At 31.1% G+C, this 60948-nt stretch overlaps 1 protein-coding gene across 1 annotated transcript; it reads right to left on the bottom strand.

The window, feature by feature from the left end:
• Positions 1 to 19204: 19204 nt before the first annotated feature.
• On the bottom strand, positions 19205 to 36451 carry LOC143072355 (homeobox protein Nkx-6.2-like). The gene is made up of 3 exons (XM_076247245.1): positions 35741 to 36451; positions 31516 to 31685; positions 19205 to 20252 (listed from the first exon to the last, which is right to left on the bottom strand). The coding sequence occupies exons 1-3, from the start codon at positions 36180 to 36182 to the stop codon at positions 20067 to 20069; spliced, it is 798 nt and encodes a 265-aa protein (XP_076103360.1). The 5' UTR covers positions 36183 to 36451; the 3' UTR covers positions 19205 to 20066.
• Positions 36452 to 60948: the final 24497 nt, after the last annotated feature.

The following is a 60948-nucleotide window of genomic DNA, read 5'->3' as shown; positions in this document are numbered from 1 at the left end:
CTTTGAATACATTATATATATTTAACAAATGTGTCAAAGTCTTTGAAATAAGTCTATTGTGTGTGACTAATTCTCTTATTTATCACCTATATAAAAGTAAGTTATGAGTTTGACATTGCCTTTTCCCTCTTTAAAAAGAATAAAATTGAAACCTATACAGCATCTATACCAAATTTGATTTATTTTTGTATTAAACACGTGCTCGTAATCTTTTTGCAACAAAAAAACTCACGGTCCTTTAAATGTTTTCTTTAGTATCATCCTAACATATTAGATAGATCTTGGTGAATACAGCTCTTGAGAGCTTTGATATTATCCGGAAAGGCAAAGTAGTTTTTGATGTTTTTATTGGTAGGAAGAATTTACTGTGAGAACCGAAAGCAGTTCATTGTTATGTTATTTTCTGTCCAATATTTATCATAAAGTAAATGAAAAGAAAGGTAAAACTTATCGGCTGGTGCCGTTTGCTAGGTAACTGACTAAAGCCGATTGAGTATGTAGCTTTTCCGTCATACATAAATCACCTTCCGTAAATGTTATCTCTTATTCATTTGTTTGGTTCAGTGCTTACTATCATTCATAATTGCTAATAAACATCTGGAGGGTTCGTCAATTCAAATTCACGACGATACGTGAAATATTTGTCCTCGCCACATGAGATTTTTGTCCATTGATTTTTCACAAGAATTGATATTCATTGGCTTTAATTTACAAAACTATATTCTTTCATGCAGATAATCTAAACTTTTCTTTTTGACAATAGTATTTTTGTATCAGATTAAAGTTTAAGAAATACAAAATTCATGCATTTTTATGAAAACTTAATTCTCAAACACTATAGTATTGAGGAACTATAGATATTTTGTATGATCTATACATTTAGAATATTAAGCACGTTTTTGATATAATAACATGTTCATGATCTTATTAAAAGCTTATTGTCATTTCATTGGCTTAAACTTTAATATAGGTTGATTGCCATTTAGTTGGTCATTTTACTTTTTCGATCAGCTGTGAAAATTATTATTGCGATTTATAATTATTTCTTAAACTGAATGTCCCGCGATTACTTTTAATCGTCGGTAGAACATCTATATATGATACTTCTTTTGGAAATTATGATATTAAATCTAAAAATGTGGGGAGTTTTCACAATAATGATTCATTGCTTAGGTTTTAACTGGTTCTGCATAAATTCATACTTTTCCGGTGATGTTCTATTGCAAAACTAATACCCTCCTTAGAAAAAGAACTAGATATAAGCAAGCATGTTATATGAGCGTCACTGATGAGTGTTATGTAGACGAAACGCGCGTCTTGCGTACTAAATTATAATCCTGGTACCTTTGATAACTATATGAGATATAACTGCCTTGATTTAAGTTTGATGCGTCGTCGTTTACGCCAGGAAGACTCGATCAATTCCTGACAAAAATTATGGCATTGTTCAGTCGACGAAAGGAGTTCATCATGGAGTTTTTTAGGAAATATTTTGTATGCAAATGAACGCCATTGACTTTTTTTAATACCAATCCGGCTACCATTCCATTTGTGAATTTTTAAAGACTTTACGTAGGACACTTGACTGTCACCCAGTGATATCGAAAACCTCATATTGCAACATTAATACACATGACAACTTAACAAAATTCTATACAAGTAATTTCTTGGACAATATAAAGCTGTCGATAGATATTGCTTCTTCAAAATGGCCAGCTAATTTTGCAATTCGTGTAAGGAAAATACCAAAGAACACAAAACTCGTATCTTACAGATTCATTTACATACCAAATAAAGGAAACATATGGTATACGCCAATGACACAGTCACATCATAATATCAGATGCTTACATATACGTATAGGATGACAAAAATAACCAACCCAGAACCTTTTTTACCAAATGAACGGGTAGACTATAAATGTATATTTGCCATTTTACTATGCTAGACACGTGTTTCTTGAATCATCTTAATAAAGTACTTTAACGACCAAAAGTTGGGGGAACAAAGCATACAAAACAATGTTTAAAAGTGAAATAAGGACCTAAACAAAACAATCTTACCGTTTAAGTATTTTTGTTATAATTTTTTTTTATAGAAATAGCTGTTATCAGAACATTGTAGTAAATTATAATTGTTCCCAAAGCTTAGTATTCTCACATTATTGAAAATGAAAATGGGTGACCAGTATGATTATCTAGCCCCTGAAATTGCACTTGAAATAAGTACAATTCTTCAATCGTTTAAAAATATATTTGATTTATTGTGTATTAATAGGATGAACTAATCTGGTCTTTTAAGTACAGAAAACGATCAGTTCACCTGAGATCACCCCAAGTTTTTGGTAGGGTTCGTGTTGCTTAGTCTTTAATTTTCTATGTTGTGTCTTCTGTCCTATTATTTGTCTGTTTGTCTCTTTATTTTTAGCCATGGCGTTGTCAGTTTATTTTCTATCTATGAGTTTGACTCTCCCTTTGGTATCTTTCGTCCCTCTTTCATTCACGTGGAATTTGTTTAAATCTAAGGGTTTCCTCACAATGTACAGTTGTTCCATGCATAGACATGGTATTGTTTATTTCCATGCACTGAAGTCAAATTGCTATTGCGAAAAAAATAGTTGTTTTCATAAGAATGCATGCAAGCGAAGTTTTCAATGCAAATTATAGTAAAAAATAGATAAAATAGTAAAATTTTCTCAATTTCAGAAAGAACATCAAATGTTTAGTAGGTTTTGTAAGCATGGCATGTTGATAATTTAAATTATTGATTTAGTCATATTCAGAACGAAATAAATTGTCTATTTCCCCCTTGTCCTTTAAATGTTAGATGATATATAAATTATAAAGATTTTCAGTAACTATTTAATCCGAAATTGTTACAATATTCAAATACAAACCTATTCTAAATACTTTTCGTTGTTTAAAGACATTAACAGAGAATTATATTTTAGACGAAAATCCATAAAAAGCGTTAAACATGAAAAATGGAACACAAAGAAAGGGGTCAATCTTTAGTAGTGATGAATATTCATTACTTTCGCATTATGAAATTACAAAAGTCATTTAAAATACATTTCTTGTGCAACAAATGTAATATGGTTATAACGAAATATACTTCTTTATTATGTTTGTATCAGTTAATAATAATATTGATCTCTTTTCAGTGAAATGCATGCCATTATTACATTTATAATATGAAAAGGATAATGCAAATCCATGACAAATTGATTTCAAAAGCTTTAAATGGCCGTTTAAGTCATTTACTTTCTCACTTCATTGAAACAAAATCTAAAATTTATTCAAAACAGTTCGTTATTTCCAACAAAATGTATTTCATAAAATATGAAAGCTCATTCTATCTGTTAAGAAAATATTCATTAGTGATATAAAATTTTTGTTCATGACTTTTTTATTCAGTGTCATCGTATTTGTAATTTGTACAAAAATATTGAGCACTGTAGGTAACTCAAAAGACACATTAGAAAACATATAGAAAATTTGCAAATAATCAGAACGAATTGTTTCTATCAAATTTCTCATTAAAACTTGGCAAAGGGAAAATTGTGTGGGGATTTGGGTCATACTTTACATTGGTTTATTAATCTTACTGTATGTCATCTACTTTTCAGTTGTTTTTACAATGTGCTTTCGTGTTAAGTGTTGAAAATTGCATCTTTTCTCAAAACCGTGCACTCTGAATAGGTCATTCCCATCAAAGTTCACCCAAATTTCAAGAAAAAAATCAGGATCCTATCGAAGTCCGTTAACTTTTTTTATTTTTTGTTGTCATTGTCAATTTGTTAATTTAAAAAAAAAACTTTAACGAAATTTAAAATGCAGGTATAAAAAGCCTATTCTCGTTTAAAGAAAACTTGCTTATTGACAACAAGACTTTAAATAAATATGTTTATAAATGATATATAAATATGACTAATTAAGTTATTAATAATTGTATCTATATCTATGAAATAGTTTGAGGTCACACAAACAAGCAGAGCCTACATAGAACAGAGGAAACCTATTAAAAGGTCCACTGTGCCCTATATGTAGTCTGACCTCAGTTTCAGTTCAATAACATAATTAACAAAATTTAAAGTAAGAATGGCCGCAATATGACTTTCCAAGTAAAACAAAAATAAATCTAGCACACTAACTAAGAACTTTTAGTATCTCGCTTCTTTGCTAATTATCAGCTACTATAATTGTATATATTTATTTGAAGAAATCTGATGATAAATATAGGGACAGAGAAAAGACGATTTTAATATATACTTTGTTCCTTATTTCGAATTATGTACTATTTTATCTTCTTTCTTGTGGTATAAGACAGCTTTTTTCCTTGTAATTCGTTTGTTTTTCTGTGTTTTTTTTTCTACTCATCATTGTTAATTTCTTGATTATATAATTACTCGAATACAATTTTATATACGAAATACCTTTTTATATGGAGTTTGCTGACTAAACAGAAATTAATAATCAAGTCAAAATTTCTTGATACGTGTAAATTCAGCGTCAGCGAGCACGATAAATCCTATCAAAACAATAAATGTAGACAAAAGGATTTACTGTAATTCAACTATAATGGTATGTATTTTGTAGTGAAATTATCTAGAACCAAAATCAAATCAAATCAAAACCAAATGGATTTAAACAAAACAGCCTAAGCGGGATGAAATTTGCATTGCACTGGGGAATTTTATTCTTAGTGCATACTTTTTTTCAACTGTAAATAGCTTTAAAAAATAGACCAAAGACTCAAATCGTCGATTTGCACATTTAGCTTTTTAAACAACAAAGAATGGCTCATTCTGAATATTGAAACTGGTCATAACTCAATGATCGGAGATGCAAAACTTCTAGACGTATGTTTGTTTATTTTTATGGGGAAAAAAGTGTGGGAAAAATGCATAAATTCATAACAAAAATTCGGTAAAAGCGGATGCACAACTTCAATATATGTACAATTCCTGAGGTTTAAATGATATGGATTGAAAACTGAAGGATGAGTTGATTACACAATATTGTCCTCTTTTCCTAGAAAATGTCATGAAAAATACTAACTTCAAAGGAAGAAATGTTATGTCAGTTCCACAATCAAAAAATGTGAGCAATCTGTCTGTGTAGATTCCAGGAACTGTTCTGAACTCGGAAAGAGGGGCTGATTACACATAGTGACTAACATCTCAAATTCAATGCTTTGTGCAACCTGGCCAAAATTGTATCATTTAATCCGAAACCATGTTGGTGTCTTTTATAGTGACAACCGTCAAATGAAAATAGAATGCAGGAAAAGTTTGAACGGAAATAAAATCTCATCCTGTTTTTCTAGGAACTTGGGATTGACTTTTGTGGATACCAGCTATCATAATGAAGTTGGTGAATGATGCAATTTTTGTATACAAAACAAAATCACATGATTAAATTGGCGTGGAAAGCAGTAAGATTATATAAAATTCCTTATAAATTCGATAGAACTTTTGGATTATTTGGAATCTCGGTCTATTTCTGATTTAACCCTGTATGCTAGCATTGCCCATGTGAAATTTTAGAGTTGTTTATATAAACATTAAAATTGAGAATGGAAATGGGGAATGTGTCAAAGAGACAACAACCCGACCAAATAAAAAGCAACAGCAGAAGGTCACCAATAGGTCTTCAATGTAGCGAGAAATTCCCGCACCCGGAGGCGTCCTTCAGCTGGCCCCTAAACAAATATATACTAGTTCAGTGATAATTGAATGACAAAAATATGTGACGTATATACATTTTCTGACGTCAGACACGCTAAATTGTTTCTTTTAAAATTGTACCCATGTTTTGACTATTGTATTTGTTATGTCTGTTTAGTTCACGCATCAATGTAAATATAACGAAATTTGATGAGACTATCGTACAAAGTGAGAGGTTAAGTGCTATAAAACCAGGTTTAATCCACAATTTTCTACATTTGAAAATGCCTGTTCCAAGTCAGGAATATGACAGTTGTTGTTCATTCGTTTTGATGTGTTTTGTCATTTGATTTTGCCATGTGATTAGGGACTTTCTGATTTGATTTTCCTCTGAGTTCAGTATTTTTGTGATCTTACTTTTTGCTCTGGACAAATGAAGTGACTCGTTTTCACTATTCGAAAATGATTTTTGAAATAAACTAGGTACTTACTATGGAGTTCTTTGATGTACTTCTGCTTTACTATGATCATTTCGTTTATTTCCCCCTTCTTCTCCCTCTCTTAAGATGTGTTTTTTGCTCAAAAGGGTAAAACACAGACTATACAGTGAGAGCGCAATGTAGTTATACCGTTTGACGCTTATGGGGCCAATTGTTTTCTTAAATGTAAACATTTTCCTCCAATCTAAATCAGTTTTGACCACGTTTATTATGATAAACTTTGATACTGACAGCAGATGTCTTTGGCCAAATGTTCTTGTTCGAAGCTTTTTTGCATATTGTTCATGATTTTAGATCATAAAATTTCATTTTAGAGTATGTTTTTTAATTATCTGTAACTCTGTAACTTATTTGACCTTCAAACTGTTTGGATTTGTGCACAACCACAGGAAGTCTTATGCTGACGAAACGCGAATCTTGCTTAGTAAATTATAAGCCTGGTATCTTTTATGACTTTTAATCTACCAAAACCCAAATTTATAATCCACGCCCAAATTTAAAATCGCATAGACAACAGATTGCGCTCGTATCAAGCAGCACGAGACTGCTTTAAATATGTCATTATAGTCAGTGTTCAACGATTCGCTTTGTAAGTTAGAATTTCACCATTTTGTCATATTAAACAGATATAAGTATAAGCAAGGAAATTGTGTAATACGATTAATTTTAGTGTCAGACCTTTTACGAAAGTTACATTTCATTGAAAAGTATATTAAATATATTTCGTTCCGACATCTGTTGTTCATAATAACCAATGTCGAAAACGTAAACATTTGTTTTGTTTCTTCATAAAAGAAGTTTTATTCTACATAATGCGTGTAACTATTATGAGCTTGACAAAATGAATATCGTATTGTATTACTATCGATAAAATTTCTCATATAATGCAAAATATATTCATATTTATATCAAAGGAAAGGACTTTGTAAAAATGAAAATTATACGGATTAATGAAGAGTAAAAGGAAAAATAATCTCAATTAGATGTTAAAATATCCGAAAATTGAATTGATGTGAAAATAAAAAGAAAAAAATGAGTTGATCAAAAGAAAGATTATTTTCCTATAATGCATCAATTTCCTACCATCCTGTCATTTGGAGAAGAAATAAAATGGCCAATATTAACATTCTTGGTTAAGAGAGGCGTTCCAATTTGGGCTTTCATGTCAAATGCATGAAAAGAAAGCTAAAAGTATGTGACATTGCCATCAAAGACAGGTATACTATTTTGGAAACGTAGTAACAAATTTGTGGTTAAAACAGATGTTTACCAATATCTGCAAAATCAATTATAGTGTTCAAAGCATATTTAAAAGTACAGTTGTGTTTGAGATTTGTACACAATTGAACAATACATGTTGTAAACGTTTCTTGTTTACTGACATACAAGTCTTCCATTTGTGGACTGTTCAATTGAATTGCAAGTAATTATTTCTGTCTTATATTAAATACTATTTACTACAGACAAGAGTCGTTTTAAACATCAAGATATCACGTTGTATTTGTTTACCCCGATTCCAATATGTTATTTTGTTTTGTCGTGGTTTACCTTACAGTGTGAATCAGTAATGACTGAGTAGGAGATTCGACATTGTAACTCCTGGTTCGGCAGACAATTTCCAGAGGGAAATATTTGCAAAAATTCATTTTATATATATTCCTATCAGTCGATATTTTACGTTTTTCCGTTTTATTTGGTTTTTCATTTGCAGAGGGTATAATTTTTTACCTTGGCGATAACTATACTCGTGATTATGCATTCATAGGAACTTTTTACCTGTGGAAAACCTTAAAACATAGCAGGTATGATGCAAGTCACAAGATAATAGACATAACTGTATACATGTATATTGTATCTTACACTTCTGTAATTTGTCTATATACATACATAAAACTAATCTAAAAAATGTTTGAGATTAAACGTTCCCCAAAAACTTTTTATTTTTGTACAAAACAAGTGGCTCCTTATCTGATTGTATATAATTAGAAATTGACATAGTCTTGTCACCCATAATTGACATCTCTCCCTGATCTGCATAGAAAGCACTATCAGGAACGACCACATTTTATCCGCAAGAAATTGTATATGACTATTGTGTAAAATTCGAATAAAATGAATCAAATAAACTGACAAAAGGATCATTAATTTAAAGTGTTAGTGCATCAATTGTAATGGAAACGTTGCTAAATACACTCTAGAGGCGGGCCATTAATTGGCGCAATTTATCCTCAATAAGGTCAACGCATTGATCATTAAAGAATATTTACAAGAGGAAGGAATCAATCATGAATTTTATCGTGGCTAATATGTATTTTAATTTCATTTATTACCCCGGGGAAATTAGTTTCACGAAAAACGACCAAAAACAATCACCTTTCAGATTAAAAACAGAGAAAAAGTTTCTCAGCGGAAAACAATTGTTCATAAGGTCCTGTGCTTAACATGATGTCGACTGCTCTTTTGTTGTCGCTCTTGGACTTTAGACATCTACAACATGTCTGGCAGATTATGGTGATATGGAGAAACGTTTAACTTATATCAATCTGATTTAAATACAAACATTGTGTCCACGTTTCGCCTTTAAATGTCTGACGACTCTATAGATGTGTTTACTTTCTACATGTTCGCAAAGCCTTCAAAGATTTGGTGACAGAAACTGTATAGGTTGACACTATATTTTAAAAACAAAAGTGTAACAGAACTTTTTTTTACAGATTATTGTTTCTAATTAGAAAATAAGAGAGACGATTTGTAGATGGAAAAAGTTTGGGGCACCTTTCAATTTTCAATGAATCTTGGAAAACTCCTCGTAGAATATGCAAATGATTCTGTCGTTTCAGAAACAGTAGTTTTACAAATAGAAAGGGGTAACAAGAAACAATAAATTGGCAAGATATCAGAAGGCTAACAATTTGACAATAAAAGATCTGGATATCAGAAGGCTAACAATAAAAGAGCTTGATATCAGAAGGCTAATAATTTGACAATAAAAGAGCTAGATATCAGAAGGCTGTCAAATTGACAATAAAAGAGCTAAACATCAGAAGGCTAATAATTTGACAATAAAAGAGCTAGATATCAGAAGGCTAACAATTTGATAATAAAAGAGCTATAGATATCAAAATGCTAACAATTTGACAATAACAGAGCTATAGATATCAAAATGCTAACAATTTGACAATAACAGAGCTATAGATATCAAAATGCTAACAATTTGATAATAAAAGAGCTATAGATATCAAAATGCTAGCAATTTGACAATAACAGAGCTAGATATCAGAAGGCAACACTTTGACAATAAAAGAGCTATGTATCAGAGGGCTAACAATTTGACAATAAAAGAGCTATAGATATCAAATGCTAAAAAATTGACAATTAAAGCTATATATCAGAAGGCTAACAATTTGACAATACCAGAGCTATATATGTGTATCAGAAGGCTAATAAGTTTGACAACAGCATGACTGAATATCAGAGGGAAACAAGTCCGACTAAGACAGGGTTGAATATCGGAAGCTTAAGGCTTACAGGTTTGACAACTATACAGGGCTGCATACTGTAAATTTAGAAATTATTGCGTGCATTTATTATTGCAATTTTGTCTTTTTTGACTTAAATGCGATTTTAATTTTTACGATTTTGAGAAAAATCTTATTTAATTCATACAAAATATTTTAAAATGCTAATTTAAATTATTGCTTTTACAACTTTGTCGCATTTTTCGCAATAATAAAAACCTCGCAATAATTTCTGATTTTACAGTATTCTAAATATAAAAAGGTTCAAAAGTGTGAAAGCAACACTTCTGAGGTTTTACTGCAAAAGTGATGAAAATTTGAAGACTAACCATTTTGACAACTACATGGTTGAATATCAGAAAGCCAACATGTATGACAACAATAGGACTGTAAATCAGTGGCTGAGAAGTTTAGAAACAACTCGTCAGATACCACAACGCTTATTAGTTTGACAATTAAAGGGTTGCTTATCAGAAAGCTAAACAGTTCTCTTGTATTATTAAATGGCTCTCTGAAACATCTTATTATATAGTTTTAGTCTTCTTCTGTAATTCGAATGGGAAAATATACTTACTGGAACTGTGATCAGATTATTAAAGCTGTAAAATATTCTCCTTGATAGCATCTATGTACGTTTTCACGATAAAGTTTATCAAAAGAGTGTAAGCATTTCTATGGACTAAATGCGACCTTGATTTAAAGACTTTTTCCTAATTGTTATCAATAACAGTTTAAAGTCAAACTTAGTAGATATCCTTAAACCTTACATTTAATTGATGGATTTTAAAAAACAAAAGCTGTTCACATTGGTGATAGGTTTGCTTTAAATAATCCAAGAAGTTTCTAATTTTAGTGAAAACTTTCTTTAAATAAATCTAATACAACCAGCAATAATTGTCCTTTTTCTGGATACGAATATTTCCGATTTCAGATGGGAAATACAAGAACTTACCTTTAAAACAGGTTTTCAGTTCCTTATTGTGAATTTTCCGTTTCGAGATGTTGATGATCATTCTGACCCTTATTGTGGTGAGCATATTTCACAACTTGTTTGTTATACCCGTCTTTGTAATGACGTTTTAGATTTTAACGAACGCAACTTCTTTATAACTGGTGAATTATGGAGTCAGGAATTTCGTTGCCACAAACTTTTGTTAAATATACAAAGATTTGGTTGTATCTGTAGATTGTTATCAAAAACGGGATTTCACATCCTAATTTTACAAAGGTTTTGTTGAAAGCGTTCGAATTTAGATTCAACACCGTCGTAAAATCTGTTAATATTGTTTTTATTGGTAATGACGGCCTGAAAATCACAAGGATTAACCAGTTTAATATCAAAATGTCTGAATATCGGATCTCTTACCAGTTGTATAACAAAATGGCTAAATAAATAAGGCTAACAAGTTTACCAACAACAATCTTGAATATCAAATGACAAACAAATTTGACAACACCAGTGCTGAATATTAGCGAATGATCTTGTTGATACAGTCATTGTCACCTGTTTAACGTTGCAACAATCTATTGTAACACATAGAAAAATACTAACCGTGAAAAATTTTAATTTATTTGTAAAAAGGACTTTTATAAGATTTTTAATTTATCAGAAATGTTGAAAGTGGTTGACAATCCTTCACAGTTCAGAAGCAAACACTCCTATAGATTTGAGCAAAGCAACTATCACTCTAGCAACCAACAATCAATCAATCTATTTTTTTTTTTTTGCCAATGCCTATGATTTTGGAAGTTATTGCCAGTACCTCGCAGTCGTTTGCAGTTGGCAAAAGACTGTATCTTGTACATTTATTTTGTAATAAAACAAGGCTATGATGAAGAAGAGCGTCCAAACTAAAATCTAGTCTTAATATGGATTCACTGCCTTCTGATTTACCCTTCTGAGTTTATTATATACATTTATAACTCCCTATTCATTTGTGCATAATACTATCGGTCGTTAAAATTGTTTCTTCAATTTTACCTACAAACCTTTAAGTTACATTGACGATGGAGTTATAAAATTGTATAGTCATTATTGAAATGAAGGCATCAAATATGACAATGTAGTAATTTTTTGTGTCTTCAGATAATTATTTTGTTGTTAAAATATCTAGTGTCAGTAAAATCAAACTCTAAAATGAATAGTTTGTGTATTTTTTATTTTTTACATTGAATATTTATACAGCATTGAACAATTCAAAAATTATAGCCAATCACGGTTCAACAGTTTTAGTAAAAAAAAAAATACAGCATTGAACAATTCAGAAATTATAGCCAATCACGGTTCAACAGTTTTAGTAAACAAAAACTGTGTGCATTTTGTTTATTGTTTTGCATTGAATGATTAATAACTTCCTGCAGCATTGAATTATAACTTTTTTATACTTACAATCAATGCAAAATTATAGCAAATAAATTATGATTTAAACTTTATAGTCGATAAATTACACAATAGTAATATGGTGTATAAATGTATGCCTCTAATCAATGTCCAACTTCAATTGTGTTCTTAGATATTTGTCATATTCTGTCTTGCATCATAGACGTCAAAAATCTATATTCCTTCTTTTCTCAAATATTTTTCCCTTTTAACAAAGGTGTTGGTGTTGGATGAAAAAAAAGGGTTGCGAAAGACTTCAAAAACACTTTTATATTCGAACTAAATCGATATCAGTTTAGAAGGCCATTCATAAGTTAACGAGTGTTGAATTATGTCAGAGACGTGTGTATATATGTCTCTGAATGAGCTTACAATTTCTCGGAATAAAAAAAATGTTAATTACTCATATCTTCAAAGGATGTCTTTTGACAAACGTTGTTATTTTTGTGATGGAAGGAACCAAATAAACATTCAACGTTAGTGTATGTTGCAATATAATTAAAATGTGCAATGTGTAAATCAAGAGAACCAAGATATGTTTGGATTGTTCGAAAATGAACAATAAGTATCGCGTTTGTCTTTTCCACATCATCTACCTGTAGATCTTTTTATACTCACTGTTTTAACAATTTTCACCTCAACCGTTTCACGTGATATATTTTATGTTTTTATCATATTTCTGTGACTTTTCAAAAATAGACGGTCCATCAAGTCCGGGAACACGGTTATCGTCCCTATATAGTGTGGACAATGTGTTACTCGCAATTTTGTTTATACCCTTTAAAATTTAGTTTGTAATGTCTAATGCCTCAAATTGCAAAAAAGGGGATGAAATTTCACTGTAAAAAAATGGGTCATGAATTTGAAAGTAAAGTAGTGATTTGGCCCACCTAAAAAGGCTAAAAATTAGTATTTCAGAAGCTATCAAAAGACTTCAAGACCCCCTTAACATATGTAAAATTGTCCATATTTTGAGTTATAGCTGATGAAGTTTTCTATAATTTGTCACAAAAGTAGTACACTATAAAAATATTATTGAGAATGAGCAGCTGGGATTTTTTTTTTAATTTTCATTTATTGTCTAAAAGAAATGTACTACGAAATAACTGTGGCTTAATTCGAGTTTTTAAAATCTGTCTTATATTTTCTAGTCAAACATCAGGTTTCGTTTTTATGTAAAAATAAAATGCGTTATAAAGTAAAATCAATATTTTTGGGACCAAACACTAGATAAACTCATCATAGATATCAGGATTGTAATTATACAAATTCTTATGAAATAAAAGGATATGCGTAAATAGTCTGACGTAAATATACTGAGAAGACATAGACTATTTTATATACACGAACAGCGTGAATGGTATACAAAATGAGTATAAAATGGTCCCTTGTAATCTCAAATGGCAGTTCTAAAAATATAATTTTTTTTAAAACGATATATTTTGTGAATATTGGTGGAAAATAAAGAAATAATTTACGTACAATGTAGCAAACATTTTATTAAGGGGTTTAAAGTTTATTGTACCAGTTGGAAATATTTTTTTTAGTTTTTCGACACTATCACTCAAATTAATTTTTTTTAAATTGAACACTTTAAGGTATTAAGTAAAACATCTGGATTCAGAATATTTTTTTTATCTGCTTGACCACAATATTTTATTCAAATTAGGGATCCGAATAATTTTGAAAAAAAAACATAACTCCCCCGGCCATCGCCCCCTCCCCTACCACTCTTGAAGTAAAATGATCGGCCCCTTAGTAATGGTAAACGAACCCAAATTTATGTCATCAACCTAATGTAGCAAAAGATCCCCGAAGTGTCTTGGAGATAAAGACGAATATAGATATAAGCAGCGACAAGTTATCTGACTGACAGATTTGTTGTGGATGGATTGCATTCTCATGACCATTTTAAGAAAACAACTGATGACAAATTTAGCTGACTTGAAGGGAAAAAATAAGATTTTTGACAATATGACATTTGTGTCTTTCCTGTAAACTTTTACATATTTATTTTTTTTTTAACTTTTAAAAATTGTACATGTTGTAGATTTCAATTATTATACTTAAATATATCGTTGGTAGCTGACTTGATGCTAATACCTTAGAGTCTGTATCCGTATGCATACTTAATGTTGTTTAGGTGACAGGTATAAACACTATGTTCATTAGGAACTTAATATTTAAAAGTTTATTGTTGACCTAAAGATAGGATTCTGTTCTAACCTGACGATATCCTGGACGCAGTGACACGTCGGGTCGACCAGTTATCTACTTTAATAAAATAGCCATTGTTTTTCTTTGTATTATAAAAGTCATAATGAAACTTTCACTGATCCTTTTCAACTGTTTAACATCGGATTTTGAATAAAAATCGAATGATTGATCTCTATTATCTATATCAAAGCATTTTAGTGTTGTTTGTTTCACCTTTTGAAGCCAATCTCAATACGTGATCAGCACAATGATTTGTAACGTTTTAAATTAACCCATCTATTAACTCAATCCCGTTCCTTTGTGCATCTTCAAGACTTCTTAGCTTAAGAATTATTGCGATAACAATTACTTACTCTATATAAAGAGATAAATACTAAGATAGATAATCAATTTATGATTTATAGACGCCTTTCAGGAAACCAATATCGTTAATTAAGCTCTATAAATCACGAATGATAAGGTGATGAATTCAACATAACTCCAATCTTTTTCACGAGTTAAGGGCCCCATTTTCCTTCAATGGTTAAATTGTCAGTTATTAATGCACGTCTGTGTGGTATTGTCGTTCTTCAAAAGAATGGACATAATATAGATTTCGTACTTCTAAAAGAGAAGAGTGACATATAGAGAAATGGCGACAGAGGTGATATGGAAGAGTCATGATGGGACCCAGAAGATGTTTGTTCATAAAACAGTCTTTTGAAATGGAAACCCGGACATGACATGTTTATAATCCGTAATGTTAAATGGAAAAGATCGGTGACATATAGAGAGACAGGATTCATCTGCCATGCTATATAAACAGCTATTATCAAATGAGATCAAAGTGTAGCAGCTATAATCTCGTAAAAGGAATGAAACGCCATATCTTTTCTATTTGTCATTCTAGGTGCAGACATGAAAACAACGTTAACATAGATGCGCTTGGGATTTTCATTTGAATGAGTGGTGACCTTAAGCAGCAGGGCAAACTCGAATAGCCTGTAGACCATGTTGAGCACGTGTAACTGACACAGCCTTTTATGGCTAAATAGATGATTGATGACTTCAAATTGACGATAATTAATTGGAGGCGGCAATTGATACAAATTAGAAAAGTCAATGGCGAAAATAAGAAATTGATATGATTATTGATTAAACAGTTAAGGATATTCGATCAGCTTAAGAAGCATTTAATGAAAGATCATAAGAACGCATGACTAAACGGAGACTGTTGTCTTTATATTTGTATTTTATCTTTGTTATGTAATTCTTATTTTATATAAAGCTTATAGTTTTATTGTTACTTAATGGTCTCATAAAATAAATGTATTAGATAAGATTTTATTAATCATATATAATCCCAATGTATTGCACTATTCCCGGAGGTTCATTTACAAACGATGCATAAGGTTCTCGTTCTCTTGTGTGCGTGTGTGGGCTTTTTCACAGATGAACTTAGATTTTGTTTTAAGGATGTGCCTTTTGAAAATATTTCTCCAACATTAAAAAAGCTCAAGTTTATCTAAATACGACCTTTTTTTATGAAACTTCTCAAAAGCAGACACTAAAACGGAACCCAGCCAAAAAAAAGAACCATGGTGAGGAATATGTAAGTTTTAATGACGTATGATATTGGTTTCTTCACACACAACACCGTTTCTTATAATAGTCTTCGCCAGGTAGGCTGAAGATAAAACTATGCTGTATTAGTAGACTGCGAGAGCTAGGCATGTTTTTTTTATTTTAAGTCTCTGTTATGTGGCTCGTGTATGGAGTGGAATCTATTTTTTCTTCCTTCAACTAAATGTTTATATCTGTAACATTGGATATCAATTTTTGTTTCAGTTGCATGAAGGATGTTGACCTCTTTGATACGATGCTACTGGTGCAATGGAAACTTGGCAAATACGTCACTTACAAAAAATAGGTTTTAATAAAGTTTTATTTTACATCTGTCACATATACATTCATTTTTCTCAAATAAAAATATTAATATAATTATTCCCCCTGTACATATTTCTTCAACAAGATTCATATAACTGTCAAAGTCATATTGGCGCTACCTTGTAGAGTACTTTTTAAACAATTCTGTAGTATATTAGTACAACACAGGTAAGTTACCTAACAAGTTGAAAGGTAGTATAGTAAAACTAAAAATTACCTACACAGCATCAAAAGCCATACGTCTTTGAAATGACTCAGAAATGTTTCTCCAATAGCCAAAACATGATGTGGAAGCTGCATAACGTTGTCTCTTATATTTGGATGAAGAAATATTTATTTCCAAATCATAATCTTTTTTTTTAATTTTCTATATTCTATTGTTCTCTTATTGTCTGTTTATTAAATTTGCATCTGATATTATTTCTGCTCACACTCTTCTTGATTTGCAGTCAATTCGCCGTTTCAGAATCTAAAGCATCATGGGTAATTTCATTGTTCGTACCCCAAAGTGAAAATAACGTTACGTCATTAGTTTAATTTCCATTGTTTACAACGTTTTAAACCAATCAAAATGCTTTGGGTGTACGCTTTTGAAAATATTACCCAGGATGCATTAGATTCTGAAACGGCGAATTGCTGTTGATTTTTTAACCGATCTAGGATATGTGTTTCATTTGATGATACTGAATAGAAATACAACGTTTGACTTATGAAAGTGAAAAATTTAAATAATACCATCGGAATCCCTTTTCCCTATCCAATATAAGAGACAAAGTTACAATGTCTTGTTTTAGAAACACAATCAATAAACTACATGTAAATCTTGGAAACAGATCTATGGAAGATCTGATGTCATAAATTCTTATTGCTGATATTGCACTACAAATGAAAATCATTATCCCTTTGTTTTCTTACATTTCACATATATAAATATGTATGTTAATACATTTTTGTATCTACAATGAATAGTTACCGAGGATTTTTTTTTTTCATCATTCCTTACATACTGATGAGAGGAAATATAAATAATGCTATTAAACATTATCAATTATACAAATATTTTTGAAAGAATAGTGATTAATTACACATAGAATTCTTCTTTTATCCTGTATCTACACATTTGTTATCCTTAAAATATCTAGATGAAATGGGATTTATTTACACGTAACAAATGTTTTACGGCTACTTTAATTTCTAAAATAGTACAAATAAATTCATTTACGTATTTTAAGCAATTTTTCAAAGTCATTTTGAAAAAGTGGCAAGATTTGGACACAGCAAGAAATGTATTTCCTTTCTTTATCAAGATAACAACCTTACATGGCACATTGCACATTCCTCGGGCACCGTTGAAGGTGGCGAGAGCTAAATAAGCTTTTGATAACAAAATCCTGATTAATGATTGACTAATGAATATAAGCTTTCCTCTGTCAATATTGGGTGATATATTGAAAAGTCGTGGTTGTTATTGAACAACCGTTTGAATAGAATTGTCCCTATACTAGCGTTCTTTGGTCTAGCATGAGGTTAAATCTATTTACAGACTTTAATTTCCTTAAAGTTCATTGTATGAAAATAAAGTACCAACGTTTAAAGGGTCGACCTCTTATTGGATTTTATGGCTTAAGGTACAAATGACTATATGACGTTTAAAATTGATTACTTTTCTCGTTCCTGGGCCTCCCATTTACTTGCTTTGTATATAATTTCAATCAAAAAAATATTTCCGGGTTTGCCTATACGTTCCCTTTTTTAAGAAAAAAAAAGGATTTTTTTTGCTATTGTTATTCTTCAAAAGTGTTATTCGCCATGGGTTCCTTTCAAATCCAACTGTACATAATTGGATATAATCTTGTTTATAAATGATAAATAGTCTGAACTTGGAAGGAAATAATAGCAACACATAGTCATGTGCGGTACTGGTTCAACAAAACCATTTCTAAAACATGAAATCATGTCAAAAACAAGTGAACTATTCTGCCAAATTATCCTAAAATATAAAATTTTAGAAAGCTATATTATTCCTAGGCCGATAAATCTATTACAATATGACAAAAATCCCTGACTTCCGGACTTTGAAAAAATTATTTTTATATAAAATTGTCGCTTAGAAAAAACTTTGAACGGTATAGATAAACAAGAATGTACCTGTAACCTGTATCATGTATAGCTTATCACAGATTTCGAATAACAGAGACGAAACAGGTATATTGGCTAAAATAGGGATATAATTAAGTAAAAAGCAAACATCGAACCGAATTTAAAAGACTATTGGGGGATTTACAACACTTAACGTTTTGGTAAAATGTTCGTTGGAATCATACAAAGATAAAACACAGGTGGACCATTGACGAAATAGGACATAAGTCGCATTTCAATATTCAATCCAGGGTATGAAATAATCAAAATACTGCAAGTCATTTGATACAAATAAATAAACCATTGAAAAAAATGATATTTTCAGATATGGATGTAGTACTTTAGTTCTCTTTCGATGTTTATTCAGTACTTACAATATTGTACCTAAAGATCTAGACATGAACACGAGGCATAACTATAGAAAAGATGTATTCTTAAAGAATGTTTAATTGGGTATTGTGTTTGAATATTAAAAAAACAAGTTACATTTCTTGGACAATGTTGAAGTTGACAAATTTCATCCTTGAATATATGTCATCTTATCCAATTTGAATAGGTCATCTGATGAGCATCTCATACAAAGTCAACCTTATTAATATTTTTTTTCAAATTACAAAAGAATAATTCCAGAAATTTTAGGTTGATTCGATCAATTTTTAAATTTACAGTGCCTTTTGAAAAGAAAAATAGCAAGATAATTGTTTCATAAATGTGAATCTGAAAGGTGACTTCTTTAATTCAAGAATGATAAATATAAGAAGCTATATTTTTCATCACATAGTCACAACTTTGAGAATATTCAGAAAGCCCTTAGGATTGCATGCTTTATTATTGCATTTTCTGTAAATGTATATGGCTTTAATATTTCCCAACCGATTAATAGGGAAATTGGAGTCCAAATGACATCTATACCATATGTACTGACATGACAAAAATGTAACACAATTGAAATGAATAGGGGATAAAAACGACCCATGATTTTTGACAAAACAATTAAAGTCGGTTCAGATAGCATCAGTGAATTTACAGAAAACACAATTGTAAAAAGAAGTTGACTGACGGCGGACTCCTAACGATAGTTTTAACTATTACTATGAGCCAGATTATCTCAAGTCACTGTCAACATTTCAAATTGTAGCTGATTAAATTAACTAAAGTTACAGTATTGTTTATTTGTTTCTAGCTAAAAGGGGTAGTTTAACTTTCACAGTTTATAGTAATGTGCTTTAAAATGAAAGAATGAATTTAAAGACTTTGGGTCAAAGGTTTTCACTCCAACTCTTTGATGGCATGTTCCGTTAAGGAGGAAATATTCCTCATAACTAATGAATATTGATGGCAGTGAATTAAATATACATCTCTCACATATACTGAAGAAATGAAATAAAATGTACATCTCATAATAACACCAAGAACAATAAATACAAAGTGAGTTCATATGACCTTTACCTTAAAGGCTAACTTAATAACTAACATGTCAACTTTATTACTGTCTTTCTCTCTGCTAGTCAAATACTATATTGCAATGTAGAAAGATCCAGCCAGTGTCCACATGTAGCATTTTTTTAAGGAAAATCACGTGGTGTGTTGTGAACACATGGCACATGATATTGTTATTGCAACTCTGTTAATTAATTCCACCATCAATAGTTGACGGATCCGTTTCCACATATAGCACTATATAGCCTTGTCATTGCAACGTTATATGAGATTCATATTTACGATAAATTAGAATCAAGGTAGTCACTTAAATGATCGTTTAGTTTTCCGGAACTGTCCGACGTGTCTTCGTCCATATCCGAATTTCCTTCCATGTCCTCAACTTGCTCTTGTTTCTTTTTAGCTGTAGCCATTTCAGCAGCATGTTTCTTTCTCCATTTTGTGCGTCTGTTTTGAAACCACACCTGAAAATATAAATTTTGAACATGAGAAAACGTATATTGTGACATAATTGTGACGAATTTGAAGTAACAATATGGCTCAGACAATTGTTAATTGTTGAGAATGGTCTGTGGTGACCGTTTTATAAAAAGATACGTTAATGTAGACTTTCGTTGTTATTTTGCTGTGCATTGAAATTTAACAACAATATAAGTGGTGCAACACCACGGCCAGTATAAATAATAAAGAAAATTCGGAATTTCAAAAATAATTTACTGGTTTATCAATTTACAGACAAGCATCACAACAAACAACCAACAACCATCACATTTTATCAACAAAGAAGGTGATTCAGAAAAATATATAATTTTCCCAACCACAAAAGTATATATAAATAAAGATATAAACCATGCATCCAATTTTCTAACTTATAATAGTACAGATATGAGCCATTCACTTTTCTAAACCACAAAAGTACAGCATGAACCATTCAATTTTCTTTACCACAAAAGTACAGCATGAATAGTTCAATGTTCTGAAGCACAAAAGTACATAAACATGAACCATTAAATTTTCTATTCACAATTTCCAAAAGTGGAAAAATAAAGTACCCCAGTGAAAAAAATTGTAATAATGTAATAACTGGGTAATGAGAAATCAAGAACAACAGTTAAGACATCATCACAAACTTCATGTGGACTCCGAGAAACAAACAAATAAACTCACTGAGGGACTTTGTCATCCTAACTTCTGGAAATCGCTAATTCATTATTAATATAATGTATATAGTTACTTACTACGATGAAATAAATCGCATTATACAGAGAAAGAGCAACACAACAACACAACAGCTTCTAATCAAAGGTAAACAACAGAACAGTGCAGTCCCGAATCTATTTTTTTTTTATTTCTAAAGAGAGATATAGGATAACAGAAATCATCAGATGTGAGGCAGACATGACAGTAAAAACCCTTTTTATACACCAAGAGAAACGCAAAAAGGTATACCCAAATTTTCTAAACAAACAACGTTACAGTAAAGTCGGGAAAGAAACACCATTTGCAACAGATAGACAAACGATGCAACAGTGCCGTTAAAAATAAGTTCATATTTGTTTAGACAAGTATGGAAAGACCTGGAAAATGGTAAATGGTAAAATATCACCTTCAATATCTTTATAATTTAAGAGATTTTAAGGCTAGATCGTCTAAGCAATCCAATAAATCTATCTTTTTATTCAAGACATCCAAATCATATTAGTCCTGATTCGTCTCTGATCAGGTTTTATACCAATACATCACGAATACAAACAAAGCTATAATTCTTAGTCAATACAGTTATTTGTTGAATGTGTATCATTGGAACTTAAAATGAAATAAATTAAAATATATTTTGCAGATATAGCTTCTACTGATTGTCTTTGTAAATAATAAAAGTTGATTTACATACAAATGAAACAGTTAAAATCTACAGATTGTTGACATAGAATTAATGTGATTGGTAATTGTGAATTGCTTTTTGACAAATTACTGATAAACTAAATGGTAAATTTCCTATAACAATGAATTGCATTTTTACAAGAATATACAAAATTGAGATTTTTTTTAAACTGTCGTGCTTTAAAAGTCCTTATTTTAAGTGCAATCTTAAGTTCGTATGCTAAGTCCTATTACTTCTATTTACAACATCTGACATTTTAATTTGCAAAAAGCAATAAAAGAAGTGCTTGTCTTTGTTAAAAATATTTATAAAATGGTTTACTTTTACAAATTGTGACTTGGATGGAGAGTTGTCTCATTGGCACTCATATCACATCCTTTTAATATCGATTATCTGTATAAATTTCCAAAAACGTATTACTAATTGCCAGTTTGTTACTAGGTGTTTTTGTTCCCTGTTACAAAATAACTATGCTCTTTCTCAGCTAGAAACAAATCAACGAGAACATCTTAACAACGGTTTGGGGTATATTCAAAAATAGGTCACAAAATATGCCTATATATATATTTCTTATTAATCAAACCAGCTTCAGTTCGCGAAAATTAAAAACAAATTTGAAGGGATAATTTCAAAACATAAATTATAAAAAATAGTTTTAAATGAAGTAATATGCAAATCAGTTATTTTAAAACCATTTTTATTTAAAAATACACACACAACGAAACCAACAAATGGAAAGAAAAGAAATGTATATATTATATAGAGAAACAGAAACATCTTTGCCACGAAAACTTCTAAATTTATATCGTAATGATATTTTACAATAGCAAATACTAATCCATGTATTTTTTTACTTATATACTAGTACATGGAACAAATAAAATAAACAGAACAAAAACAAACGAACAAAGTTCAGTTATAAACTTCTCTAATATGAATCAAAACATGGTGTAATATTGCAAGAACCAAAGAAATTTATTGTGTTTATAGGAATATAATTAATACGAATGTGCGGCAAATTTGTAATTTAGCTATTTGATTCTATTATTTACAAATTATATTTCATCAGAAGTGAATTTCTTGTATATGTTTTTCAATAAAGAAACGATTAGTGTTTAATTCGGCACGATCCTTAGCGGTAACAGGTGTCAATAACTAGGAAAAATTCATCTTATATACTTTTGAACACAACTAATTATCCATGCCAATGGCTTCTTCAAATATGTCTCGATATTTTTAACTAAAAAATACAAAAGTCAGCAAGTTATGTTTGCAAGTAAGAAAAAAAGTTAATTGTCTTTGTTCTCTGAAACAAAAACATAAATTGGTGACGTGTACAATTAAAACTTAAGACGAATGAAGGCAATGACCAAAGGTTCTCTTTCTAATTCATCACTTGGAATCAAATAATATATGCTCAGTATAAGTACATGTAATTATAATACATTTGATTTCCGATGATACATTAATGGAAACATATCAATGCATGTGCTGAGTTTTATGTATGCACAATGTCATTGAGTTGAACGAGTTATCATATTCCCGACGAGGACAGTAAGATACATGCTGATGGTATATATAAAATTCTCAAATATGATCTTTAGATTCACAAATACTACAGTAAAATCATTATTGTAGGACTGACGCATCCGGAATAATTAATTTTAATTGATTTAGACAATGGAATTTTTTCAAAACAAAAGGTATATAAAATAACCTAAGAAATTTCATATTGCTTAAAGGCACGAAACCTTTTATGAATAAACTAAGTAAAAAAAAAGAACAGTTATGTTTTCTTAATTTCATTATATATAGTGCCATATATAATTCATGCTAAATGCAACGCCATCGTTGAAGCTATCAATCTTGTAAATTAAAAATCCGACCATTTAGACCGAAATGATTTACTTCATATAGGAACCAGTCTAATTTCATTTTGACAATGTTCAAGCAAAATACAGAACAACCAATAATAAATAAAAAAAACGAATTTAAAGGATACTCATACACAGATATAAAATTTGATTGGACGAATCAAAACAGAACCATGTCTATATGCAAATAAGTGCACAACGCAAAAATGACACAGCATTTTAAGCATGTGTTGTTTACAATTCGAATGTTACTCTCACCAACGCTTCCAACAATGTGTTTGGTTCCCATCAAAAAGTTAAAAATACTAAATATACTACAATTTTATTTTCAGACTTTGTTGCGCCACTGTCAAATAAAAGACAAAATGAATGCACTATAAACATACACAGATTACACAGATATATAGGAATTACTTAAAACCCCAGTTAATTGCAACTAAACATAACACCCAGTAAAGTTTTCATAGCCAAATTGTTGTTGAGTAGATTTATTCTTGTTTTGTTAAATAGATAGCGATGATAATGACGATGTATGTACAGTTTGCGGAATAGTTTGGTCCAAACAGTGGAATAATAAAACATTTTCATCTATCTAGACGTCCCGTGTCGGCTCCGTGTACAGACTTTTTATGTATATATGCGAGATAGTCATTAGTATATGATGTGCAAAGGGGATTTGTTTAATCTGTCATAATTGTTAAACAAATTAAAGAAGGTATAAATATTTCCCGACGCTGACACAGTGCATGAGGAATTTCCTTCAAAACCTCCAGTCATCTTAGTATTACAACTATTACATGTACAATCTCTATTGATTTCAATTCATTATGTTCATATATTTTGTGCTAGACTTAATATAACATGCGAGGGGTATAACAACTTTAGAAGTTTTAATTTTATGTGACAAATTATCATAAAACAAGCGCGCATTCCAACACTTTAGTACGAGCTTAATATGCCGTTAAAATTAGGTATATATTAAATGTATAACGCCATGAAATGGAATTTGAATAATTCACACAACATTGCAATTGGCTATGTAGAATAGTATGACACATATCGGAACTAAACGAATCTATACCAAAACCTGCTTTGGATTTATCGTCGTTTCGGATGGTAAAAACGGGGACCAAATAAAAGACCAGAATAAATTTAGATAAAATGTAATCAAACTATGAAGCCCACATTAACAAAGTACTGATATCGCATTTCCCTACAGCTTTAATGAGTAGGGTATTCAAGAATATCTTCCCATAAAACGGTTGGTGACGTCAAATGTATTGGACTTGACGTTGATATCTGACCTGAGTCATTTTTAAAGATAGGGTGATATAATCATGATATACCAACTGAAAATCAGGATTAGAATAAAAATAAAACTTGAGTGCATTTCGTATTATTAGCGATACTAGGGTTTACTCTACATTTATGCTGAAAGATGAGACCTTTTTGTGTGCTTCTATAAATACATAATTATTCCTGATTAGGTCGTACATGGCCATCCGTCTGCCACAGAGAATAAAGATATATACAAATTCCTTCAGCGCTATAACTTAAACGGACTGATGATTGTTTGTATTTTTGTTCATCAGCCCAAATTGAGTGGTTTAATGATGGTTTATCAAAGTCCAAGACCTTAAGCAAGCACTTTTCTAATTCACATGAACTTTCAGGACATGGTTGTCTTCAACAATAACTTTGACAACTGTAGCTATACGACTCTCTCAAATGGTTTTGAGTAATGAATGTAGTGACACTGATTATAATCATATAAAGTTATTGTCAAATCCTTACGTCTGATATTTTGGGATTATTATTCGCATATCTAGAGTATGAAACATCGTTTTGTAATTCAGTTTGAAACACGACGTTTCAGATATCATCTTCTTGACTGAATGGAAATTTAAACACGTTTATTTTTTGGTCATTGCACAAGATTATATATGTGTTTTCTCTACTATGTATAACGTGGCTGAAAAAAAAGTGTACTGTTTTTACATGAAAACGTTTTTCAAACCAAATATTAGCTGTAGAAAAAACCTGAGCAGATTTATATAGAAGTTTATAAAACGGAAGAGAAAATGCACTTAAAAAATCCAATAGTATATGGGATTACTCAATGTACCGTTGTCAAAATCTATAATTGAAATTATAAAAATGTCATGCACCTCACTGCATGTACCCGGATCAAATCAAGTTTTAAACGTTTTAAACTATTTTTTCATTTAGCATTTATTTCATTTAACATCTCTATGATTTGATCGTCATAGGTTATTAAGTATGAAAACAAGGCTATTGCTATATTAACTGTAGTTGACTTTGGAACCATTAAGCTCTGTAAATGAAAACCGTCCATTGTAAAACTGTTATCACTCAAATGTTCTTGAAGTTTGTCCGTGCTTTTTGTAAACTTGAATGTGGCATCTTGTTGGACCAAAGTGTCGTGGCTTTCATATTTGTCGTAGGACCTCTCTGTGATCAACAATTACCTTTTCGCTAAATGGAGGAAATTTAATTAATAAAATATCAAACATAAATTGTTTGATCCTTCCTCTATCATAAATGTTTCAATTTCTATTTTAAACGGCTAATTTATAGTTGCTTTTTGCCAAATTTCCATAATCCCTAAAAAGTCTAACGAATACAGAGGAAATTAACAATCGATGTAAACAGATAAATAACTGGGCTGTAATGGACTCTCATTATCTCACGAAGACATTAAGCCTTTATAATTATATAAAATCTTCAGCATTATTGTTCTCTTCTCATACACCGTAAATGTTCAAACACGACCGTTCAATCTATTAACAGCCAAAGTCACAAAGGAACGAATTATGACGCAGCCAAGATAATGATCCATGGAGATCGAACAATAAAAAGCCACTTGGCTGATTTGTAACTTTGCAGCTTCAGAAATTAATCCAATTCGAATGAACGATCATTTACCATAGAAATATCCCATTTATTGAAATTCGCTAGTCGAATTTATTCAAACAGCTTACGTTTGGTGTGTTTGCTAATAATTCATCTTCTTTCGCTTTAATGGCTCTCCCCACTTCATCACATAATTAAGAGACTATATATTCGATTGTTCCTAATGAAATTTCACACAATTCTTATATTAATTTCGTCTTCACTGTTCATGTTTAGTCAATCGACAGTTGCCCCTCTATTTTCATTAGTTTTTACGGTTAATTGCCCAAGCAAGATAGAATAGTGACGAATTTAACCAAAGACCTTGCCTGACGCCTTTTTATTTTCAGATTGGACTTTTCGTAAATTGATTTAGATGTTTTCTAGTCAATATTTCATACAAATGCACTTCTGTTTAATGCATAAAAAGATGAATTAGTTTACAGATAATTTTTGTAACCATGTTGTATGAATGTGTATGTTGGTGAACAAAATTAATTCCCTAATAATTGACTACACAAATACATTTCCCATTCTCGAAAATTTCTGGCATTAAATTTTTGAAAAAAAACCTCATATAAAGTCTGGATCTACTGTTAACATTTATAGCTTCAATGTACCACGTTGGTTTGTTCAATTTTTGTTTTATTGCACATTAAGACGAAGCTACTTCGGACGAATAAATAAACCTTAAAGTTTTATAGTGCAATTTTTACTATTATTCCATTTAATCTTAAACCGGATGGGTTTGGTGCATAATTTGTCCGAGAAAATGGCAAACGGATATGCCTTGTAATACAGCCAAGCAACATCAAATAGTGAATGAAATATTTAGAAGTAGAAATTTAGAAGTAGTAACTTTGCAAAAATTGTCGAACAATTAAGAGTTAATACCTTTCAATAAAAGTTTATTCTTATGGTATTTAGTGGTTTAAAATCTATAGAATAGTACTAAATAGTTCATTTCAAGGGATAAAATGAAAAGAAATGTCAATTGTCGACGTACAAATGGCGCTTGGGCTTTGTGGTGTTTCAGACATCTGTGTGATAAGTTTACAAACGCTTTGATGACCAAGTTTCCTTTAATCGTTCAAATTGATGCGAAAATGAAAGTAAATCTTGTGAGGATAACATAAACATAAATTTTGTACTCAACATCAATCCTGTCAATAAATGTTATGACTATTAGTATGAAATATACCTATTGCAGATGTTACGGTGTCTTAAATTAGAATTGTTCATTTCGAATTTTCATATTTTCGCTAAAGGAAATAATCCATGTAGAAAACTTCTTTTGACAGATAATCGTGTTTACTTTAACTGTGATATTAAATGTAATGTACAAAAGAGACCATTTCCACAAATTCAACAAACAAATGCTGTTATGTGCTTTTGTTCTATACTAATATCTTCCGCATGAACGAAAAGCCCGATGCTTTCATAAAACAATAACCATTCTTTTAAGTAAAATAAAGGAAAATGATTTAACTGGGCATTTCATTTCGCATGGATAAAAGATTTTTATTGGTCATAAATGTAGCATTCAGACATTGTAAAAGGCTGATTGAAAACATTATTATTAGTAATTGTTTTCCTGATATGTATACATAGTCATCTAAGTGAACCCAATTGATGAATAATAATATATATGTATATTATGCTTAATAAGATTTTTAAACTTATAAAAGGTCAATATCCTGACCCGTGAAAGCGCTATTAAATTAGAAAATAATTCTTTCAATAAGGGTGAATTTCCAAATGCAAATCAGGACACCAGCTTTTGTTTTATTTTTATTTTGTGGACCTGCTTAAAGAGTGCATATTGAATGCATATGAATTAATACATTTATTCTCTGTATTATAATACTTCTAGATTTCCTTTTTCTGAAAGTGAAATAAGGCATGGTAACAGAAAACGGAGGCTAATAATCTCAAGAGATAACATTTTCATTTGACCCTCAAATAAAAATCCAATTACATAATGAAATCGATTTTAATTTACTGAAAAGAGCGATTATGAAATTTAACGATAACTCTTTAAGAAATTGAACAATAGTTAAGGATACAGACATTAAAGAATGATAACTAAATTAAATGAATCAAAGAAACCGCCTGTAGGTATGTAATGAGATATTAAAGCTGTACTTAAGATGTGGTGAAGGAATCAATGAGATTTTCAAAATCAAAGGATCAGTTTCAGGTAATTGTCGAGGTATCATTTCCTCGTTTTTGGAATTTTATGTAATATTAACCCAACCCTCTTTGATAAGCGCAGGTGCTTACTTTCTGTCCAAAATAAATATTTAAGTCAATTATTTGACCGAAAGGTCTCATTAAGAAAATTGATACTTGAAGAATTAAGTAAAAGAAGAATCCTACTTAAATTGTCTTTTCAATTTTAAAAACTACTAAAATATTATTTTAGGTACAATCAGGGTCGGAAAGTGTTTAAAAAAAGAAGTTAATAAGTATCAAAATATTTATCTAAGTTTGTATAAATGTGAAAATTACATTCGCACTCTTTGCGACAGTGTATATTCTTGTGATAATTTTTCATTTTTTTTTGTATAAAAATTGCAAAATGCAAACGAATATATAAAATCAGAAACGTTACAAAAAAAGAGAAGCGACAAATTTTCCCTTAAATATCGAGCAATAAATTCAGATATACATTAACTCTCACGTGTACATCAAGAAAAGATGAAGAAGTATTAATTGAAAATTATACCTCATCATCTTTTATAAACAAAAATAAACTTTCATTGATGTTCGTTTCTGTGTAAATAAAATAAGAAATTGACGGCTTTATCTTAACGATTGTTTAACGGGAGCTGTCTCATAAAGTAAAATATAATGGACATTCGTTTGTAATTAAGACCATTTTGTTTAAGATCTGTTTAATGTTCTATCAAATCTCTATTTTCTGCAATTAGAAGAAACGGCATTTCATGGCAAATTAATAAAGAAAAATATTCAAATATCTGCCTTGGGATTAATTTAAAGAACTTTGAACTCATTTAATTCTTTAGAACATGGCGGTATTATATTTGAATATAGTACTTCTGTTAATGTCTGTTTGTCTCTATCGATGTTCTTTGGATTTTTTTGGAAATAATGAAGACCCAGCATGGATGCATGAAGAATTTTATTCTTTATAGAATCTTCTTGAAAGTTAAGAATGTTAAGAAAAACTATCCAAAAACGGACTTAAATCTTAGAATAAAGATATTTAACAATATTTCAACAACAACAAAATTTAACCAAGGATTTGTATAGTACTATACAAATCCTTGATTTAACTCTTAATTTTTTTCTCTGGTTGTCAACTTTCATCGGCAACAAGATTCGGCTTAGAACACATATTATTTTCACAATTACTCTTATTATAAGCACAGAAATGTTAAATCTGCAATTTTGCGGAAGCAATTTTTTGTTCTTATATATATATATTCTCTTAAACGTACTGTCATGATCTTGTGTGCTGCTGTTAACTCAAATATACATAATCAAATGTGAAGTCTTGTTTGAAACAATCATGGTTTATAATGATCACGAAAGTGCCAAAAAAATCATTTTGTAAATACTTGTCACTGGTCAAGAGCGAAATTGTAGTTATTTATTTTTGTCTCTTTTTCCATTATGAACCCAACCCAACAAACAAAATTTTATAACGTTATAAATAATTTTGCTTATTTAAATTTTCAATCAACTATGGTCGTTTGTTCTATGAATAAACTCTAAAAACTCTAGAAAGATTAAAAGTATGGTGATTAAAAGAAAAAATGTTTGTGTGTTTGTTTGTTTGTTTTGGTGGGGTACACGATCTACATACATTTAGTATATCTGCCTTAATAAGTGAATTTAAGTATCAAGTTCTAGAGATTTTCTTCATACATTCAGCAAGGATGCAAGATTGCAAAATTATTGAAAAGAAAATCTAAATTTGTAAAAAAAAGTAGAGTTTGATTTTCGTTTATAGCATCGCTTTTTTGGGCCAATATCACAAAACTAAATATTCCAATTCCAAAGACTCTCTAAGCGATTAAGCAATAGTTTCAAATGGACACTACCAAAAAGCAAAGAAAGATTCATAACCAAATGTAGCGACTATCTCATAATATTAGATATTTATTATTTTTTAAAAAGGATTGCCTTAATGTTAATGATGCATCAACATACAAGCTGTGTTTTCACTTTTATCTTTCCTCTTCAACGCCCATTCCCTCACTGTCGCACAACTCTTTCATGAAAATCTGCGACATCAGATTAAGCAATCAACGGTCCCCGCAGGTGCACCATGGGAATTGAATTTATCAGGCAACATCCGTGACGACATAATGAGATGAAATTAACGACCAATACAATTATCCGTTATATCAGCCGTTAGATCAAGCGCTAAATGATGCGTTCACAAACCAAGATTTATTGAATTAACAAAAGAGGCTTATTTAGAATATTTCTTATAATTAGATAAGTCTTAAGTACCTGTGGATAAAGGGATATAAATCACTTAAGCTATTGTCATCTTTGTTAACCAAGATATACGGTAGCAGTAGGTGGTATCTGAAAACGATTGGCGACCGTAGCGTGTCATGTTAACATAGTATGTGGCTGTTCAGATATACCAGCGATATTACTAGTTGAACACTTTAACATTGATTCTGGGGTTGTTTTGTTGGTTAAGGTGTTTTGGGAGGGGGGCAGTGGGTACTTTAAGTCCACTGCCAGTTTCTCAGTCGAAACTTTTTAATTATAAAGTCTTAAAAAGTTATGAAGCTATTATCATGGCCTTTAAAACCTACCCGGCAGATCATAAGATGGACTGATCGTTTGTCTGTCCTGAAACCTGATATATTACTAAAAAAAAACAAAAAAAAAAACAAACTATGTCCTTAACATTCTCTCTCCAAAATCTGACACTTGTTTGCACTAAAGGTGCAAACATTTTACCACTATCTATTTAATAGTCTGTCCATGGTTTTTCGGGATTCGCAAAACATTTAAAAGAGATTTTCTAGACTTGAGAACTTCCAAGAAGACAATTAAAATTACTCTTACCTTGACTTGACTTTCAGACATTCCAAGAGCATAAGCAAGTCTTGCCCTTTCTGGACCTGCTAAATACTTTGTCTGTTCAAATGTTTTCTCTAAAGCAAATATTTGCTGACCGGAAAATGTCGGCCGTGTGTGTTTCTTTTTCCCATCCTTGTCCATGACAACATTCGAGCCTACAAAAAAGAATGACAAACAAAATGTCAATTTCTTGACAAAAAGTTGTGCTAAATTCTTTCTTGAATAGTACTATAGTACTATAGTAAGTATAAGTTTATGATGTATAAATTATAACCTGGTTTTCTATGTTTAACCTCATCATTTCCGTTTTTAATTTGCATTACTAATACTAGCAACATATTTCGTGTTTTACTTAAAAATATCAATAGTAATTGAGTAAGCGTGTTATTTTACTGAGACTAAATAAGGAATTTATGTTTTAAAGAAATACTGTATAAATAAAACCTGCATGCGAAATCAGATTTATTTGCATAGACTTTGCATAGGTTTTGTAGACTTAAACGTGGATATTTTATAACGACCGCGCGAGGTCTTCACAGTCAGACAAGATCGTTAAACAAGCCTATAGAAGGATACTTTTTCCTACTATTCCTGTATTTTCATGATTAGAGAAATATATAATTATTAAGTTGAAACCCCCCAAAAATGAAAAATAAACATGATTTATGTCAATTTGGTCTCTTGAGAGAGTTGTCTCATTGGCAATCATACCACATCTTCTTTTTTTATATTTGAATTATTTTGTTCATATATATAATCCATTTTGTTCTTTTATTGCTACATTTAAACTACGAGTTGAGATAAATTTGACTTTGTAGCTGTCAAAAAATTTACAATCGAAATTCAGGTAATCCGTTTTATATTATCTTAGCAAGTCTATACGCCGCCCATAAATAAAAGAGCAAAAGACTTTTTGTAAAGTTGACATTTTGTCAGCTATTTTAACCAAAATGGGGACTAAGTGTTTTGCAAAATGCTGAATAAATAGATTTATAGATTTTCTGTCGTTTTCTGATTCCCTACAAAATGGTTTAGAAAATGTGACAACGGTGGTCGATGAGGTTGTCTATACTTATTTTAAACCCTGTTTCTTTCTGTTTGCTCTCAGATTGTACAGCACAGGAAGTCAAACGCCTGATACGATTAAGATACATGGATAATAAATCAGTCAAAGTCTCCCAAATTTGGATCAGACACGTATCTTATATGTACTAAACCTAAAACGGGAGACCTTATTTCATAGGACTGAATATTTCACGTTTCCCGGTCTCAGATTCACAACCGAAACAAACTGCCAATGTTCAACGTCTTTAATTAATATACTTCATGTATGAAGTCACCTTTGACTACCACCATTTTCAAAATATTTCGTACAGCAACGTTAACAAATCTGCTATCAAATGAAGTGAATTTGGTCGGGGGCAACAAAATTAAGTTTTGCACTCCAATGTTCCACCGAATATCTGGTACCGGTATATCATAAACTGCTACTTCTTTAAACCTCGTGATGTGCTGAGCTTAATGCAGCACATGAGATCTCGATTTTTTTTTAAAGAAGCTAAACCCTAGGGACAAAGCGACTTTCTTAATCATGATTTAGTATAGATTGAAAGCACAGGTTGCAACCTCCTTGTTTCACTCATGTATTTTCTTGCGTCTATCTACAGCTGTACAAATTACAAGACCGATAACTCTGTTTGCTGATCGCCAAATGTAATTAGAAACCAACATACAAATAATCCCTTACAGTAGCTAAATTAGAAAAATATCCTATCAATTTTATAATAATCAGTTATATAACTCTATCAGTAAATAACACTGTTTATAGTTTATGATATCGGATTATAATTTGAATCGATCAATTTCCGTACGGGATTTGATCAGTTATTTTATCAGATAACAGCCATTATCTGGGGAATATTTAACAGTTTTAGTTGGCATTAGTCTTATTATTTTGATTGTGTTATTAAATTTAGATAAAAGTGAATGTTTGGGCGTAATATTTTTGGACTTTTAAATTGTCTCTTGTGAATCAACCTGAACCAACTTTTGAGCATCATATTTTCAACGATTCTTTCAACGAAACAGCATTTTATCTATTAAAGGTTAGCATTCGCTTTTCTGAATAACAGAATTTTTCAAATTTAGTAATATTTTATTCAAAGAAAAATCGAGTAGAATTTAGGAGGTAAACAAGTAAACATATTATCCGTCTGAAAGCCGTTTTTTTGAATAAAGCTTATTCTGTAGAGAGCAAATTTACTAAAATAAATATTTTTAGCTACAAAGACGAGTAATTTTACCAGAAATTAGTAAAATTAGAAAGTCAGCGTAAATTAACAAATGTACTAGTCAAGCTAGTTATAATTTCTTTCGGTTTTCTCTTTTGTTGTTTTTTTTTTGTCTTTCCTTGGTTTTTCGTTTTTGCCTTAATTGCCATGGCATAAGTGGTTTGTTTTCGACTGATAAGTTTGTATATTAGTTTGGTTCCTTGTTTCTAGATTAGCTATTATATCTGTGTGTTAATAAAAAATATCTAGTGTTACAGGTTCAATAATATTTACCAAACCAAGTACTATCCATTGTATAATACGTGATTATTTTTTTGAAATTTAGATGATAAAATGTTTTAAATTTACAGCTTACTCCTATTGGGTTTTTTTTTCTTGAGAAAGACAAGTGCTGGTTATTTTATTTATTTATTTGCTTTTTATTTATTTATTTAATTATTTCCAAACTTCACGTCCATTTCTTGAATTAGCTTTTTTTTTAACTACCTTATGTTATTTGCTGTCTTTTTATAGTTGTTAATTTCTGTCACGGTCATTTTGGTCTCTTGTGGAGAGTTGTCTCATTGGCAATAATACCACATCTTCTTTTCTATTTTTACTGAAGTCTTGCAAAATATACGGTCTAAACCAATGGACTTACATCATGTTGTTTTCTTCATTTAAATATAGTTTTTTTTATCCGAAAAAGAAGAAAAAAAACTATGCTGCAAAATGAATGCGTTTAAAAACATGGAAATTTTGCAAAAAATTAACATTAAAGCACATAATTACTTTTGAACCATCTTATAAACGTTTACTATAAAAACAACATGAAAAGCGATTAGTTTTTCGGATGTCTACATGAAATATGGTATAAACACTTTTTAATACAAATGTTAAAATCATTATTTCCACATATTTATGTCAACACAACAGCTTTTCAAATGTTTTTTTTTCTCTCTTTGCGTATGCAAGCATGTACAGAGCGCACATGTTGAAAAAACTACAATTGCATTTAACCAAATCAAAACGAATATAATTATATAAATATATTACAACGAGGGAAAATGACTTAAATTAAATCTACCGCCAAAAATTGTCAAAAAAATCTTTAAAATGCGTTTAAGAGGTTTTCTTTTATTTGCAAATTCATATCATTCTAATATCGCTAAATATCCTCTCTAAGTGAGTAGTTATGAAAAATGTACAAGTAAACATCATTTAAAAGTCAACAGTTTAATTTGATTAGTTGTAAACAATCAGCACCTTTGTGTTACTCTAAGTTCTCCACAGGAAACAAACATGGGGATATAAGACTTCCAACTGGACGACCGTGTGGTCGACTGTGAATTTTCTGTGTACTATACGAGGCTACAAATTGATAAAAAGCCCCATACGCTGTTTAACAAATTTAAGATAGTTTGCTAATAAATATGAACTACATGTAAATTAATTTGTAAGTTGGATCCGCCTTTTGAGTAACTTTCTTCATGGCTAATATCTAAACATATTGAGAAAAAAAAATCTGTTGTCTATAAATTTCCCTTTTTTGCATCAAAGGTGACATGTTTATTTTATTACAATGTTCTCCCTTTTTTATGGAATATTATATTCAAGTGAAGATAATTAATTGATATCTTTTTAAAATAAAAGTAAACAAAAACCTTAATTTTTCAAACGGTCTGATACAACTTTTAAAAACTTTTATAAGTTTTCGCATAACCATATGTAAAATTAATTTTAAATGAAAAGTCCAAAAAAGAATATTAAAATACTATTTAGCTTTTTTCTTTTAAGAGTAAATTACTTAATTTTTCGTGAAGTTTTAAACTGTTTTAAAACATAAAACATATAATGATTTAGTCGACATACACTTTACGGCCAATGAAAGGAATATTAAATATTATTATATGGGAAAAGTATATAGTTATATATATTACCTGAAGCTCTCCAAGGATTTGGTCCATTAAATATTCCGGGCCAGTATATAGGAGGTCTGCCTGGAAGTTCTGCGAGTTTAGGAAATCTAGCTCTAGGGTTTAAATACATTCCTGCAGCAGCATTGAAACCCGCTAGTCCAAGCGGTCTACCCAAAATGTCATTTATACCGTGAGGAGTACCGTTGTTAAAAGCATGTTTCCAAGCCGCTGACGCCGATCCATTTTGTGAAAAAAAGTTTGATGATGATGAAACTGGTGTCTTCATTTCTGTCATATTATGTAAAGCAGCTAGCGGTGGACTACTTAGAACAAAAGCGGACTGTCTAGAATTTTCCATCGACACATTTCCATTCATATTAAGAATAGAAGCCATACTTGGACTAGAGTTTGCTTGGTAAGCAGCGTTTCCGTTAGTGTCATTCATAAAGCTATCCAACAACATGATTTTCGTTAATATAAAAAAAGTTAAAAAAATTAAGGTGTTTATTTTAATTCACTTGTGCATCTCCATTATTCGATAGTGTGACATGACTCTGGATACTTTCAAATAGTTTGAATATTTCCTTCGACAAATAAGTAATGTCTCTTTCAAAAACTGATACACATAGAATAAAATCAAATATACGTCTGTGATAATACTGTTTTCACTGTTCAATTTATCACACGTTGACCACTTAGATTTACAAATTTGTTTAGAACACATGGAATGAAAGTTAAGAGTTATCAATCACTTGTAATGCTACTTATTATCAAGTTTCAGTGCCTCTTTTTTAATGTCCCGCCTTCGTCCCTTTTCATTGGTTAAAATCAAAATCACGGCTGAGATTTTTTCTCAGCGACCTCTTTCGATTGGATGATGTTGCAAACAAAGTATGTATTGATACATTTAAACGGAATATTTTACCATATATTATAATAGACTATTATGCTATATTTCCGAATTATAAGTTGTAATTCGCAAACTATTATTACCAGGAAACATGTCGTATTTAAAGGATTTTCTTTATGTATTGCTTCAAGTATGGAATAAACTAAACAGACCACTTTAAATGTAATAATAAAAATTAAATAATATAAATGTATAAGCCGTTTTTAATTAATGGTATAGCTGACAAAGTGCTTGTGGAAACACACACTCATAAGAAGCTGGTTTGAGGGCGCTTGAAATAGCATTTCGACCAAATCAAATATAAGAATTTGTCAATTGTGTTGAAAAAAGTAAAGCGAATTTGTTCGGATAAATCACGCCCCATCTATAAAACTGTCAAGAAAATGAATATAAATGTGTTTATAATTCCAATAGTACACGGACAATTAAAAATGAGACATTTCTATAAGTCTTGATACAGTTTCTATGGAGACATAATGTTTCCGTATTTTGTGACATGACCCAAGAATTGGAAGGGTCATTATTTCTTTAAACAACATCCTGATGACCGAACTCGACCTTGGTTACTTTGGTGCTGAAGTCCCATTTTAGAGATAAATGGACAAATGTTCAAAAATTATAAGTACAAAAATTTAATTTTGAACCTATTAAACTCGAAGAGGATATCGTTTTAGCATAGTTTTATTATAAAATAAATATAACTTGTCTCGTAATAATATTACGGCTTTTTAAAAAGATAGTTTTGTAAAAATTCAAAGGAAATTCAAATTATTATTTTAGAATTTATTTATTTTATTTTTACTGATATTGCTTTAAACTTTTAAAATTATTTTAATTACCGATGAACAAAAAAGCAACATGTCTTAAAATAAATAAATACTTTATAATTGAAAACATATGCAGTTGTTGCAAGAGATGCATTTTGATGTTATTTGTGCTATAATAAATGAAATTGAATATGTGATTTCTATATTTATTTTAGTGTTTATTTTTATACCAATAAGTTTTAAAAACCACAGCAACAAAATATCTGTGAATCATACAAATGGAAGAAGAACTAAGAATTTCCTCAATGATCAAAGATTTAAAAAAAAATTGTTATTATCATGCCAGGGTTCCGTCAATGTAAATAGGATATCAATGCGTTCAATGCATGATAATAATATTAATAAGAAGAAAAATAACGACAATAACAAACTAATTTCAAAATAAATCAATAATGATATTTAAGATAATTAATATATATATTTATCGTCATGATGATAAAATAAAGAATGATAAAGAAAAAAACGACGACGACCTGCCATAGACGAAACGAGTTTTGTAACGGATCTATTATTTCAAATTTTTGTTCAAAGCTGAGTGAATCTGTCCTAATTAATTTTTTTTACAAAAACAATGACAGATAAAGTCCAATAGATAATACTTTACGCCTATTTTGGCCGTGATTCAGTCAATTAAAAATCAATTCATAGGATAAAAACATATAATAATAATATACTTTATTGCAAAAAGCAAAACCCTGATGTGTTAAAATGCAAACATAACATATAGACACATCTGAACCAGTGAGAGTGTCTATGGACTATAGATCGAATACATTTATCATATTGATTCTGTTAATCCGGAAATAAATTGTGTGCTACTCTTCTTTGTGTTATTTCATAAAAGTAAAGAATCAAAAATGAAAGCCAACATAATTATCAATATTGATACAAAACGTCCAGTAGGAAATATCTCATATATAAATATAGGACGTAACAATCATAAATTCAAGTAAAATCTGAAAAAAGGGGAAAAAAGGCATGGATTGCAGACAGGAACTGTGCAAGAGTAGAAGTAATAAGAACTTGTCAAAAGAACAGATCATCTGAGAAAGAAGTTATAAAATTATGTCATATACTGACTGATACATTCGAAAAGGTGTTGCTACAATTCATAAACATACACAGAGATACAAAAGTTCCAAACATGCTTTGGATTTAATAACTGAACTAAAATCAGACTTAACTTAACTAAAGTCCAATAATCCGGACTTCTAATTTATCTTTTTAGAGCAATCGTAACAGAAATATTACCGTCAAAAGTCACAGGTTTCGCGGAGGTTATTAGTCAACTTGAGAAGAAACAAGTGATATCCGACTGTTTCTTGAATTGATACATGTGCACGTGTTATTTTCTAGCAACAAAATATATAAAAAAAAGTGAAGTCCTTGAAATCAGACTTGACGTGACTGCATATTTATACATCCCGCCAGACAACGTTGCGAACCCAGGCAGTAGTTTTCCACCGACTTAGAAGTCCATATTAACAGTTATCTTTATCAATGCTTCCTTATTTGTGATGTGTTCCCAAGGGTGACTATTGAATAGAAAAATTGTCACTTTGTTCTTTTTCAAACTGACAGTAAAACCCTCGTAAACGTGGGACTTCCGTTTGGTGTGAGGGGTGTATAAGTACGCGGCAACGTCCGGTCAGAATGTGTGCGTTTAACTTAATAGCTATTGTAGATAGTTCCACACTATCTGCACGTTGAGGGCCCTTGCGACAATGCTTTAAAGGGTCTGTAGATGGCCTGTTGCCATGCTGTCCCTATCCAACATACCCTCATTTGCCAGTACATGGCAGCTCAGAATATCTCGAACTTTATCTCGCACGGCATTGTATTTATTGTTAATTTGTTCTTGTCCTAAACACATATACATTATTTTCTAATACTAGTATATAGAATTTAACCAAACACCATTCAATAAAAAAATTGTGGTGCAAACAAGTAACTTGAGGCTCTAAAGAGCCTGTGTAGCTCACCTTGGTCTATGTGCATATTAAACAAAAGACACAGATGGATTAATGACAAAATTGTGTTTTGGTGATGGTGATGTGTTTGTAGATCTTACGTTACTGAACATTCTCGCTTCTTACAATTATCTCTATCTATATATAATGTGGCCCATTAGTTACAGAGGAAAATATTTTGTTAAAATTAAAAAAAAATTACAAAATTTATGAAAATTGTTAAAACATTGACTGTAAAGGGCAATAACTCCTTAAGGGGTCAACTGACCATTTTGGTCATGCTGACTTATTTGAAGATCTTACTTTGCTGAACATTATTGCTGTTTACAGTTTATCTCTATCTATTATAATATTCAAGATAATAAACAAAAACGGCAAGTGAGTTAAAAAAGTATCGATATATTGAGCTGAATCGTTTTTCTGACAGCGAGTTTTGCATGAATCTATACGTGTCTCCGAGTTAAAGCCCAAGTCAAACGAGTTCCAAACCTGTATATGAGCTGTACAAGGGTCATTCGCGTGCTTAGATCCTGTGTTACTCCTACATTTTATTACTCTAGTTAAAAAAAAAACTAAATGTCATATCGTAATATAAAGAGGTACAGACGCAAAAGACGGCTACGGGTTACAACAAAATATATTTCGCACAACATACTATTATAGTTGATTATATACTTGTACATGATCTAAATTGGGACAAGAGAGCAGTCTTGGAGAACAGCAATTAAAGCGCTGTTTCTTTGCTTTTTTTCAGTGCATGTACTGACTCTGTGTCATGAATGGATACCCCATATCCTTCTCTTTTTTTTTTATAAAACGAAGAATTTATCGGGGTTTAAATTTGTTTGTTACCAATCAACCCTCCTAAATGCTTGGAGTCAAAGGTGTAACACAGCCCAACAAAACCTTAAAAAAATAACATAGGAACCAAACTCTATAGTTTAAAGCTGATAGCAACTAATAAATTGTTTTCTCCCAGAATGAATTATTAATCAGAACATATATTTTGTGCAAAGACGTCTGAGAGAAAAGCATAACCTTTTACAATAAACATATACAGTCTCAAGAGCATGTGTCGCTCACAAATATATATATAGGTCTATGTACATCTTCAACAATGGTAATACTCCAGTATTGTGAAGCAAAATTAAGTTCAAGACAAAAATGACTTTTTGTTGATCTTGTTTTCTGATCAATTTGTATATTCATCTCCTTTAATTTCATTATTAAAGAGCTAGAACTCTAATAAGGAGAAGATTAACGATTTAAGCTATAAATGCATGTTGTCTTATTTGTAAATCTCATCTTACTTGTCATTTTGCTATTTAAAGTAGCTATCATGCAGTATTCTATCTATTATGTTTTTAAAATAAGAAGTATAGAAGTCTGGAAATTGGTAGACATCGTCATTGAACAGCTTATAACTCTAAAAATGAGTAAACAGACGATTTCAATCAGCTTTATTATTTGATCTTGCTGGTTATTTTTCCTTTTCCTCATTTTCTGTCTATATTTTATATTTTTTTCCCCCAGATTTTACACATGTAGGCAAAAACGCAAATAATGGTAAAAATAGTCAATTAAAGGACAATGGCTCCAGTAAGGGATCGTCAGACGACTTCAACAATGTAATTTTTTGAGGATATGGTCTTGCTGATCATTTTTGTAAATTTGAGTTTCTATTAGATGTAACATAAAAAACAAAAAGTTTGAAAAAAGACCGATAAATTCACAAACATAACAACCTTGGAAACTAGCGACTTCATATGAGCAACACGAAACACCACCAACGATAAACGGCGATCTCAGGTACTTCGGAAGGGTAAACAAATCCTGCTCTACTATAGTGGAACCCGTCATATTGCTCGTCGAAAGTACAAGTTCAGTTACGAGTCTCATTCGTTGGCGAAACAAATGGGGGTGGGGGGGGGGGGGATAACGTAAGAAGTAACAGAAGGAACATCGACATCCAAAACGGAAAATTAACAAAAGGAAAGGAGAGATGCTTTGATTTCCCCATGTGAAATGAAATATCCAAATCTGAAAAAGGACTTTTATTGCTGTTAATACTAGACGAGTATTATATTGGGATAAATTGGAATAACTAAATTAAGCGAAGCCAATTATAGGATTGATGTTTATAATACTTTATTAACCAACTAAGTGCATTATTGCCAAAAGTGACTGTTTATTAAAATTTACATATTTTCTGTAATGGCCCTGTTTTTCTGTAATGGCCCTGTTTTTCTGTAATGGCCCTGTTTTTTCTGTAATGGCCCTGTTTTTCTGTAATGGCCCAGTTTTTCTGTAATGGCCCTGTGTTAATGCCCAGTTAGTCTGTATTTAGCCCTGTTTGGGTTTTTGATAAAGTTATAAATCTAAGTTGTAAAGAGTATAATACCTTTTTGTATTTTATTTTATTTAGTAACTAGCAACCAACATTAAAGAACCATATAAAGGGATCACTGTTCATCCTGTTTTTAACACATATATCTTTCAACTTAATATCTTGGATATTTGGTATATTTAAAGCTTTATAATGGTGAAGTACAAATCATTTTGTTCAAACTAAACTGTCATTAAAAGAGTAAGACAGTACACCAAGTTAGCAGCAACACATACACTTTTGTTCAGTTGGTTAATAAATGTATTAAGAAATGGGTGTTTTTATAATGGCCCTGTTATATGTCCTCGGATGTCTGTAATAGCCCTCGGCGTTGCCTCGGGCTATTACAGACTTCCTCGATCATTATTACAGACCTTGGACATATAACAGGGCCAATATAAAAACACCCATTCATTAATACCATAATAATATGATCATAATATCGAAGGCCGAAACTAAGTTCAACGAGTATATATAATGAATAAGTTATTAACTGTAAATATGTTACTATATATATACACAATAATAACTGTTTACCCGCACTTTCCAATTTTACCCCAACCGTTTATTTAATGCGATATTGATATATCTAACAATAACATTTACTTCATTTGTGAGAGACATATATAAATTCCACAACACTAGACAGTTTATCACGATATTAACACTATAGATACTAGTAGTAGAATTTTAAAACTTGTGAGGTTATGTATCTTTAAAATTGCATGGTTGGTGCACAACAGGACGATTTTCTGCATATAATAATTAATCAAAAACACATGACGCAATCACAATCACTATCTACAGTATACTAGATCAGGTATATTTTTTTAGATTTGAAAAATACGTCGCATTTCTACGCATATCCTTATGGACTTATATACGTAAAACAAAACTCAATTTAAGAAATTAAAAGAAGAATATGAAACAAAATATACATTCCGACTTCCTGACAAGATATTCAAGTATACAGCGATGAGTGAATGTATCCGTCTTGTTTAAAAAAAAAAATGATACAGGTTGGTTGGTCGGTGTCTTAAAAGACCGGTTCTTTTTAAGTGCAGATATCTAGTGACACAGACCAGCTGACCCAAGTTTTAGCGCGCTCTTTCTACCAATTAAATAAAATTTATATCTATATAGTGCCGTTTTATCCATGCACCTCAGTAAAACGTCATAATTATGAGACAAGAATTAACTATATATATAATTAAATTTTCAAAAGTTTTTCACTGCATGATTAAAGCAAAACTCATTACAAAATGGTTGTGATGCTCATGTTACTTTATGTTTTATCAGCAAAGTAATCATTCTGTGGAACATTACCTACAGTCTCTCAAAGAGCTGTTGCCCTTGATGATCTTTAGAATGCAGATAATCCATATTGAATACCCCCTCTTTACAGGGTCAGTTTTATTGCCGGATTTAAGACGTTGAGAAGAACATAGATCCCCTCGCCAACTTTTAGAGTATAACTTAAATATGAATACTTCAATAAAGAAATTCGAATACTTATGTATAGGTAACAAAAAGTTAATCACAACTCTAAAATCTGGACTTAGAAAGTTTAAGATGGATAGTTTGCTAAAGGCACATCATCGTATAGGATAATTTGACTTTTCACTTCTTTAAATATATTCATGAAAAATAATGTATTAAAAATTGGTATTTTTACAGAACTTGTACACAATTTTATTTAGGGGCCAGCTGAGTACCACCTCCGTTGCAGGATTTTTCTCGCTGCGTTGAAGACCAATTGGTGGCCTTCGGTTGTTGTCTGCTCTTTAGTCGTGTTGTTGTCTCTTTGACATATTCCCCATTTCCATTCTCAATTTTATCATATGCATGTGATCTAATTTATACACAAAATATTTGCAACTATTCTTTTGTTATTGCTTGTGTCTATATATTTACAAATAATATTAAGTTTATAGAAATAAGAAGATGGGGTATAATTGCCAAAGAGACAATCATACCCCATCTTCTTTTCCGATATTTTAGGTACTTTTTTGTTATACAGCTCTTCAACTATTTCGGTTCTTATACATCCGTGGCTTTTTAACATTTAGCTTTGAGCGTTCAGATGAAGGATCATGAAGGTATCTCCAGAAAAGCGCATCGGCCGCATGACATGTATATAAAGCGCTGTTTTAATTTTTTACCACAATAGGGTTCAGCGTTTGGTGTTCATCGAACACTTGTTTTTACTATACATAATACCATATATATTTGATCAAGGAAATTGAACATGGAAGTGGAGAGGATGTCAAAAAGAGACAACAACCATACCAAAGATCAGATAACAACCGAAGACGGTCCAGCAACGGGTCTTCAACGCAGCGAGAAAATCCGGCACCTGGAGGTGCGAAGACTATTTTCTTACGTATAACTAAAACGTGTATATGATATGGACAACAAATCGTTTTGCTTCCTGGAAATAAAAATTTCAAGTTTTTCATAAAACATCTAATAATATTCGTTTTTCAACCCCGATGTGTTTTATGACGATTACATGACACTAGCATTAAAGGCAAAATCGGTAAGCGAGAATGTAGTGGTATCAGGACTGTGCCCACGGTTAGATGATAAATTCAAATACATTAGTAGAGCAAACAACATCCTACAAAAAATTGCCAATGATGAAACTTTACACTATGTAGACAATGACGACAAATTATGGGACAGACACATACATACAGAATGTGGCGGGGTTAAACATGTTAAACATGTTAGCGGGATTCCACCCCCCCCCCCCTAACCTGGGACAGTGGTATACGTAAATCAGCACTTGTACATACATCTTACGGGTTGACACATTTTTTTTCTGACAATTCAGAGGAGGATTTCATAGTGCGACATATTCAACTCGAAAATACGACAGACAATGACCATCATTATCTTATTATTTGAACCGTATATTTCTCTCTTTTATATAATTCCTCAAGAACTTACATTGTTTGTAGAAGTGATAAATATAAATGAAAGAGCGAAAAGATTTGAGTGTACATTTCAGCACAAACTATTCGTCATATAAATTCAGTCTTTTCTACGTTCATTTTTTTTCTTCCAAATTCAATAAAATAACCTATCCAAATCGCCTGATATCAGTTGGAGAGGTTGATGTGTTTGACTTTGGGGTTTGTCTTTCGTCTGCTGTCTTGGCCTCGTCTTGGTCTCGTCTTTTCCTTTCATATAAACCAATGTCGAAAACTGGTCCATTTTAACTGCGTTCAATAGTATTTACACGCACTCAGGGGATGAAATATAGTTCTATCTTTTTAGTTCAAAACATAATGAAGATTCACGGTTACCGTTTTAGTCCTGCCAAATGTAATTGTGCCTGTCCTCGCGAAACTACGCAATATTTTATAGCTTGCTGTTCGGTGTGAGCCTAAGCTCCGTGTTGAAGACCGTACCTTGACCTATAATGGGTTTCTTTTATAAAAGAGGGACGAAAGATACCATATGATACACTCAAAACTCATAAATCTAAAACAAACTGACAACGCCATGGCTAAAAATGAAAAAGACAAACAGAAAAACAATAGTACACATGACACAACATAGAAAACTAAAGAGTAAACAACACGAACCCCACCAAAAACTAGGGGTGATCTCAGGTGCTCCGGAAGGGTAAGCAGATCCTGCTCCACATGTGACACCCGTCGTGTTGCTTATGTGATTACAAATCCGGTAAATAGTCTAATTCGGTAGGTCACATTCATGAAAGGGAAGGGGATTGTAGTTACGACGTAAGGAACATATCCGATATCATTTGTGAAACGGTTATTCCAAAACGGTCAACCAACTCGTGATGGCGTCCGTAAAATTTACGAAGGGATGATTTCAACTTCACCATTTGGAACTCTTGGTTTAATAGCTTCCTTGTGAGCAGTAAGCCTCTATCAAGAAAATCATGATAGGAAATGCAAGCACGGGAATATCGTATCAATTGGGAGATATATACCCCGTATGCAGGTGCTGCTGGAATGTTGCTACTTAGAAATGGAAAGTTCACAATTGGAAAGTTGAAATCATCTCTTTTGTCGTAAAGTTTTGTTTTCAACCGACCCTCATTGTCAATTTCTAGATGTAAGTCAAGATATGAAGCCGACTTAACTGTATCTGTAGTATCCTTTATCTCCAATTCGATGGGATAGATGCGTTCCACATAGTCACCAAATTTTGAATTGTTTAGTGATCATCTATATATCGGAAAGTAGAGTTAAAGGATATTGCTAACTTCTTATCTTTCTTCCTAAGAAGTTCCTGCATGAAGTCAGCCTCATAATAATAAAGAAACAAGTCGGCAAGTAGAGGGGCACAGTTTGTTCCCATTGGGATGCCGACAGTCTGTTGAAAAACACGTCCTCCGAACGTTACAAATATGTTGTCAATCAAGAAATCAAGCATCTTGATAATATCGGTTTCAGAGAATTTTTTGTTTGAATCAGAGTGATTCTTTACAAAGTATGATTTATCCCTCTCTAAGACAAGATACTTGTATCTACGTTGGCCATTCATTTTTATGAAGCAAAGTAATACCAACTCTTTCAATTTGTCTTTTAGTTTGGAATGTGGAATACTTGTGTAAAGAGTAGAAAAGTCAAATGTTTTAATACTGTTACAAGATGAAAGAGAGTTAGATTGTATGTACTCTAAAAGATCTTTGGAATTTTTAAGTATCCACATCTGATTCACGCCACCTATAGAATAGGCAGTTTCACAATAACTTTGAAGCCCGTCTTTGATTGCTGATAAAATAGATGTTAATAATTTAGAAAGAGGTTTTTCGGAGCACTTGGAAGACCCAGCAATATACCGTTGTTTGTAAGGACACTTATGTAGTTTAGGTATCCAATACAGTGATGGAAGATCCAGTTCTTCATCTTTGGTTGAAGTACCAAAGGAACAAATAACAGACCTATGATTATCCAGGATTTCCTCTTTGGTAAGTGTCGTGAGGGTATATGTTGAGTTTCCAAGTGAATTGTCTATACCTAATTCGTTTATCAAGCAATTAATGTAGTGACTTTTACAGACAAAAACGATGTTATTTGGGGCTTTGTCTGCGGGGACAACAACATATTTATCATGGAGGTCGGATAAGTGTTTAGCAACATTTGGGTCTTTAAAGATTGACGTAGCATGGGCATTGATGGACCCATTCAGTTTCTTGATTCTGATTATAAATTGTGACTTGGATGGAGAGGTGTCTCATTGGCACTAATACCACATCCTCCTATATCTATATAGCCACATCTCCCTGTATGAAAGAGGAAGTGAGGAGTATATGCTGATAAGGTAGACACAAAACCGTATACTCCCCTAAACCCGAAGAAAAGATAAAATACTTGCGTAGAACAACACCATGCATTTGATCCCAGATGCACGACTCTTTATAATGCATATTACATTAACCTTTATTTTCCATTTACATTTGCATTACTGGAAAACTTCATCCAGAGATATTGAGTGTAAAATCCAATACATGACCATTTGTATATGTAAAACAGTTTCATAATATGTATGGCGGATGAGAGCAAATTAACATTAATTTTAAGCTTTTTCTTTGTCCCAAATTCGATTTTTTCTTATTGTCTTCAAGAAATTTACTTGACAGATATGAACATTGTAAAATTTGTTTCTGTGAACTTTTCTTTCCTCACTTAATGCAAAATTTGAAACCTTATGATTTGTTATCTGTTATCAATTTTTGGTAGTCGTTGAATAAAAAATAGAAAGAGTTACTTCCCATGAAAGACATGATTTGGGTGAGAGTAATAAATGTTTTATGTATATGTAATTATCATACTCCTTCTAGACATTTTAATCGCAAAATCATAAGATTAGGAAAAAATTATCACGGGGCATTTATAATGCACAAATATAAATATTCCAAGTTTGTGTCATTGAATTTAAAGTTGTTGTATTTGGAATCCTAACGCAATTATTGAAACCGATACTTTGATTTATTTTTTGTACCAAAAACTATATTATACTTACAACTGAAAATAGTCTAACGTCAATAGAAATGAAACAAAACAGTTGTGACCCATGAAAATCTTTTTGCTGAGAAAAATTATACAATTTTTTTAGTTTACTCAGGTCGGATGATTTAGATTTACCGTGCATGCGATATAGAAAGCATTGAGACATAACCTTGCCGTTTACGTGCAAGATTTTAGTCTTCTTAATTTTATGAATGTTTATTTTTAGCAAACTAAAGTAATCATTTTAGAAATAAGGAGTTTCGGTATGATTTTAAATGAGACAACTCTCCACCAAAGACCAAATGACATTGAAGTTAACACCCATATGTATTCAATTCTTTTTTTTAAGAATGTTCACCCCTGATCGAACGTCTTGGTCCTGAATTTAATTTCATTCCTGTGTCATTTTCAGAGAATGGGTGTGGGTTGCTAGATATACTTTCTCGTAGCATCCTAGCTTATGCTTCTCAATCGATTATCTATAAAGTTGAAAGAAAAGACTGCTGGTTTTATAATGTTGTGTTTAAAGAGGCAACAAAGAACACGAATGACATTCACAATGTACATAACAAGAGTTTGATGTTTTATGAATATGCAATAACAAAGCTAGTAAGTGGCATTAGGAGTACATTCATATGTCTCACATGATTGATAGTTTTTCTTTGCTTCATGTTCAGTGGCACATGTTTCATTAATAGTATATACAAATCCATTATGACTGCAAATGTCATACGTTGTATCAGAGTTTAATCTGTAACAAGATTTTTTATTAGTCAAACATCAACTCAGCTTAAGGTGATATACCACCATTGCTTACCGAGAAGGAAAGAGTAGTTCAAATACAATGTGAACATAAATTATATATTTAGTAGATAACATTTAGATGCTTTTCCCCTGTTATTCTTTTTTAAATTGGGACTTTCCAAAACAATGTACAGAATTTGTCTTTGCTTCTAATATATAGATACTTGGCATTTTAAGTAAATTTTTATCCAGTCCAGTACTACAGTGAAAATTTCACATAACACCCGTGACTTAGATAGATATAGGAAGATGTGGTGTGAGTGAGTGCCAATGAGACAACTCTCCATCCAAATAACAATTTATAAAAGTAAACCATTATAGGTACATGTACGGCCTATATATAAGATAACAATCATCATCAAAAGTGAAACAATCAAATTTTCATTCTTTTTTTGCCTGTTTACAAGCTTGAGTGACCATGTCACCTCAAGTTTCTCGGCAAAATAATTAATAGAAACACCAAATAAAAACGAACGGTGCTTTGAAATACAAATGTCTTTGGCCGACATTTTGTTTCTGCAGCAAAATGAAGGGTTAATTTCCTACAACCGTCAAAATCAAGAGAATACGGGTTTTTTTTATCCTTTTTGGGTTCATGTAACTCGTCATTACAAAACTATTGAGCATTACTATCATATATAGTTGTGTTTCAAATGCATTTGTTTACCATATCTCTCATGGTTCTGGATTATCTTAAGCATGCATATGATCATGGTATTACTTAGATACTAGACGTTTGGTATGGTATCATTTGCTTCTTTAATATAACATGAAGGAAATAGCAGTTCAAATACCATGTGAACACAGATTCTATAAAGTATATAATCTATTACGACTGTAATTTACCATTGTCGGATTATTGGGGTATCGGACAAACAAGTTGTTTGACCAGTAGACAGTCGGTATGGCGGGGCGACCATCTAAAAACATATTTGTCATATTAATAAGTTATTTGCCAAATTTTCTATATGTAAGTTGAGGAATACAACAAGTTTCATAGTTATAAGAAATAAATCATGAAATGCATCAACAACTTCATTTGCAGTAGAATCGAACTCTGTGCATTCAGGTCTCCCAATATAACATTATCTTCCCTGAAGTGCCATTACCTGACTGCATCATACTTTGTCACAAGTAGTACGAAAAGTATATGATGAGTAAGGAAGTGGTTTATGTAGAAAAACAACTTTTCCGTCTGTTCTTATGTTATGCTGTCACAGTACCGTTTATTGCTGTATTTCGTATTTGATTTTCGTTAGTGTAAATGTACATGAATCAGGCCGTTATAGTTATGTTTGAACTGTTTTATATTTGTCATTTCGGGTCCTTATAAAGCTTGCTTTGCAGTATGATATTTGTTAACCTATATGTGCTTACTTCTACGTCACTTCGTCTCTGATCGTCTCTGGTGGCGAGTTGTCTCGCATATCTTATTTTTTCCGAAAAGATACATTGTCAACCCAAAATCATGTATGTTCACCTTCAACACTACATCATTTACAGATCAATATTTCTGTTTTGTAATAAGTAATGTCAATCTCCATTCTTTTATTTGACACAGATCTGTAATATACTTAACACTTATATCCATCAATTGCCAAGATTTCTTTATAGAAGAGGCATGCATTTCATATAGACCTATACTATCGTGATCTGATAGTATAGGTCTGTCTGAAATGTGTTCCTCTTCTATAAAGAACAATGTGTTTTTATAGAAAAATAAAAATATATATAATTTTAACTGGAAATTATAATTAGTTTATATAATATATTGTAATTGTAGATACCGGAACATTTACACGTTCAATCAAGTCCTGTCTTCCTCACGGATCAGTTTTTTTTTTATTCTCTATAAAAATGATTCACTGGGCTAACCCGACGATCATACCTTCCTTGGTGTGACAAGATGTCTCAAAACATTAGATACCATACGAACATCAAAGGATGTAGTTGTTAAATTATTACTCATCTAAACGCCATATTGCATAGAAACAGCGAACCAACTAAATTCTACAAGAACAGACTGCTTGGTAATTAAATTTATTGCCATTTTGCTTATTGTTGTTAAATAGGTTATTTTTCCCATAAATGGTGAATTATCTTTATATGTTTGAACCTAAGAAAACGCTTATTCAAAATCAAAGAGATTTGAAACACTTATAATCTTTAAGATTCGTTGAAATAATCATCGCCAACTTGTAAAAATAAAATCAATGCAAATGAGTTACATTTTGTTTTGGTCTCATCTCCGTTTGATTATTATTAACGTTCATTGGAAATTTAATGTGTAAATAAAATGTCATTAACGAAAAACAATTCGCTATGAACAAATATATTTATAAAATATTATATTACATTTGTAATTCAATAAACGATCCTTTATTAATATCAATTGGATTTTTGCATACGAAATGATTTGCGAACATTGAATGAAATCTTGTTCACATCAAAAGTACAACTGTTCTTACAGATGGATTGACAAAAGAAAAATAGAAAAACAAAGGATATGGGGTAGCCAGGCGCGTAGCTCCGTATACGCTAACACGCAGTTGCGTGCACATCGATTCGGCATGCAAAAATAAATGGCAAAATAAAAATTTATTTATTGAATGTTAAAGGAAACACCTATGTTGTCACTTTTTTAATTGATGAAATATCATTAAATAACGGCATTTGGTTTAAAAATAAAAGTGTTGGAGATTATGACAAAATCGGACAGTAACTTGTATCTTTGAATTTGTAATACTCAGTCTAAGACATGTAGTTTTTGGAGCACATTTTACAGTGTACGGTTAATCAGTTTGGAATGAGATGTACCAATCGGCATTAGTATTATCAGAACCCTTCGATATCGTTGAAAATATACCGAGGCGATGTGGTCGAAAGACTACCAGAGCCAATCACCCTGCAAACACGCCAAAACAGTATTGGAAAGTCTCATTATTTTTTGCGTATGTTGAAAACAAATGTACGATCAACAATGAACGACGACAGTTACTAGCGTTATTGCATATTCATCGGCATTTCAGTGTGAATATTGACAATTAAAGTAATAGAGAAGTTTGTATCTGCCTAGACCCGAAGAGCAGATTTTGGACAATTTTGAGTAAATTCTGTATCACAAATATGTGTTGTTTATGTATTACTCTATTCAGAAGATTTATTAATAGTTTTACATTCATAAATTTTTTATAAGTCCTATCTACATATAGCTCCTCTTTTAACCGTCCTATGACCGAAAACCGGAAAATAAAACATTTTTTCTGCATAAAAGGGTCCAAAAATTTTTCGCCTCGCTCCGCTCGGCGGTAGTTGCTTGCACATCATTTCTTTCCAGCTACGCCCCTGGTAGCCACCAATGAAACCGGTACATGCACAGCAAAACACACACAAAAACAGCTCTTATGCATGTAATGTGCATGACATGCAATTACAAACCTATCTTCTGTAGTATCGCATCCATATACAGAAAAAAAACTCTTTGATATTAGGCCTAAAACATGTTGTAATGATGATCCTTATGTAGACGAAACGCGCGTCTGGCGTATTAAATTATTATCCTGGTACCATTCTAAGATATATTGTCATCCTTTAAGCGATGTTTGAAAAACTCTAAAGTCAGAGTAATTTCTAAAATTTATCGTGTAAACAATACATAACTTTTAATGGTATCAGAAAAAGTATTTCCTTACACTTAAGCTGCACTTAACATTTCATGCTAATTGTATTTAGACTAGGTAGTGTGCTGGAAATAAGTCTTTGAGTCCTGTCAAAGCCAAAAAATGTCAAGTACCGGTATATTGTTATGAAATTGTATAGGCGTTAAGGTAAAACTGATTTAACTGAGTCAATCCAACGGTTCATGACCACCATTGTTTTAAACATGTAAACGGAGTTGTTACTATCAAAAAGTAACTTAGTCAATAGTCAATTTTGTATTTTCATGTTACTAATGAATATTATTAGATACATCAACAGTCGTATACCGCTGTTCAAAAGTCACAAATCGATTAAAAGAAAACAAATCCGGGTTACAAACTGAACTGGAGGAAACTCATTAACTATAAGAAGACAACAACAGAACAACAGAAGCACTGAACTGCAGCAAAAAAAAAACCGCTAACATACATAGAAATGGCCTTTTGATAACAACTGCCATATTCATTACTTGGTACTTGGCATTTCAAGAAAAAAAATAGTGGGTTGTACCTGGTTTTATGGACCATATAAAAGAGCACTTAGATAACGCTGCATGTAAGCCCTTTTCTAATAGTTATCAAAGGTACCAGGATCATAACTAAATACGCCAGACGCGCGTTTCGTCGACATAACACTCATCAGTGACGTTCAGATCAAAATAGTTAAAAGCCAAACAAGTACAAAGTTGAAGAGCATTGAGGACCCAAAATTCCAAAAAGTTGTGCCAAATACAGCTAAGGTAATCTATTCCTGCAAGAACAGACAATTTGAACTAATCCTAGAACCATCCTTATATTATGGCTATCTTAGGACAGCTTTGTTCAAGTCTAATACGTATTTGTTTCTTGGGTTTTTTTATTTTCATAAAGATTTATTACTAATATTCGAATAATTTTTTTTCAAGGAGATGCATGCAGTTCGAGACATTACTAGGAGTATAACGGACAGATTCAGATTACAAACTATCGAAATCATATCATCTGCACTTTCTGTTTTTAATATCGCCAGTCTCCTTTGAAAGGAAGGTCGTCGAGTTCAGATACACGATGGTAATTATATATGAATAGATAAATTAAGGTTATATATAACAAGCCAAAATTTATTTGTGTATAAAATATTTTCTTTTTGATCAACAGGTGTGAAATTTACGTAAAAGTCTGCAATTGGGCAATACAAAAAATGGATGCATTACTCTTGACAGACATTCGGTTAAAAAAAATCTATAGAAAACATTCTTTCTTCTCGCTATTATATATTTTGAATTATTTTTTCACATACAACAACAAATGTATTCACTATGGCCACTGAAGTTGGTTCAATGGCTATAGTTTAGAATGTTTTATTCTTAGATATATTGCTAACCTATATATAGGAATCCTGTGTCCTGAAAAACAGTTTGAGGCAACAATGTGAATAAAGTTATTTCAGATGATCTTTTCTGGTCGATTATAGTCTTTATAGTAATAAAAACTTGTTTTTAATGAAGAATTAGTGCTGCTTTTAAAACAAATTAATTTGCGTCTTTGTCAGCGTTTTACTTAGCAATACCAAATATGTTCCTGCATTTGGTTGTTAAAAAAAGTATAACAAAATACAGTACACAAAGGTAAATTCAAAAAGGGGTAAAGCCAATAATAACTGAAAAAAATCAAGCATGAGACTTTGTATTGTGTATGTTTGTTTGAAAATTTGGAAATTGATAATGCTCTAATATTTAAAAATATTAACAAACACTCTTCTATGGTTAATGCCAAAAATGTTCTAAAATTGAATGGCGTATACGTTGCCTTCTTAGATCGGGTTTAAATGTAAATGAAGTTGGTTCAATTGCTATAGTTTTCTATGTTGTGTCGTGTGTGCTGTTGTTTGTTTGTCTTTTTCATTTTTAGCCATGGCGTTGTCAGTTTGTTTTAGATTTATGAGTTTGACTGTCCCTTTGGTATCTTTCGTCCCTCTTTTAATGAATTCGTATGAATTGTTGGTATACTCATCCTCCGTTATTCCAAGCTGTTTTAGAACATATTTTATATATACTTAGAATTGAATCACACATATGCCAGTTAAATCATTTCTAGGCAAAATTTGAATAAAAATGGTCATGGCATAGTTGATTACACGGCTAGAATGATCAAACTAAGAAAATGAAACCGTCTATTAATTCTTTTTTTGAGTTTGATAAACAATATTTGACTTACTGTACATATAGATAAAGCATGATTTAACATTCAAGTTACAGCTAACTACCAATACCTTTACTAATAACATTCTGGACCCAGTATTCCAAGGCAGTTTTGGACTAAGATATATCTAAAGTAGGTGTTTGTTTAGTGATTAAGATTATAACACAATTTTGACTGCTGTACCCTTATTTTTGATAATTTTACCTAATATGTCTGTTTGTTTTGTTCACGCAACGTTGTCAATATAATGAAGTTTGATGCGACTGTCATACAAGTGAGAGGTTTATCAAGCTATAAAACCAGGTTCAATCCACCATTTTCTACTTAAGAAAATGCCTGTACAAAGTCAGGAATTTGACAGTTGTTATCCATTCGTTTGGTGTTTTTGAGCTTTTGATTTTGCCATTAATTTTGATTAGGAACTTTCCGTTTTGAATTTTCCTTGGAGTTCAGTATTTTTATGATTTTATTTTTTAAATGATCTCATCAGAAACCATGGTTAAAATTGTGTACACCAAACGCGCGTTTTATCTACGAAAGACTCATCTGTTCTGCACGAGTTTAAAAAAAACGCGATATAAAATACAAAGTTGAAGAGCATTGAGGACCCGAAGATCCTAAAAAATTGTTAAATACAGCTAAGGTTATTATTTCCTGGAATAGAAATTAGAAAACAACTTCTACGATGAGAATTAAAGTGTCAGACTCATTTGAAGATACATCCTAAAATTTGTCATATGATATCGAAATATATGTCTAGGGTTTAGTGTTTTTGATCATCATATTTATGAAAAGACATCGAAATTAACAGCAACTAATACATATAGAAATGCATGTAACAATTCAGGTGTATGACAGTTGTTTTCCATTTGTTTAATGTGTTTGAGCTTTTGCTTTTGCCATTTGATAAGGGACTTTCCATTTTGAATTTTCCTTGGACTTTGTCAATTTTGTTATTTTATCTTTTTGTACATATTATCCGTTAATGAATAAATGTCTCCATCATTATCATATAAGGTGTCCATGTCATGTGCCTGTCTGACTAAACACGTCTAAAAAGAGGCGAAATATACCAAAGGGATATTCAAACTCGTTAGTGGAAAACAAAATGACAATGCCATAGCATAAAAATGAAAAAAGACAAAATGACTACACAAAACACATAAAAAATCGGGGATGATCTTAGGTGCACCGAAGGTTCTAACGGTTTGAAATATAATGTATAAAAGTTACATGTTTAAAAGACATGAACGAAAAGAGCATTGACGGGCATTAGTAGACCGATAGAAGTGACAATGCTGCATTCATTCCCATATAAGATATGTGTATAACAAGAGCTCAGTTTATAACAATAACATGTCATAACATATAAGAAAGTACCAAGTCTGGGATATGATAGTTTTTTCATTCGTTTGATGTGTTTGAACTTTTGAATTTGCGGTTTTATAATAGTCCTTCTGTTTTGAATTTTCATTGGAGTTGAGTTTTTTAGTATTTAACTTTTTTGTCCAGGTCACATAAATGTAAAACAGAACCCCTCAAACATTTTATGATACATATTCAATCACATAAGTTTTAAATTAATTAATAAATTCATGATAAACAACTGAACTTTTTTTTTACTCTACAGTGAAATTTTTCAATACGGTACAAATATAATTTATAAAAATATGAATTAAAGTAATTCATTTTAATCAACTAATAAAAGTAAGTGTACATTTTAATATTAAGTTTATAATTGCTATTATTAGTAAATTAAATGTATTACTTTAACATAATATGATTATTTATATTATCTTAAATGCTTTAAATAGGAAATAATTTTTTAGATTCTTTTTCAAATCCAGAAAATAATTATGTTGAGAATCCTTATATTCTGGTGACATGCCAGGATATTTCAATAATTCAAAATCCTTCAAATAGAAAATCAGGTAGATTTATTGCTGTAAAATATCTTCTATAATAAAATATAAGTAGGGGATTACAGCTAAGCCTTGGGAAACGTCTGAACTTTGACAATATTATCGTCTGAATATTCAGTTCTTTATTGCCACTGACTGTTTGAATTGATGATACAAAATAAACGTCGTATATTAAAAAAGGTAATTGCATTACATTTGGATATTGTCACAATGAATTTAACAACCAAAATACATAATCTTTAATGAGAAACATTTACAAATAATGAAAACCTTTCTTACTCCAACACAAATGGATATTTAACCATATTTTATTCTTAAACTGTATTTCATTTGAAATGATCCAGTGCGGTTCGATTGTTAAGAAGATCCGATTTATTTCTCGATAAATTGAAATAGGAACCAATGAAAATGGTTGATTTAACATTGCTTAGTAAAAAAGTGGAGTCGAAATATTATTTTGATGATAAGGGCTGACAAAATTTATTCTTAATTCTATTAAATAATGTTTAAATGATCTTGGTGTTCTTCAGATTTATTTATTTCTTTCATTATTATTGGTTTTATACCAGCATTCAGATTAGAAAATAATTGGAAAATATCGAGACCGATGAGCGAAAAATATTGGTATAGAAAAGGGTTAGAATAGATATATGTGATTGTGAAATAAGCTGACAGACACACTGATTGGGCTTAATTGTCCGTGCGTTTAATTGACGGAGGTCTTTCCGAATGATTTTGTACGGACAATCAGAGTCATCAAATAGATTATTATAATGATGTAGCACTGAGGTGGAAAAAGAATTGAAATTTTGGAATGTAACATGTGGGAAACAACCAAAATCTTTTCAAAACTTGTCCGACATTTTTATTCTGGACTCACAAATAATCTATCTTGGTACGAACAATTTTGTCCTTTCTATTCACAAGAAGTATGGGCTTGTTGAATAAAAACTGTCTGGTTCTCCCAAGGTACGTCTTATGTAGGTAATATAATATGTTGCCATCTAATGCAAGTTTTGCAAAGATAGTAGTGTTATAACAGTCAGAAATAAATACAAATCAAGGATGTATGGATTGATGTGCAACAATTGTTAAGGCTATGTTTAAGACATTTTTTGACTATTGTCACAATCAGGACAACTTCGGTCACTAAGGTGATATACATCACAAAATAATCTTAAGACAAAACTTTCACTCTAAACACTTTTATTAATCATGTTCATGATTTCTTGCATTGTTATATGAAATAAACATCAGAAGTGTGCTAAGTCATTTTACAGCTGCCAGTTGTTGAGAAAAAAAATCACCAAAGATACCAGGCTTACAATTGTTTACGTCAGACGCGCACCCTTGACGCCTGAATTAAAAAACATAAAATGCCAAGTAGAATACGAAGTTGAAGAGCATTGAGGGCCAAAAGGGTTTGCCAAATATAAATAAGGTAACCAAGTACTGTGGTAAAAAAACCATAATATTTCGAACAAATCAAAGTTTTCTAAACAGTTGATTTATTAATGACAATACACATAATAATTGAATTCAACTTAAAATGGCTGGATGCTGGGCTGGTGGTAGTGGCATCTACCTAATAGTGGCAAATAAAACTCATCAAAGATATCAGGCTTATAATTTTGTACCCCAGTCAAGCGTGATAAAAATGATAATTTGTACATTTAATATGTTATATTTTCGTATTGAGATATACATTCACTAAATAATAAAGCTTTCGTACATTTCTTAATTTTACCTCTATCAAATTGTCAATACACGATGATTGATACTTCTATTTGTTTATCCTTCAAGAACACCCGAAATTACCTCCAGTTTTTGGTGGGGTTTGTGTTCTCAGTCTTTAGTTTTCTATGTTGTGTTTTGTGTACTGTTTTGTCTGTTAGTTTTATTCTTTTTGATCCATGGCGTTTCAGTTTTATTTCGACTTATGAGTTTGAATATACATCAAGAATCTTTCGCCTCTCTTTTATGTGCACCAATCTTCATGTTTTTAAAATGCAGACGCACAATTTGAATTAGATTAGAACTGCATACAGTGTTAGCTAGTAAGTGACATGAAGAGTACATGATGTCTTGAGGATGTCATTGTTGATCAGATGTCTCAAGCTCTGCTTAAATTAATGATTCATATTAGTAATGCTAAAACATATAAGATTATCTTTTTTAATCGTCTTAGAGATGTAGTAATTCCATCAAATTGAGACATGTATTATTATTGATATTGTCATATTCACAAATTAACTGTTTAAGAGAAACAATAGGTACGAAATACTAAGGATTTTCTACCACATTTACAGATTACTGGTGCTGCTTAAAAACCCCACAAATCAGGACGAAGCTGTAATCACAAGTTTTATTCATAATAACATACATCAATTTCCAGACTTCCTGGAATAAATTTTTTTTTCTCTTTACTGTATCGAAAACTATATACACGTTTTGGTCCATTTGACCTGTTACATAACCTCATCTGTTGTTTGTTAAACTATATTTTCAGTTATTAATCGCAGTAAATTTGATACATAATAAGTATTTATTGATTCATATGATTTTTATATACCAAAATATACTTTGTTTCAAGAAGTGACAAATTATACTTATCAAAAACGAAAGAAAAAACCAAAAACTTTACTAAAACTGACCACAAATTGACGTTCTATTTTTTTAATTGACAGCATTTGTGTTACTAGTACCTTTAATTGATGTATTATTTAACAGAAAGTCGACATTCCTAAGGGAACCAATCGTGTTTTCTTCTTGTAAACTTGTTACTTTTATTCGTATATAACAGATATGAGCTACTGGTATATAATATTAACTATCAATCTTAAACGTTCCGCAATATAAGTGATGTCCTCTCACTGTTTAATTCAAAGCATGTTGACTGTGTTAACATTCCGTCGAAATTTAGATAGAGGATACCACATGTGAAATGAAGTCTGTTTCCTATCTTGACTAAACATATAGATAGTTATCAAAGGAACCGAGCTTATAATTTAATACGCCATACGCGCGTAATTGACAATAATTTTCGTTTGATTTGATATCTAGACTTTACGACAAAAGATTTTTCAACATGATGTTTCTCTCCATGAAGTTTCTTTTAATATAGCAAAAATCCTCCAGCCCAAATATGGAGAATATAAATCCTATATAAAAAGTGTTGCCTATCATGGTGGTTGCTGCTTACAATAAAACAATTGAACAAAAGATGCCAATGATGAAGTAAAGTTGCTGATTTGGTTTAATTGTTTAATCATGATTTATTTGACCGTTGTGGAAAAAATACATGTTGCAGATCTAGACGGCGAATAAAAATAAGTTCTTCTTGTCGTTATCACAATAATTGCGAAATAAGCGAAAGTTCTTTTTCACATGATTTGTACAGGCAACACGTCATAGATATCAGGATTAAAATTTTGTTCTTCTTAATGTTCATGACTTTATTATCTTTGAATTGATAATTTTTTTTATAAACTCGTGCATTCTTAATTTAGTAAAATAACAAAAATACCGAACTCTGAAAAATTTAAACGGAAAGTTCATAAGAAAATGGCAAAATCAGAATCTTAAACTCACGAAAAGAATGGATAACAACTGTCATATTCTTGACTTGATTCGGGTATTTTCTTATGTAGAAAATGATGGATTAAACCTGGTTTTATAGCTAGCCAAACCTGTCAGTTGTATGACAGTCGCATAAAATTCCGTTTTACTGACAACGATAGGTGAACCAAACAAACAGACATAACTTGTAAAAAAAATGTCGATAATTGGGGTACATCAGTCAACATTGTGTTATAATCATAATCACAATAAAAAAGCAAATATGTCAAAAAAAGATATACAAAAAGGCATATAGACAAAGCACATTAGAAAAAACCAAAAGGCAAGCTTACAAAAATTATCATAGCACAATGACGGGATGTACAATAACCGAGCCACGTCAAATGGATATTGCAAAAACAGACTAAACAGTAAAGGAATTATAAACAAAGACAAATAAAAGAAAACTATATTTCATTTTCTGATAGTCATTTATATAAGTGTTATATTCGTACATTTATTTTAAATTGATAATTTTTTCGTTTCCTTTTTTATCTATTAAAGTTTCATAATCGTGATTTTTTTGTGTATTAACCTTACAAAATATTACACTTCTGTACAGTCAATAAGATAAAAAGAAGTTCTCTGATCTTTTATTTTCATGATATTTTCAAAAAAGAACTACGTATGTAGATTACAATTGCCAAGTGTCGAAATACATATGTATTTGTTTGTACTGTTAGTCTTGTTCATTTTGAGGTTTTCTGAACGGAATAATAACAACATAAAAATATCTATCTATACATATTGCTAATTCAAATGTTTGTATCGCGATTTCAATTAATAAAAGCAAGGACGTTTGCATGTTAAATATAAAAACTAAAATTATGCTGTGAATATACGAATAGTGCAGGGTTAAGTGAAATAAGTCAAACTTAACTTTTTTGGTGCAAAGAATTCTATGTTTAAGATTTAATTAT

This window comes from Mytilus galloprovincialis, chromosome 4, assembly GCF_965363235.1.
Source record: "Mytilus galloprovincialis chromosome 4, xbMytGall1.hap1.1, whole genome shotgun sequence".
Taxonomy (NCBI): domain Eukaryota; kingdom Metazoa; phylum Mollusca; class Bivalvia; order Mytilida; family Mytilidae; genus Mytilus; species Mytilus galloprovincialis.
Note: the sequence above shows the minus strand (reverse complement) of the source record. Positions and strands in the feature narration are given on the sequence as shown.

What these genes read in the sequence shown, in the direction of transcription:
- LOC143072355 (XM_076247245.1), bottom strand. Translation starts at nt 36,182, where the DNA reads ATGTTGTTGGATAGCTTTATGAATGACACTAACGGAAACGCTGCTTAC. An exon ending in AAATCCTTGGAGAGCTTCAG is followed by an intron (nt 31,686 to 35,740) that starts GTAATATATATA and finishes TCTTTTTTGTAG; the next exon opens with GCTCGAATGTTGTCATGGAC. An exon ending in TGTCTGAAAGTCAAGTCAAG is followed by an intron (nt 20,253 to 31,515) that starts GTAAGAGTAATT and finishes TTATATTTTCAG; the next exon opens with GTGTGGTTTCAAAACAGACG.